At 41.7% G+C, this 72,089-nt stretch overlaps 1 protein-coding gene across 6 annotated transcripts; it reads left to right on the forward strand.

Moving 5' to 3' along the window:
* The first annotated feature begins 11,659 nt into the window (after window positions 1–11,659).
* LOC147727145 (uncharacterized) lies at window positions 11,660–49,026 on the forward strand. Of its 6 annotated transcripts, XR_015309314.1 has the most exons (5): window positions 11,666–12,591; window positions 12,658–12,957; window positions 13,024–13,505; window positions 48,290–48,420; window positions 48,485–49,026. XR_015309314.1 is itself a non-coding variant. In XM_086961197.1 (3 exons), the coding sequence occupies exons 1-3, from the start codon at window positions 11,743–11,745 to the stop codon at window positions 48,315–48,317; spliced, it is 1,725 nt and encodes a 574-aa protein (XP_086817323.1). In that variant the 5' UTR covers window positions 11,666–11,742; the 3' UTR covers window positions 48,318–49,026. The 6 variants fall into 6 exon arrangements, 3 of the variants coding, with proteins under 3 accessions (XP_086817320.1, XP_086817323.1, XP_086817321.1); XR_015309313.1 differs by having other exon boundaries at window positions 11,666–12,957; XR_015309312.1 differs by having other exon boundaries at window positions 11,666–13,505.
* Window positions 49,027–72,089: the final 23,063 nt, after the last annotated feature.

Here is a 72,089-nt window from a genome sequence, read left to right on the forward strand (position 1 = left end):
ACCTGCCCGGTGCTCCACAAAGAGATGTGGGTATGTGCGGTTTTTCAGTTTCTGCAGGAGTCTTCCAGATGCTTGGGAAGTTCCTTAGTGTTTCAGTGCTCTGGACAAATGGAAATATGAGGGCAAAAGGGGTACAAGGCAAAGCCAGAAGTGCAAACAGACCTATAGAGAAAGGCTTGTCCTGAAGAAAACCTGTTGAGGTTGTTGTAGGGGCTTGGCCTTTTAATTTAACAGGCACTCAGAACAGGATCTATTGAGTAGATTTTCAGATAGTGTTCAACTACGTTATAAGGGACATGAGGAATGGAGATGAGTGAGAAATGTATCTTTGTCAGCAAAATATCAGCCAATGGAAGTGAGAGAGAAAGCTGGAAAGTAGTGGCAGGATGGGAATCAGGGGCCTCATTTATGAAAAGTAACGCATCGCTGCGATAAAACAGCGATGCATCACTTTTTATTGCGCCCTCCTTGCAACACCAATGATGCATCATATTTACAGTATGACGCATCATGTCGCAAGGAGTTACAGATACGTCAGTATTTCTGATGTACCTGTAGGCGCAGAAATTATGCATTGCTGGAGTGTGTCACAAAAGTGGCGCAACTCCAGCAATGGGTCATTCAACATGGGCAAGTCCCATGTTAAATGTGCCTGCATTAGTCTTACGCCTGCCTTGAGGCAGGCATAAGATATTGATGCATTTGCATCCTAGAAGTGGCGCAGTGAAATCTTATAGCTTTTACTTCCTCACTTCTACGACCCTTTCTTGCGTCGGAACACCCATCGCCTGCATACATTATACCTGGTGCAAGCATAATGTGGCGGTGGGGATTAAAATGTGATGCATGTACCTAGATGCATCACTTTGTAAATATGGCGCAACAAGGCGCCTTTTTTACACTGCTGGTGCGTCACAAAAAGTGACGCACCGTCGGTGCAAAAGTGACTAAAAGGCTCATAAATAAGTCCCCAGATGTCAATCCTCCATGCGGGGAAAGCTGAGATTGTAACGTAACCTATCTTGTCCTGGCTGAGCAGCTAGAATAAATGTAAGTGCTTTATGATTTTTCCTACATAGAAAGGGCTCGAGCTTTCACATGGCTCAGACACTGGGGTTAAAATGGCTAAACACAAACCTGCATCACATGGTGAGAGTAATGTAGACACTGGGATGATATGAGTATTTGGATATTTTTGAAAGTCTACATTCGTGTGTCCCATGAGGGTGTCTTAGGTTCAGATGCATAGGCAGGTGAAGATTTTTTCTCTTGTGACTGTGAACTCTGGGTTAGTGAAGGAGGCAGACGGAGGGCACAGAAATGGCTATGGTTGAAAAAACAGCAAAGCAGAAGCTTTTTCCAAATTATTTTAGATCCTAGTTGCAGTAGATCTATAAGGGCAAGTGCTGATGTGGGAGAATGTTTTGGTTCATTTGGAGAATTATTATATACAGCCTTCAATCCGTAAGAAACAACCCGAAGATATCAGGGAACATATGGGAAAAAGTATTGGGCGGTACTAGTTAATCAGAACAGTGGCACATGTGATTATTATTGATGTCACAATAATTTCACAAATATTGAGTAAAAAATCATGAAAACTCAAAAAGGCCAGCAATAGAGTGGTCAGTTTGCCTTACCTGAACACCAGACATTGAAATGAAATGAATGTTTTCTATTATATGTGTGTCTGTTTACTATTTTCATTGTAAAGATTTTTAACAAACCACACAATGCATATTGATTGATTGACAAGGTTTCTGCAGCATACCATAAAAATTATGTAAGTCATGTTACATGTGATAGGGCCTGATTTCAACTTGGGCCGACAGATTAAGTACCATCACAATGGAAACATTTTTTACTTCACCCTGGCTAGGGTACCGTGACCGTCAGATTTAGAGATATCCGCCAGCCCAGTGGACATCTCTTGAATTTACCAGAACTACCATCATGAAGGTTAGACAGAGGGATCCGTAAACATGACAGAGCCATTTTGTTTTGTAGACTTTGTTCACATTAGAAATACCCGAACCAATGCAGTATTTTGCATTCCTCTAACTGGTACTTGTTTTAACTTAATACATTTGTTGGAAGAGTTTTGATATATGATATTCCTCCATTTATATTTACTATCTTGTGAATAATACTAACTTTATTTACTAAAGCTTCTCCTTTTGCACCTGGCCACTAGAATTAAAAGACAATGGGCCGATTCACAAAGGTAACTTTTTCAATATTCACAAAACTACATTTTAATAGTAACTTTACGAGTGCAGAGACTCTAAAATCAGCGCCAAGAACTCTGCACATAAAAACATAGGAATGTCCTGTCTTTCTGTGTGGAGACTTCCCAGCTGTAAAGATACCTACTACTAGTAAAATACCTTTGTGAATAGCAAACAATCGTAAACTTACACAAAAGTGTAAGTTTTCCTTCATGAATCAGGCCTGCAGTGTGGATCCATTCTCATGGCTTTTAGAATACTTTGGTCATGAGTCAGCGGAGAGAGCAGCATTGTTCTTTGTAGCTGATGCTTGAGCTGGGGGTGCCATCAGCTGCCTCTGCTTGTCAGATTATAGTGAACTGCTGTTCTTAGATAGCTGGGTCTCTCAACTGCTGCTTTTAATAGCAACAGGAAGGCTTTTTTGCTGGGAACATACCACTGGGTTTGGCTGACAGCCCCTGCAAGGAGAGTTTGGGCTGTGAGAGGCCGGAGGCCACTGTCTGTTGTCTGGAGCTGCACCAAGTATGCCTCCTCAAGTTAACCTTATCTTCAACATGCAGCAAAGAGGAGCATGAGAGGAAGGCAGGGCTGCTGCCATTCTCCCTGGTTAGAAGAAAAAGTCATAGAGGAGGTGAGATGTGGGTAGATGGGAAATAACCCCTATGAAGAGATACATTGTGCATTATTTGTAGTGCTCACGGTTTTATAATATATCTTTTTTTGACTTTTCTGTTTGAATGTATTTCGGCTCATTGTAGCCGTTTGTTCATATTTCATTTATATTTTGGGGAAAATGAAAGTGCAATGAGTATATTTCCACTTTTACCTAACAGATAGAGCTACACTTACACATAGAAGCCTAATGAAGTTAAGTGCTATAAACAATATGAAATACATCAATACTATCATTAAAAAATATTAGTTCTGTACTTTAGTATAAACACAGATGCAATTTTGCAACTGTTTGATATTAATTTGGCATGGCTGTCATCGCTGAAAGGAATTGAAAATCATTAAAAACTGATGTTTTCCAATTTTCCAGGTGTAAAAATAAATACTAGAAAGGACATTGAAGTTTTTCTGTCTTTTTTTATCCTTAATATTAGTTGTTACAGAAAACTGTGAGTTTTAATTATTTCATAAGTATAGGAAATCTTCATTTTCTTTGTGTGGTCACTCCTGATTATTTGCCTTTAGCTGGACCCGATATTTTTCTGGCTTTATAACTTTGTGCACTTTACCCATACTACTAACCAGTAGTAAAATGCCTATGCTCCCCGTTTAAAAATCTTTCAATTGGTATACTCCTAATTGGTATACTTGACTTTCCCTTAAGTCCCTAGTATGTGGTTAAAAATGTACCCAGGGACTGGAATTTAAATACCATTAATGGATTGCTGCACCTACAGTGCCATCCACTACAATGGCACTGCAAACATGGTTTCAGGCCTTCCAATGTAGCCCACTGTAACTGTACAAAACATGCACCGCAAACTGCCAAAATAAACCCTTTTTGACTGGTAAAATCCTTCCTTTTTAATAACAATATGTCACCCTTACGTAATCATTCTAGCCCACAAGTGCATCGTTTTAAAAAGTGGGACATGTAGAAAAGGAATACTATCATGACCCTACAGTGACAACGCCCAAAACACTATTTTCACTGTAGCAGGCCTAGTTGTCTCATGAAGGCAAAAAGAATACAGATTAAAATACCAATACTGCATCTTAAGACTGGGAACAGTTAGAAAATAATGAAACCACTTTTTAATAGTTATATTTTTATAAATATTCAGCAAAAGTAGATATGCCTCTGTCAACTCTTAGCCTGTGCTCAGCCTTGAATAGGCTCCCATGAGCAAATAGGCTGATCTGAATTGGTAGAGATGCCTTCTTTGAACTTCATTGAATAAGCAGGGTAAGGGCTGTGGGCAACCATTTCGATGCTAAAAGATCAATGACTGCTTGACAGGTCTGTTGAGCTACATATAATACGTGGGGCTCACTTGAAAGAGAGAGAACAGTATTTCAAGACCCTGCTTTTGTCCTGTCAGATTTCTGTCTCTGGGTTTGTTGTGGGTAAAGTGTCTGCCTGAAACTGAATTTCAGTGATAGATGTTGAGGACACTAGGATCTCCATAGTACACACCCACACACACATCCACGTCTCTTGAGCCCAATCTTAGCAGGGCCAAAGACTGTGTGCCATCTTAAAAATGCCCTCACACATGGTATTTAGGTGTGTTTGCAGTAAGGTAAACAGATACTACTGATAAGGTGGGTAGGGTTGGCCTCAAAAACTTTTACCCCATTGGTTAGGGCATGTTTAGGAGCCCCCCCCACCCCCCACCTGGTGCCAGTCATAAATGTGGCCCCTTCAGGCACCCACTTCAGAACACTTTCTCGACCTGTGGAAGATCAGAACAGCACTGAACCTGCTGTGTGTAATATGAGAAGAGCCCTGAAGGATTGGACCTGCTCCGTCTTGCATCCAGGACAAAGCAGTAGACTCCAAGGGTTAGATGGCTAACCTCCTGTGTAGCTACAGGAGACAGCAAGGTGCAAAATGCCTTTTCCTGGAAGTATCCAGCTGACTAGTGGCAACTGGACCTGGAATTGACCCTGCTGTTGCTCTCTGCCTGACAACCTGGGAGTCTCTAAGTGCATCCCCTGAGATCCTAGAAGCCTTAGTTTTTTCATAGCATGACATTAAGTGAAGGGTTGGTTTAAAAAAGATTAATTCATGGCAATAAAGCGACCTATTGGTACAACATCCTTAATAACCACCTCTTCCTTAAGCATTTTATTGGTTAATACCTTGCATATTCAATTAAGGAGATGTAATCATAGATTATGAAACACCAGGAATACAATAACTTGTCCAACTAAAGCAGACAAAACTATGAAACCTCAAACTTTCAAACTTGTAACAGAAACATCCAACCCTCCGGAGAGAAGAAAAGCAAATAATATGCATTTGTAGTAAGAAAGACCATGACTGAGGCTTTATTGCAGTTGGTTTTCTAAAAAAGAGAACGACACATACAAATGGAGTCCTTGTGAATCTAAAATAAACATGCACTTTCCTGCAGCATTTCATCAATGATTGTCAATACTGCTTGGTGTGGCTTGGTTATGCTACCTAAAGGGATGCCTACATTAATAATTATTTTCTGGCAAATCAAAACTCTTTTACACCCTTGTTGAATTTTTGGGGTCATTTCTTTATTAACTATCACTCTAATTTTCCAATTCCGTTTGAGGTTTTAATGTTTTACATTTTGACTTCATTACTGTTTTGACACTCTATAAATACATTATACATTGCCCTAAGTTAAGCTGTTCTGTGCATTAGCTACATGTGGGTTGAGCTTCGGTAATTTAGTGAAACGAAAGCTCTAACATTCTGCCAAATTTGGTGTATTTTAGTTTGCTGTTTTTTTTGTATCGGGCAGCAAAATGTCCTATGGGACATAGGTAATCATACTTTGAGACCATGCTCCTTTTTCTTGCCCCCCACTTTATAGATCAGTGTGAAAGTTTCCATGAAGGAGCTGGGGTGAAAGATTTTTAGGAATGTTTCATTTATCAAATGGTGCCAGTTATTAGTGAAACTAAAAATGTCTTCCTGTGGAAACTCTGACCTAACTATAATTATATATAAATGGGATCCACAAAAAATTTAAAAAGGCTGCATTGCAAGAATCAATCACCAGCTTAATTTAATTCCATAGATCACAGAGAGATATTTAAAAAAACACCCAGATTTCAACCACAAATATTTTGATTTTGGCTGATCAGTCCTACTTGGATGTCACTATGAATACACCTATTCCATTATGCCTTTATGTGTCAATATGGGAAATGTAGTCTTTATTTTGAGTTACTCCAAAAACGTGAACGCTTCTGAGATAGCCTTTATGTGGAGAAAATCATATTTCTTAATTTAATGTATTGATAATGCATGACATTAATCATCAATCAAATAATCAATTGGAAATTCATTAATAATAGTACTGTGTTGTTTTGCATATTGATATGTTTTTTTTAAATTTCAATGTGTCACCCATTTAAGTCTTATGTGCCTTTTTATAGTTGTAAATAAGTTTGATTAGTTGTTTTCTTCTTTTTCATTATAGATTGCCACATGTACTTGTGTGCAGTCTTTTTGATGCAGTAGGGCATTGTGGACCAAGTAGTTTGACATTGTACTCAACCTAAAACAATCATTCTTGATTATATGTCCATAGTGGTAATCTCGAGTGTTTATCAATGCAAAACCACATTTTATTTACCCACCAATATTCACCAATGTGTTATCACTCCGTTGTTTTATTTCAACTGAGGCAATGATTCTTATGCTCCCAGCTTCACCCCTTAATGAGATTGCATCTGATTGCAATTCATTTTATTGTATGTGTACATGTAATTCTACAATCTCACCTGTTTAACAATGTAACCCGCACTTCATTTATTCATATGTCATGCAGCATACCATTACTCAATTCCTTTCATTTCAACATACGGCAATAAGTCCTATCCACCTAAGGTAATCTTTAAGTGAGACCAGGTCTAATATTTTTTTTAAAGTGCCCATGAAGTTCTTCATCATTGTTAAGTCCTTAAGGCACCCTTGTGCGCAGGCCGATTTTGTATTTGGAATCTAACTGATGCAGCAGACGAGGTCTGTCACCTTCTCTCTCATTTTTTGATACAGTATTTATGCTATAGCATTTCTCTGATACAATAAGTATGGTTTGTATGTAACATGTATATATTACCAGGATAGTGTTGCCACACATGACAAGAAGAAGGCAAAAATGCAAGAAGGGGAAAAAAAACAAAGATCTGAAAAGGAAAGCAATGACTGGTGTACAAGACAAATGGAGGAGGGACAGAAACGATAAACATTGATCATAAAAATATTTGATAGAAATAAGTAAAAAAGAAAATTCGGGTTAAGAGGTGACAGAAACTAAAACAGACTGATCTACTGATTTCTTTTTAGACTCATGTCCCTAAACATGTCCAGTGTGTCTAGGATAAAGTCACTCAAAAGTAGATCTAAGACTGACATTCCTAAAGTCAGCAAGATGACTCAATGACAGGAAGGCTCTCTGCTAATAAAATGTGATGTTCTGGAGGCTAAGCTTTTGAATCCTGTGAGACAGGCTCATCCGTCTACCCTTCCAAGGTCGGAAATTGAGCACGGTGAAGCAAGCAATGGAAAAAGCAGAAGGGGACAATGTAGTGCTATACAATAAAACATACTAAGCATTTAAAATGATCTTTCCCCAACCCAAACTCTCTTTTATCAACTAGCCTTGCATATGACTGACTTTGCCCTAGCCCTACTTGCACCACAGGAAAATATGCTGATGGAAGCTTTTCTGATAAGTGAGCTCAGTTCAATGCATATTCACTGAACAGAGCAATACAGGGCTTTGTATTTATTTAATTATGTTTCAATTATTTTGTTGATGACCTGGTAGGGAACTTTTTGTAAAATCATGTCAAAATTACCAAAAAGGATGAAAGGTACAGTGATGTTACTTCTTGTGATGTCACTTCCTGTGATGTAAAGTCTTTGTCCCCTCTGTCTACGACCCAAAGTATCATATGAATGGTCCTGGCCTCTTCATCCTTCCTCACTCCTCCTATCACACCTTTCTTGCCATATCCATAGAATTCAAATGTTTCTCATTCAGCTCCTTCCATCCTTTCATGCCCAATCTGTTTTTTTGCTCAGTCATCCAGATCTCTTGCTAGAGCCAGAAGTGTCTACTATAACTCTTTCGGCGTAGCCACCACTTGAGTTTGCAACTCTACTGTGTGTGTTTTGTAGCTCGAGGCTATAGTACAAAGGCACAGAGACATTTACAGTTTTCCTTTCTGCATATGCCTGTGTTTCTCCACTTATATGTTAGGGAGTTGCTGTATGGGATCGGTGAGCCTTTTTGTTTATCTAAGAAACTACGCTCTTTTCATTTTCTAATGAAGACTTCCTACCCCTTTGAAATGTGTCCTAAACAGGATACATTTCATTCCCTAGTCACATCCTCTGTGAAGGTCTCTCAAATTTTTTTCATGATAAAATTGTGATATTTCTGCTTCTTTTAATCAGGCCCTTGCATCCCCCGCCGAAACTTAAGGTCCCTCTGGAGGAGGCGTTTATATCATTCAAAGCTATACCTATGGAAACTGCTCTGACTATGTTGCGGCGGTGTAAATTGGGTTCACCACTGGACCCAGCTCCTGCCCAGGTGCTTAGCATTCTCGCCCCCCTCTTGGCTGGCCTTTTAATTTCAATCTGGAATTTGTTGTTATTCTCAGGTCAGTTCCCCTCCTTGTGGAAGCAGGCTAAGCTGATTCCCATTTTGAAGAAAGCTGATGCCGACCCCTCTGTGTTCAGCAATTATCGTCCTATCTCGCTTCTCCCTAAACCAGCCAAAATACTTGAGAAAGTCGTGCAAGAGCAATTAGCCGGCTATCTGGAGGCGAGAGAACTACTCCATGACTCACAGTCCGGATTCATATCCTGTTACAGTACAGAGACCGCACTACTGGAGCCATCTAAGACCATTCGTGAATGCGTGGATGCAGGCGAGGAGGCCATGTTGGTGCTCCTCGACCTGTCCGCGGCTTTCGATACCGTCTCTCATGCCCTTCTGTTAGATAGACTGTCCAGTCTTGGGATACGGGATACCCCTTTGGCCTGGATTAGATCTTTTCTGAAGTGTAGAACTCAGCAGGTCTTCCTCCGGCCTTTTGTTTCAGAGGAAAAACCTCAAATCTGCGGCATACCGCAGGGCTCTGCACTGAGCCCTCTCTTCTTTAATATCTATCTCTCACCTCTGGCTGAGGCAGTTGAATCTTGGGGGTTCAGAGTGATCTCTTATGCTGATGACACCCAGCTTGTGTTTTCATTTAGAGATCACTCTCTAAAGTTGGCTTTGCCAACTTTAGACACTGGCTTACCAACATCTCCTCTTGGATGACCCTCAACACCCTCAAGCTTAATACGGATAAAACCGAGGTGATATTCTTCAATCAGAGTTCCCCACTTCCCTCTCCACTGTGGTGGCCATCGGAGCTTAAACCTCCCCCGGTACCAGTTAAATAAGCTCAAAATCTGGGCTTCCAATTTGACAATGAACTATCATGTAAGACTCAAATTAATAAGGTCACCTCGGCATGCTACCTTTCCTTCCCCTGGACTTGCGCAGGACCGTCATTCATGCCCTGATCACTTCTCACCTGGATTATTCTAATAGCATGTATGCGGGAGCCCCAACATATCTGATTAAACAGCTACAGATTGTATACAATGCCGCAGCTAGGCTGATCTGCAATATCCCCTATCGCCATTCAATTACCCCGTATTTGATGAAACTGCACTGGCTGTCAGTGACCTATCGCATCCAATTTAAATCCTTGGTCCTAGCATTCAGGGCTCTTAACTGTCTTGGCCCGGCCTATTTCAGATGCAGACTAAAGCCTGTTCAGTCTGCCTGAGCTCTCAGATCTAATCATCTTCGCCTCCTCCACTCTCCCCATTTCGGGGGGAAGAGCCTTTGCTGTTGTGACTGCTAAACTGTGGAACAGCCTACCACTGTGTCTACGGCTGACCGCATCTGAATCTCTTTTCCAACGCAATCTGAAAACCTGGTTGTTTTCCAACCTCTAGCCGCGTTAGACTTTTCTGCTGCCTCCAGTCCATAGCGCCGGGACGCCCGCGTTGGGAGTAGCAGCGTGATTTATAAGCTCCAAAATAAATAAATAAAATCCCTTAACCCATACAACACCCATGTAAATAAAACACATTGGGAAATATATACAAGAAACTGGCGGAGTGCAGTGTTATGCCAAAATTGGTAACCCTGTGCTCTGTCAGTTTCAATACGCCGGTATGCGTTGTATTTACAAAAATACAACGCACCCCTGTGTTTCTCCTAGCGTTGTCACTACAAAAGCTGCATAGCGCCAGTATTTGCACCCTAGCGCCATTTTGCCAGGGTCCCTGTGCTCCAAGGGTGATTGTTTATGTGCAATAAGGGACACCTACCTGCACATACATTCTTAACAGGCGATTTGCTCTATCCATGTGTGCTGCAAAATGCAGCACAATTGGACAGAGCAATATAAGAGGAGATACAAAAAATGTCTTCTCGTACCGCCTGTTTAAGACCAGGTATTGCCTGTTATTATTTTTGGTGCTGCAGATATCTTGTAAATGTGGGGCAGCATAAAAAAGCAGTGAATGTTGCAGTGCAACACCCATTGCCTGCCCCTTTCATGCTAAGTGCTAAGTCCCTAAAAGGGACGTTCTACTGGTGTAAATATGCCCCACTGATTTCTGCCTTTTAGTTTGTGGTGGGGATGTCTCCCCAGTGCAGCAAGCAGGGAAGTAGTTGTCAATGGCGCAGCTGATGCAGTGGCACCAGAACCATGGGCTTTGAGGGGCTCTTTGCACCTCAATTTTAGTTATTGATTTCCTATCTCATCAGGGTATGGAGGACTATTTTCCATGATCCTTCTAGGTTCTTTGCCACAATACTAGTAGCATGGGAACCAAGGGCCCTAGTTCAAGCATGGAAAATGACCCCACCTGCCCACTGGCTGAGTAGCAAAAGAGAGCAATTATTGGGGTCCAGTAAACCCTTTACTCTCTGAGGCTCCTGTGCCATTGCACCTGCTGGACGAGTAACAGCTACGCCCTTAGGATTCCTATTCTGTATTTGATGGCACAATGTTGCAGATCTTTCAGTGAACACACACATCTTAAGTGCAATTTGAGTATGTAAAAACAACAGATGCTGATTTTAAGACTCACCATGTACTATTTCCGAGTGCAGGTGACAATTCAGCTTGGCCTGTGGGTGTAACAGGTTTTGAGAATGACCCCCACGGTCTTAAAAGTGCAAAATCGGCAACTTATATTAAACTCAGCCCAATATGGAAAACGATAACAAAGTGTCAATTTCGGAGTCAATAAAAGTGAGAGCAGGCACTTACACATCTCAATCAATGGGTCAGAGGCATCAATCCATCTGGTGTGATACTGTAAAAAAAACTGGAAGACCGAAGAGTAACTATAAAAAAGAGAAAGAAGAATAACATTTTGCTTTTGGAAAGTCCAACCCTTCTTGCCCACCTTCGATGTTTAAATTTGTTTTGATCATTAAAGTACACTTGAAAGCGCCTTAAAACTGAAGCTTTTTTCTGCATGGAAATATTTTTGTGAAGCTGCCTACAATAATGTCTCTGGAATGTAAAATATTTGTAGGGCAACATTGCAGCAGCGGCACATTGTACTCGGCGGTGGGAGTGGCACGTTCGCTTGCTGACTTCCTTTGACGGTGACCTGTGCGACACACTACACTAGTTGACACTGCGGAAGAGCAGGTAGCTGTTGTCATGACTCCGGAAACAAACAAGCCGAGGGTGAGAGAAGCGCCCTGCAGAGGGATCGAGAGAGCGGCAGGAACGACGAGAGAAATAAGCCTGGTTAATCATGTCAGTCCCTTTCTCAAACACGCCTCACCGCATCCCGAGAGGATTTGGAAATGTTCTTGAGGGTTTAACTCGGGAAATTCTAAGAAACCAACCCAAGGATATCCCAGCTTTTTCTGCAATGCACTTTACAACGCTTTTAAGGCAGAGGGAGGCGTCAGGCATTGATCAAGCTGAATGGGGGGCTAAACTAGAGGACAGATTTTACAATAATAAAGCTTTTCTGCATCCACCCGCAAGCAGGAGCAAGGAGGACTTTCGAGAACAGCCTATCGTGGACCCAAAGAAGGACACAAGAGATCACGCTCAAAGTGAACAACAGCAACCATCTGGTGTTGGCAACCAACCTGACAGTGACCAGTTTTCAGAGCCTGCTGTTCTTCACCAAGAAGAGCAGCCACTAGAAAATAACCCAACTGACAGGGACCAGTTTTCAGATACTATTGTTTTTCATCAAGAGGAGCAGCCACCTGATGGTAATGACCAGCAAGACAAGGGTCAGTTTTCCGAGTCTGCCATTCTACACCAGGAGCAGCAGCTACCTGTTGATAATGACCACCGTGACAGTGACCAGTTTTTGGAGCCTGACGTTCTTCAGCAAGAGGAGCTGCCGCCCAAAGATGACCACTATGAGAGCAGCCAGGTTTCCGATCGTGTTCTCCAGCAAGAGGAGCAGCCGTTAAGTCATGGCAACCATGTCAATGGTGACCAGCTTTTCGAGCCTTCCATTCTTCCTCAAGAGGAACAGTCACCCGATGATAACAACCACAACAGTGACCAGGTCACTGAGCCTGTCATTCTACAACAAGAGGAGCAACCACCCGATGATAACAACCACAACAGTGACCAGGTTACTGAGCCTGTCATTCTACAACAAGAGGAGCAACCACCCGATGATAACCACGACAGTGACCAGGTTACCGAGCCTGTCATTCTACAACAAGAGGAGCAACCACCCGATGATAACAACCACAACAGTGACCAAGTGTCCGAGCCTGTCATTCTACGACAAGAGGAGCAACCACCTGATGAGAACGACCTCATTACTGACCAGGTGTCTGAGCCTGTCATTCAACACCAAGAGGAGCAACTGCCCGAGCAATCACCAGACGATGACAATCATGATAATGAACAGGTTTCTGACCCTGTCATTTTTACACAAGAGGAGCAACCACTTGATGTTAACAACCACGACAGTGAGCAAGTTTCCGAGACTGTCATTCTACAACAAGAGGAGCAACCCCCCGATGATAACAACAACGACAGTGACCAGGTCACCGAGCCTGTCATTCTACAACAAGAGGAGCAACCACTTGATGTTAACAACCACGACAGTGAGCACGTTTCCGAGACTGTCATTCTACAAGATGAGCAACCCCCCGATGTTAACAACCACGTCAGTGACCAGGTTTCTGAGCCTGTAATTCTCACCCAGGAAGATCAGCCCCCAGATGATAACAACCCCGACAGTGACCAGGTTTCTGAGCCTGTAATTCTTAACCAAGAGGAACCGCCCCCCGATGATAACAACCCAGACAGTGACCAGGTTTCTGAGTCTGTAATTCTTAACCAAGAGGAGCAGCCCCCCAATGATAACAATCACCATGAGCAGGTTTCAGAGTCTGTAATTCTCCACCATGAGAAACAAAATTCAGATGAAAACGACCTCACCAGAAATGAAGCTGCTGTGACAATCCAGGCTCATGTTAAGGGGTATTTAACAAGAAAAGAAGCAGACAAAATGAAAGAAGCAACAAACACCAAGTAAGTATAAAGCTAATTAAATTGTGTTTATTGTAATAATAAGGAAAATTCATCCATTGGCTTGTCATAGTTTTATTAGATAAGGTAAAAAAGGAGCATCAACAGGAGTTATATTTTGTTAATATGACAGAAATGCATATTTGTCATACTGACAACTGACTAGTCTTTATTTGTTCATCAAAATAATTTGGGAGTAACCAATGTGGTTTGTGCACATTTTTATTTCAATGGAAGAAAGTTCTGGGTATAAATAATGGCCTATGCTGATGCTGTATACATATTTAAATAAATCAATAGCTCAGAGACATTTTAAGGTTTTTAATGGACCTGGTCAAAGATATATTTTAGAGCCCCCTATTGGAGCTTGAAGCCCTGATTACAAATGCCCAAGATTATGTTGTGACATGTAAAGCACCTGGTAAAATCTGATAACCCGATATATGGAATTTCCAGAGAATAGTACATTTCACTTGATGCAAGCTTCCCTCTTGTTAATAGGGATGCACATACTGCTAATTCTGGTGCATTCTGTACATAAATTTGCATGTACTTGTATTTATTGGCATTTTCTTACGGTAAATTTCATCAGGTTTGACCTATGGAAATTTATCTAGGGAAAATTGTAGGAAGTGATGCAGTAAAGTCTGCATGACTTGGAATTCAAATATATGCGTTAACAGGAGTTACTGAACATATCGTAATTCAAAGCCCCACTTCAAAGCGGGTGTTTGGATGTAATCAGTGGTAGAAGAGATGTATATCCATGGCTTTACTGCATAGTTTCAACTACAGTTTTTATAATGCCTAAATGCAGCAGGTAACAGCTGTACCGTACTTAATGGTACTCTGAGAGACTGCATGTTTAATTAATTTCCATCAATGTGCACCTTTTTCGAACATTGCTCTGGGTTAACAAAGCATACATCAACCATCTATATCAAGTTTTGGTATTGGACTTCCACAAATGACACCTTCCAATCCTACCCAGAAAATAGTAAATAAAAATGTACGCAATTAGATATGTTGCACTCAATATCTCACCCTCTACGGACTCCTCTGTCTCCACACCCCTGCCCTCGCCTCATGACCTCTCCCTCAAAAACAATGCTTCATGGAGTCAATTCACTCCCCTTAATGACATTACCATCCTCAATATTCTCTCAACCCTTAAACCCTCAAATCACTTCAATGACTCCCTCCCCCCAACTTCTTTAAAGAAATGATAGGATCACTAGCACCGCTATGGTCCAAGATCATCAACGTCTCACTTCTTCAAGGTGAGATCCCTAACTGCCTGAAGGCTGGCCTAGTGCTCCCTATTCTCAAAAAACTCCCTGCTGACCTGAATACTACCAACCAATCACAACCATACACACACTGGCAAAACTACTGGAGTAATGTGTTCATGAACAACTACGCAAACACATTGAGCAATTTCAGCTCCTTGACCTATTCCAATCGGGCTTCCATACTGCCCACAGCACCGAAACGGCCATTCTCACATAGTGGACGAGGCCCTCACTTTGCTTGACCTAAATGAAGGTTGCCTTTTAATTCTTCTTGATCTCTCATCTGCTTTCAACACTGTCAAACACAACAATAAACTCTACCTCTTGGAACACAGGATGAGGCTCTCGGTTTTCCTCTTTCCAAAGCAACAGAACACAAAGAGTCAAATCCAACCAGACTCTATACAACCCTAGTCCCTGCACACTGGGTGTCCCCCAGGGATCCTTACTCTCCCCCACACTCTTTAACCTTTTCCTTGAATCACTGACTGTAATTCTTAAAGCCTCCAACATCCATGATCACATGTATGCGGATGACACACAACTCTACATGAAATTCTCCACCCCCAAAGACATCAGATCTCTCAACGGAACCCTTCTCAAATCCCTAAACTGGCTAACCTTCAATCATCTCAAACTAAACGCCCTAAAGGCTTAATTCCTCCTCATTGTACCCAAGAGGCAAACCCCCACTGTTGTGAAATATCTCTGTAATCTCACCACCCTCAACTGCTCACCACACGTCATCAACTCCACTAAATCACTGGGCGTTGTGCTAGACAAAAACCTAAACATGCAAGATCACATCAGATCATGGACCAAAGGAGCAAACTTCCAACTTCGTATCCTAAGAAAACTCAAACCCTATCTCACCCAAGATAACTTTATATCGGTGGTCCAGGCACTTGTCATCTCTAGATTAGAATATGGCAGTGCTACTCTCTGCGGACCTCCTAAAATCAGTTAGCCTCCATCAGAGCATCTCTAAATGCTGCTACTAGACTCATCACGGGTTCTAAGAAGACCAACCACATTTTGCCGGATCTGAAATCGCTCAATTGGCTCCCATTTGAGGCAAGGATCCAACTAAAGATTGCTTGTATGACCCATAGAGCACTACACTTCAACACCCCACTCTACCTGACAAACAAGCTGGAACTATCTAGTGGCCCCAGGTCCACTAGGAGTACTGGCACACAGCTGCTCAAGCCAAAGAAATGTAATAAGAATAGAACCTACAATTGTATATTTTCTGGCATCAACCCAAGAATTTGGAACTCCCTTCCAGTGGAAACAAGACTGATTCCCTCTACTCTTGCCTTCAAAAGGGAAGTTAAAGCTTTCCTAATGAACAATGCACCAATTTAGATACCTTTCTCCTCTTGCCTCTAGCTTACTGAATTCATCGCATTTATTGTGACCCATTGTTGCTGGCCATATTGTCTCGTTACTGAATACATATAATTTGTTGTGACCCATTGTCGCCTGCCATATTATCTTGTTTTCTCTTGTTGTATATTGCCCTACTTTTTGGTCTAACCCAGCCTGCTTCCTATGCTCACCCTAAGGTCATCTTCCTCCTGTTGTATATTTTGCCACTGTTTCCCAAATCTTTCTCCCCTAGCTGCTTTCCTATGTCTTCCTCAACCATATGTAAAGCTCTCTGATACCCACTTGGGTCATGTTCGCGCTATACAAAACTTTAAATTAGAAAAAAACAAATAAATAAATTAGGCAATGGATGAGGCGAACTCAAAGGCCTGGCAGTACTGCATGTCAGAATCAGGTAGGCGTGAGACGAGTCTCTAAGCAGGGTGGCCCCAACAGAGTGAGGCCCTTGGCAATTGACCTGTTTCCACATTCCTTAAATATCCGTGAAAGAACTACATTTGTTGAGTTCATGTGCATCCTTTGGAAAATCCCAAACCTCTCCGTGTTAAAGACTCTCTGCTGTTGCAGAAGCAGGCTGTAGATGAACTCGTAGGGCCTGATTAACATGGGTAAACTTTCACTTTTGAGTACGTTTACGATTCATTGCTATTCACAATTTATTTTTACTGGTAGTATCTTTATGACTGTGGAGTCTCCGCACATAAAAAGATAGGACTGTCCTATCTTTTTATGTGTGGAGACTCTGCAGTTGTAAAAATACTACCAGCAAAATACCTTTGTGAATAGCAAACAATCGTAAACTTACTCAAAAGTGAAAATTCACCTTTGTGGATCAGTCCCTCAAATTGTTAAGACACATCAGTGAGTAAATGCTTCTGCAGCAGAAATATAGCCGGCTAGATTTTGTTCTGCATATGGTAAAATTGACTGTGGTTTCTTGTTCAAAACACTTTTCAAGTCCTTCGCAATCTATTATGTACATAACGTGGGAAGTAGCATAGTGAGCAAAAGGTGGAAATGTGTTCCTTTTTCTCTGAAACTTCTTTATTGTAATGATTGTGGCAAAATATTTTTGAAAAAAGTTCAAAACAAACAGCACACACATAAATAATATAATTTTACACATGACTACAGCCTCCTGAGCACCTTGCATGTTTCTATGCCTTGCTTGCCTCTCCTGATAGAGCAGGTTTTCTCCCAACTGAGAACAAAACAGATTTGTTCCTTTGGTGGGGGAGGAGCTGTTTTTCTTGCCTCTAACTTGTCCGGGTGTCAGTTAATTAGGCAGGAGCCTTAGAAATGCCTAATTTATACCAATGGCACAGACAGTGTCACATCCAAGAGAATACTCCAATTTTAAGTTGTTTACAAAAAATATTGTGCTTGAGTAAAGGAGCAAAGGTGTGTTTTTTAATGTATTTGTATCTCGAACGGAAATGCTGATCGGAGATGTTACAGTCTGAACCTTAGGTTTCACATTTACAGCTTGACAATCAAAACAGATTAAGGAGCAGAGGGATGGAGGTTAGAGGGAATACAAAATAAAGAGTGATCCGGGTGCACTTTGTCCAAATGATGTCTATGGGGAAACTAATGCTTCGATGCTGTTTACTTAACCCCTTCCGTGCTCCCGTCGGCCATTGGCCGACGGGAGCACTCCCTCCCCAGTGCTTCGAACAGCCAACGGCCGATGCAGCCCCGCCCACTTAATAGAACGCCCGCACCGTGGCAGAATTGCTGCAGCGGTTAAGGCGTTAAAAAGAAAACAAAACAACCATTTGCAATGCAATAGGTCTCGTAATTTTTTATGTGTTTAAAATACCTGCAATAATAAAAGGTATTGTCAATTAGAATACCAATAGGTCAAAGTTGCTAAAATGCAAACCTATTGCATTGTAAATGCTTGTTCTTAATTTGTCATCTAATCAGAAATGATTTTACTTTTTATGTGGCGATGTAAGACATGCTTCCATGGGGGATAGAGGAAAATTGAAAAGGGGGGTTGTCATGATTTATTCTTAAGTCAGGTCTGTTCAAAGCAGTGCTTAATTTGCACTCCCCTTTGCCACTGCAGCATGCACCACCCATTGCCAGCCAGCGCTGCCAATGACACTACCTACACAACTACTAACCATCACACTTCTACAAATGTGACAATTCAGACTACTTCAGGCCTCCAAAGTTATAAGAATGGCTTGGGTTGCAAGCTTTAATTGTTTTAATATATATTTAATTATTAAACAACAATTATAAGTGCCAGGGCTGAGCACTTGAAACGAGCACTTGAAACGAGCGGCTTAAATTAAGCACTGGTTTAAAGGTTTAAAGACAGAATTCCCAACCCTGGTAAACATTGATTTCTTGGTCACATACCAGACATCAATTGCAGCAGAAGCATCATCACCAGCAGACTCCAATGTTAAAAAGGCACCCGGAGCATCCAAGACATCATATGTTCCAATGAATCACGGATTGAGAGAGGAAATCTGTGCTTCTTATGCAGGCCAAGACTAAGAACTAAAAGCAGACCTACCAAATTTGGACATACCAGATCCACTACTGCTCAGAGCAAGTGAATGCAGCAATTGAGCTCTACTACTGCCAGGAGGGCTTGGGTTACTTCTTCAAAAAAATTAGAAAAATGGGAAAACAAATATATAGTTTATAACATAGTGTTCATCATATACAAAAAATACATTAACATTTATGCATGATATCTATTGATGCAGCACTAGACCTCTGTCGCCTCTCTGACTTTTCACATTTTCTGGATGAGACTGTCAGATATCTTTATTTTGCATTGTATAGCTCTGTTACTGTTTATTAAACTGACACTCTGTGCATAGCCGAGTAATTACGTGACAAAGAAATTCAAGAAAATGATATTATAAATCAACACATACACATTATTGTATTAGAAATGCGCTGCAGATTTACTATTTTTATGTACTTAAATGTTCTTCTTTGTGAAGCTGTTAATGAATCAGTCAATTAAGTTGAAAAGTTAAAATGTGTTTAGTGTTCTAATACATTCTATCAGGTTCCTGTTACATATGTCTATCTATCTCTTTCTTTATGTGTATCCATATCTATAATATATATATATACATATATGAATACATAGTTCAAGTTCAAGTTCAGGAATTTGTATAGCGCACTACTCACCCAGAGGGTCTCAAGGCGCTTGAGGGAGGGTGGGTGCATTATTTATCGAATAGCCAGGTTTTTAGTTGCTTTCTGAAGGAGAGGTGGTTCTGTGTAAGTCAGAGGTGAGTGGGGAGAGAATTCCAGGTTTTGGCCGCTAAGTAGGAGAAGGATCTTCCTCCCATGGTGGATCTGTGGATGCGCGCAATTGCGGCGAGGGCTTGATTGGATGATCGTAGTTGGTGGGTGGGTGTGTAGAAGGACAGTCGTGTGTTGAGGCATTCAGGTCCTAGGTCGTAGAGGGCCTTGTGTGCGTGGGTGAGGAGACGGAACAATATTCTCTTGCTGACGGGGAGCCAGTGGAGATCCTTCAGGTGACCGGAAATGTGAGCATGACGGGAATGTCCAGTATGAGTCTGGCTGAGGCGTTTTGGATGCGTTGGAGTTTTTTCTGTAGTTTGGCTGTGGTCCCGGCATAAAGGGTATTTCCATAATCCAATCGGCTGGTGACCAGTGCGTGGGTGACTGTCTTTCTTGTTTCGGTGGGGATCCAGCGGAAGATTTTTTTGAGCATGCGTAGGATGTTGAAGCATGAAGATGAGACGGCGTTGACTTGTCTGGTCATCGAGAGAGAGAAGTCTAGGATGAAGGCCAGGTTACGTGCGTGATCTGTAGGTATGGGTGCTGTACCCAGGGCCGGTGGCCACCATGAGTCGTCCCAGGCAGAGGGGGATGTTCCTAAGATGAGGACTTCCGTTTTGTCTGAGTTAAGTTTTAAACGGCTGTTCTTCATCCATTCGGCTACTTCTTTCATTCCTTCGTGTAGATTGGTTTTGGCGGTGTTTGGGTCTTTGGTGAGGGAGAGGATCAGCTGGGTGTCGTCTGCGTAGGAGATGATGTTGAGGTTGTGTTGGCGCGCGATGGATGCGAGGGGACTCATGTATACATTGAAGATGGTGGGGCTGAGTGAAGATCCTTGTGGTACACCACAGATGACTTCGGTGGCCTCTGATTTGAATGGGGGGAGGTGGACTCTCTGGGTTCTTCCGGCGAGGAACGAGATGATCCAATCCAAAGCTTTTCCTTGTATTCCGACGTTGTTGAGGCGTTGTATGAGTGTGCTATGACATACTGTGTCGAAGGCGGCGGACAGGTCGAGTAGGATGAGGGCAACTGTTTCTCCGTTGTCCAGTAGCGTTCGGATGTCGTCTGTAGCTGCGATGAGGGTGGTGTCGGTGCTGTGTTTGGCTCGGAAGCCGGACTGTGAAGAGTCGAGGGCATTGTTGGATTCAAGGAAGGCGGCGAGCTGACTATTGACGGCTTTCTCAATGACTTTGGCAGGGAATGGGAGGAGTGAGATGGGGCGGTAGTTCTTAAGTTCAGAGGGGTCTGCTGTGGGTTTCTTCAGAAGGGCGCTGAGTTCGGCATGTTTCCAGCTTTCCGGGAAGGTAGCGGAGTTGAAGGAACAGTTGATGACATCGCGGAGATGGGGTGCGATGATGGAGTCTGCTTTGTTGAAGATGTGGTGGGGACATGGGTCGGTTGGCGATCCTGAGTGAGTGGAGTTCATCAGGCGGATGGTGTCTTCAGTGGTGATTGGAATCCAGGCAAAAAGGTTGTGAGAGTGCTGTTTTGGTTCGGAGGTGGGTGGAGTGGGCTGTTCATCGGACTGGTTTTCAAGCTGTTATGTATGTCGGCGATTTTGTTGTGGAAGAAAGAGGATAAAGAGTTGCAGAGGTCTTGGGAGGGAGTGATGTCGTTGGTGCCGGCGGTGGGGTTGGTAAATTCTTTAACAATGTTGAATAGTTCCTTGCTGTTGTGGGCGTTGTTGTCGAGTCGATCCTTGAATGCTGATTTCTTGGTGGATCGGATCAATTGGTGGTGTTTGCGGGTGGCGTCCTTGAAGGTGGTCAGGTTGTCAGAGGTTGGGTTTTTTCTCCAGGTTTTCTCGAGGGTATGACATAACTTCTTGGATTTCTTAAGGTCATCGTTGAACCAGGGGGCCTTTTTGCTACCTTGTTTGATCTGATGGTTCTTCAAGGGTGCTAATACGTCAGCGCTGTGGGTGATCCATTGTGTGAGTTTGGTGGCAGCTTGGTTTGGGTCCGATGATATGGCAGGAGGGTTTTGGTTTAGCGATGTGAAGAGTTGGTCGGTGGTGATTTTGTTCCAGTTTCTTCGAGGAATAGGTTGTGGGGGGTTGTGGGTCGTGGTCTTTTTGTAGCTGAAGTGAACGCAGTTGTGGTCTGTCCAATGGAAAGCTGTGGTGTGATCGAAGGAGATGTGTTTGCTGGAGGTGAATATAGGGTCGAGCGTGTGTCCGGCAAGGTGGGTGGGGGTGTCAACAAGTTGTTTGAGTCCGAGATTGGCCAGGTTGTCCATAAGGGTGGTGGTGTTGCTGTTGTTTTTCTTTTCCAGGTGAAAGTTGAGGTCTCCCAGTAGAATGTAGTTCTCGGAGGTGAGGGCATGTGGGCTGATGAAGTCGGTGATGTCTTCGTTGAATTGTGTGCGGGTTCCTGGTGGTCTGTAGATGAGGGTGCCTCTAAGTGTGGTCCTGGGGTCGGTGTGGATATGGAAATGAAGGTGTTCGGCGGTCGCTAGGTTATCGTCGGAGCAGGTCGTGATTCGGATGGTGTTCTTATGGACGATGGCGATGCCTCCTCCTGTTTGGTTGGTGCGGTCTTTTCGGATGATCTTGTAAGCGTCCGGGATGGCTATGGCGATGTCGGGCGCTGATGAAGCGTTCATCCAGGTTTCTGTAAGGAAGGCGACGTCCGGCGATGCAGTGTCGAGTAGGTCCCAGAGTTCAGTGGCGTGTCTGTGGACCGAGCGGGTGTTCAGCAGGATGCACTTCAGGTGGTTGGAGTTGGAGCTGTGTTTGGAGGTAGTGGATTTGGTGTGGGTCCTGGTGCAGGCGAACTTGCAGGAGTGGCAGGCGAAAGGACCATGGGTGTGTCCTGGGGCAGCTTCGCAGCACTGTGGTGTGCGTCCGGGGTTAAGGGCAAAGAGGGTAGCGGCGTCAAACGTTATGCGGGAGGAGTGGGTTTTGCGAGGAACAGGGGGTCTGGCGCTGGGCGCCGTCCAGGCGCGAACGGGCGTAGACGGGCTTACCTTTGGCGCGCCTTCGGCACGCATGGGGCGCGTCCGCTGCGCGTGTATGCTGCGCGTAGGTCCATCTGTCATAAATGGATATTGGAGGGCGCAGAGGGAGGGAGGGGCAGCTGGGAGGCGGGAGCGAGATGGGGGGACAGGCTGGAGGCACAACCACCAAATGGCAGCGACAACAAGGCAAACAGGACGAGACTGGGGCACGATGTGAAAATGCAGCTATGGGCACAATCAGGCACAAATTAAACTAAGGAAGCTATGCGGGCAATGCGAGCAGTGGAGCGTTATGATAGTACACAGGCACAATTCACAATTAAGCACAAATATTATTATAGGCAATGCGAGCGCTTGAGCAAAATTAAGCGCTACAAAACTGAGCAGTCAATTAAGCGCTACAAAACTGAGCAGGCAACAATTAAATGTGAATCAGGCTGGTCAGAATTGTTTTTGGCAGCAGTTGGGATACATTTCATTCCTTCCTGCTTCTACAAGCACGGCACGCAGGACACAAGGACCACCACACAGCTTCTCCAGTACACAAGGTCAGTTTATTATCACCTTCAGTTTCTCTCTGGCATAGTATATATATATATGTACACATTTATGTGTGTGTGTGTGTGTTTGTGTATATATATATATATCTGTCTATCTATATATATCTATCTATATATATTACCTACTGGCGGTCGCCAGTAGGTAGTTATAGTTAGGACTAACCCTGGGCGAAGAACTTCGCTACACATAGTGTTGCCTACTTCACCCTTTGCAAGTAGGCAAAGCAGGCAACACTACGCCCACTCCTTGGGCGTAGCGAAGTTGCCCGCCACCCGCCTCCCTCCCGCCCTCCCGAACATACCTAATTTAGTAAATGGGCACATTAAAAATAAATAAAAGGCACTTACCTTGTCCGCGGCGTCCCGGGGCGCCCTCTGCTCGTTCAAGCCTCCGTCTTGATAACCAATGCGCATGCACGGCTGCCCGCGCATGCGCATTGGTTATCAAGACGGTGGCATGAATGAGCAGAGGGAGCCCCGGGATGCCGCGGACAAGGTAAGTGCCTTTTATTTATTTTTATGTGCCCATTTACTAAAATTAGGTATGTAGGGGAGGGGGGCATGCAGCCCGTAGTGGGGCTACGCGAAGTGCGAAGGTGGGCGTAGTTTCTCGCCCACTTTGCATAGTTTTGCGTAGACCCACTACGCACACTACGCCCAGGGTTAGTTAGGACCTAGTTTCTATAGGAAATCCAGAACATTCTATTTGGAATTACTTTGGCGCCGGGTGACGAATCTTCGCGAAATTCTCCAAGAAGATGGGGCCTTCCGCTCTGCTCCTATCCTGAAAGTTTCAGGGTGATTCGTCAAGTGGGGGCCGAGAAAAAAAGAGGGTCCCAAACATGTTTTCCCCATGCAATTTTCAATAGGGACCTTTAGGCGCGGCTACAGCCCGAACTGCTAAATGGAATTACTACAAATTTGGCAAAAAGGTAGAGTCTGGTTCACAGATCACGCTTTTTGTAAATGGTGTAAATCCATGCAGTAGTTCCTGAGAAAATCAAAAGTAAAATCATAGATATATCTATGGGCGTGTAGGGTACACGTATCGTCCGAGGATCATGCGCGTACCCTTACGATCACGAGCTGCATGCTAATTGGCTATCAACTGTCAACACTCCAAACCAGGAAGCGTTGGCAGCCATCTTGTGTCTCGGTAGAACCGAGGCACAAGACAACTGAAAAACAAGTGCGCAAAAGACACAAAGGAGGCAGGGTAGAAACACCCTGACCCCCTAAGCCTGCTCAGGGTGTCCCATAAAGATCGTGGGATGCTCGCTGGGTGCACGGATCCTGCCGATCCCCCCAAAAAATGAAGTGCCGGCTCCCTGGCACGTTTGCAGTGGGTGAAAGAATTCCCCTTGAATACTGGGGGTACCTGGGGGCCAACTAGCCCACCAGGAACCTCCAGTATGCGCCAGGGGGCTGCATTGCAGAGAGGTATTCTGAGGCCACGTCCCTTTTTACACCTCTCTGCAATGCAGTCCTGGGGCGCTTACTGGAGGTACCTGGTGGGCTGGTTGGACCCCAGGGACCCCCAGGATTCAAAGGGACTTAATTCCCCAACTTAAAATGCGCCACAGGGTGCGTTTGCACAGTGGTGAAGGGAGGGGGCAGGCCTGAGTTCACATTTGTGCAAACATGCCCTGTGGTGCGGTTTAAGTTGGGGAATTAATTCCATGTCAATACTGAGGGTCCCTGGGGGCAAACTAGCCCACCAGACACCGCTAGTAAGTGCCAGGCAGCTGCATTGCAGAGTATTGTAAAAAGAGTGTGGCCTCTGAACACCTCTCTGCAACGCAGCCTCATGGCGCATACTGGAGGGACCTGGTGGGCTAGTTGCCCCACAGGGACCCACAGGATTGAGGAGGAATTATTCTCTAACCAGCCAAGTAGCCCACTAGGTTCTTCCAGGAAGCGCCACTGCGCTGCTTTGCAGAGAGGTGGTGCAGGCCATGCCCCTTTTTACATCTTTCTGCTTCGCAGCTCTGTGGCGCTTACTGGATGTACTACGAATTCCGATTTACTCGCCTGTTATCAGGAGAGACCTCAGTGCAGCATCTTTGAGCCCAGTACTGATTCTGAAAAGTAATTCTAACCATACTTACCAGTAACCTGAATTTCCTTCTATAGGCTAACATTGAATGGTTTCACTTGGAAATTCTTCCAAGTGTGGAGGTTTGCAAATTTAAAATATTCACCTAAAATCATCCAAACAATGAATTCCGATTTACTCACCTGTTATCAGGAGATAACCCAATGCTGCATCTTTTAGCCCAGCACTGATTCTGAAAAGTAATTCTAACCATACTTACCAGTAACTTGTATTTCCTTCAATAGGAATCCATTGTCTGGTCTTCACAAAAATGTCTATTTTCACATACTACAAATTTTCCTAAAAAAAGTCCCCTGTATCACTTAAACACATTCTTTCAACTGTTTACAGGAGATGCACCAGTGCTGGATCCAGGATCCACCACTGAGTAAGAAAAAATAACAATAACACTACTTACCTGCTAAGTGAATTTCCTTCCACAGGGGAAACATTGACTGGTTTCACTTGGAAATTCTTCTAAGTGTGGAGTTTTGGAACTTTAAAATATTCACCTAAAATCAGTCGAACAACAAATACTCATCTGTTATCAGGCGAGACCTCAGTGCTGCATCTTTTAGCCCACTACTGATCCTGAAAAGTAATTCTAACCGTATTACAGGAATTTGAATTCCTTCCATAGGCTAAAATTGACTGGTTTCACTTGGGAATTCTTCTAAGTGTGTGAGTGTGAGTTTTGAAACTTTAAAAAATTCCTCTAAAATCAGCCAAACTACGAATTCCGATTTACTCACCTGTTATCAGGAGCGACCTCAGTGCTGCATCTTTCAGCCCAGTTCTGATCCTGAAAAGTAATTTTAACCGTACTTACCAGTAACTCAAATTTCCTTCCATAGGATATCATTGCCTGCTATATAAAATATATATAAATTAAAAAAAAAATTAAAAACAAATATTACAATTTCAATATTTTGAAAAAAGTATTTTTTTCAATTTATATTAAAACTATGTAATGAAATTTAAAAAATAAAATATCAAAAAATAAATAGTTTAAAACAATGTAGTAAATCAGTATAAAAAAATAACACTTAATACATTTAATAATTATCATTTACAAAACCTTTGAAATTCACTGAAAAAACCATAGGTTTCAGCCACGTTATAGTTAGGAATTAGCATTTAAAAAACCTTAGAAATTCACTGAAAAAATCATAAGTTTCAGCCACGTTATAGTTAGGAATTAGCATTTAAAAAACCTTAGAAATTCACTGAATTTTCACTCATACAAAACCATTGAAATTTCCCTGTTATAGTTAGTTCAGCTAACTATAACTCGCACGCCCGCAATGCAGTGCTGATGACGTCACATATTACATCAATCATGACATGGTCAGTGACATCACTCATGACATCACTGATGACATCTCAAATGAGATCACTGATGACATCATCCTTGTGAAAGAGTGGCAGACCTCCTCTCACCGTGATATAAGCTTTAATACACACATTCCAAAATAGAAACAAAATTTTTCAAAAAAATGGAGATACCAATACCAGTTACAACAACCTATTCAGTAATTCCAACATCTACATACACATACACTCATTCACCAACAGTTCTATATAGTGACTCATACATGTACTGACTCATCATATGTACTCATACACCTATACATCCTGTTACACACCAACACTCATCCATAGATTTACTCACACACATACTCACACATGTATTTACTTGCATTTACAGCTATACACACACCACTACACGTACTTCTACAGAAACGTACACATTCTTACTCTCTTAAACAATCACTTACAGGAACACATACTTATTTATACAGGAACTCTTTCAATCTCTCACTCTCACATATACTCACCTATATACATCAATACTCACATATACTAGTTTAAAACATATGTAGTTACTCATAAAGATACTATTGAGACAGTCATTCACTCACTAACACACCCATACACACACTCATCCACTCATACAGTCCTGCACACATGCTGTCTTCAAAACACATGCAAACAGTGAATCAGTCATTCATGCATCTATGCTTTAAGTAATACCCCCCACCAAACCATACAGACATTCACACTGATACTCAAAAAACCAACTAATAACCCATATAGACACTCATTTAGCTACTCACCAACCCATGCAGCCACTTATACACAAATTGAGACACTGATACAGATATTTATATATTTAAAGATTACTCGCTAATACATGTATTCACTAAGATACACTTAATAAGTCAGTTATACAATCAATTTTACAAAAACAAACATGCATTTAGACACTTATTTACCCATTTATTCTTCCATCGACCTTTAGATATGCATATATGAAAAATATTTATTTTTCAGAAAGACACACATTCACTGGATGATGTCATCAGTGATGTCATTTGAGATGTCATCAGTGATGTCATGAGTGATATCACTGACCATGTCATGAGTGATGTAACATGTGACGTCATCAGCAGTGCATTGCGGGTGCGCAAGTTATAGTTAGCTGAACTAACTATAACTGGGGAATTTCAATGGTTTTGTATGAGTGAAATGTCCAGCTAACTATAACATGTGTATGGTTTTTTCAGTGAATGTATATATATATATATATATATATATATATATATATATATATATATATATATATATATATATATATATATATATATATATTTGTATATATATATATATATATATATATATATATATATATATATATATATATATATATCGAGGTATTCCACTCAGTGATGACTCAGGAACTGGTACGATTAAGGGGTAATCAAAATTATAGGATCAAGGATAACCTGACAAAGAACCAACGAAAAGCACTAATTAATCTATTACAAGACCCTTCCATAATAATAAACCCTCAGATAAAGGGGGGGATGTTGTTCTATTGGAGGCTGATGATTACAAAGTGGAGGCTATGCGGCAGCTCAGTGATTCAAGCTGCAACGAAAGCATAACATAGCAAACCTACAAGAACACCATCATTGGATATCACAAGATGCTGTACAACTGGTGGAATGCAAGCTTAATTGATGACGATGAACTCAAATGAGAAATGATAAAACTCATGTTCCTTGTTTATACCTTCTGCCAAAGGTTCACAAGCATGCACCAAAACCCCCGGGGAGACCGATTACCTCCTCCAATGGAGGACTACTTGAGAACACTTCTATTTTTCTGGATTACTTTCTGGCACCTTATGGTAAAGATTTACGATCATACTCCCAGTACAGCACGGATTTCCTGAAAAGAATCCATGACATCAAATGGGAAGAAAGCTTTTCACTTATAACATTGGACTTTTATTCTCTCTATACTTGTATCAGTCAAGAGCACGGGGTAGATGCCTGTTTGTATTTATCTACAGAGAAGACCAATTGACCTTTACGATCATTCGATAATGCTCAAGCTGATGATGTCTTATTGTATGAAGGAAAAAAAATTCTGCCATGGCGAATTCAGCCTGGCGAATCTGTTCCTGAGCTGGTGGGAGGAGCAGGTGGTCTGGACTGATGCCAACAAGGATTTTACCAACCATGTACCATTGTGGCTAAGTTATATAGATGACCTCTTTATCATTCTAAAGAACATAATGACATGCTATTGAGTATGATTTCCTCATGCTTAACCAACAACATATTCCTTTTCGGAGATCAATTGTATTGTCAACAAAATGGAGCTGCAATGGGCTTTTCCTTCAGCCCAAGCTACGCGTGCATAGTTATGGGCTGGTGGGAAAAAGAGGTAGCCTGGAACATCAGCAATGAACGCTTCACCAAACATATAGTTACCTGGCAAAGGTTTATAGATGATCTTTTCATCATTTGGGAGGGAAGCGAGAGTGAGTTTCAGCAATATTTTGACATTTTGAACACAGGTACCCCAGGTTTAAAATTCACCTATGAGCAAAGCAAGAACGGGGTGGTATTCTTGGATACTGAAGTGTATATCAAAAATAACTGCATAGAAACAACCTTACACCGAAAGGCGACAGCGACCAATGCAACTCTGGAAGCTACAAGCTTCCATCAACCATCGTTAATCACAAGCATTCCCTATGGGGAATTTCTCCGTCTGCGAAGAATTTGCAGTGAAGATAATGAATGGAAGAGGAACAGTGCGGGAACCATAAAACTCTTTGAACTGAGGAAATATGGCAAAAACATGATACAAAAATGTTGGAAGAGAAGCAAATGAGAAATCCAGGATGGATTGTCTTAAACCTAAAGGCAAGGACATTGCTTTAAAAGAGGAACCCATAAGAATCATCATGGACTACAGTCAAGAGTCCAGACAAATACTGCAAATCATGAGGAAAAACTGGAAGATCTTGCAGCTAGATCCAACGATTGGAGAGAAAATGGGGAGACATCCAGTAATTACGTACAGGAGAGCTAGAAACCTAAAAGATCAATTGATTCATAGTCATTTCAGAAATAAAAACTCAAAAATAACCTGGTTGAAAACAAAGGCATTCATAAAATGCCATAATTGTAAAGTTTGTGAAATAGCGCACCCAATAAAAGAAAGAACGATGGCTAACAACAAAATCTGGAAAATAAAAGAACTAATCACATGCAAGAGTCAATATACCATCTATATCATAGAGTGCCCCTGCAAGTTGAAATATGTAGGGAGCACTATATGTGAGCTAAAGAAACAAATTCTTGAGCATGTTCGTGCTACGGTGAATAAAGACAGAAACAACGCGGTAGCCAAACATATGGAAATTCACCACAATGGTGACTGGAAACTCCTAAAATTCTTCGGAATAGAAACAATACCTATATCCGAGAGAGGTGGCCACCGAGAAAAAACCTTACGCCAGAAGGAGTCACGCCATATTTTGAATTTCTGCACCATGACACCCTTCGGACTGAATCAGTCGGAAGAACTGTATATACATTTGTAAAAACTGGAAACTTCAAAATTCTCCATTAAAACAAGAAACAATTATGCAACATCAAAGCAAAGAACTGTTAAACATCTCCTAGTATGTAAATCATAACACCACCATTATTGCCCACTGGAGGGCTAAAAATACAAAGGATATAGGACCTTTGAAAGCGCATCAAATAATATTAACAAATGCATTGGAAATGGACATATAGAAATGCCGTGAAAGAAAACTTTATTGATACATGGTGATAGAATCAGTAGAACTATGAGCGCGCATCTTTCTAAAGAATTGTAAACAGATCACGGTGGTGTTTTTGGTAAAACAGATGCATTTGTATGTGATGAAAACATATCGAATGTTGCATATAAAACGTAATTTCGTGTCACGAAAGGAATAATCGGGACTACAAGACCCAGAATTCCTGGGGTAGCCTCCTTCCCCTCTCGTGACACACAGTAAGCTGGGTAATGATGGCTTCCTGTTGGTAAAAGGTTTTTAAATTATGTTTTCCCGCGAAATCAACTAACCCTGATCAAGGTAGTACAGAGCTACTGAAATGCGTTGGTCTAAATCTGTGCGGAGACTACGAAATGGATTGATTAATAAATCAAATTTTCAGAAACAAATGAGGCTGGAGTTTGCCGCTCTTTTCTGGTTTCCTGCGGAGACTAATTGTTGGATATATATATATATATATATATATATATATATATATATATATATATATATATATATATATATATATTCACTGAAAAAACTATAGGTTTTAGGGGTGTTATAGTTAGCTAGACATTTCACTCATATAAAACCATTGAAATTCCCCCATTATAGCTAGGTGTACTAACTATAACTCGCGCGCCCGCAATCCACTGCTGATGATGTCACATATTAGATCATTCATGACATGGTCAGTGCCATCACTGATGACATCACTGATGACATCTCAAATGACATCACTGATGACATCATCCAGTGAATGTGGTTTGCTTTGATATTTAAATAAGTATTATATATATATATATATAGCAGTCTGCCTTGAAGACTGAGTGGATGTATAAGTGTCTGAATGGAGGATTTAGTAGCAATGTGATTGACTGTTTAAGTGACTAATTTAAAGTGTCTCACTAAATATATGGGATAGTGATTAAACTGTGTGAATACCTATATCACTCTATCTCTTGTTGCGTAAACTACTACATACATTGGTTACTAGCTATGTGAAAGTCTACATTAGTTATTCATTAGTTAAGTGAGTATTTGTATGGGATAGTGAATGAATGTGTGTGTGGTTGGGTGGGACGTGTGTGACTGTCGAAAAATTTGTAAATAGTTGATTTAGTAGGTATTTGAGGTTAAGACTGTAAGTGAAAACAGTTGTTTGGGTGAGTGATTCTCTTTATGGATGTGGTAATGAGTAAATATATTTCTCAATGATATGTGACCAACAAACTAAAAATATAAAAGGCAGTGTATGTGACAATTGTTGTATAAAAATAAGTATACATCAGACTCAGTGATTATATGAGTGACGTATGGATTACTGTATACTTGTGACAGTGATTTTATAACACACTGTATGAGTTGCTATCTATATGAATAATGTTATATCTTATCTTGGTTCAGAATGTTCAGCAAAGATTTTTATCTGACCAGGCTAAGGATGAGCACTTTACATTATCTAACCGCTTTCCCAAAAACTGAGAAATCGCATAGAATTTTGCCCCCTTGCCCATGTGATGGTAAAACCTCTCAATCCACCCTGCATTTTTTTCTATTTTGCTTTTTTTACATGGATATCTGAAAAACTGTATTGAAACCACTATTTTTAAAAAACATGCTTTTAAATTATAAGGATGCGTTTAATTTTATATGCAGTTTGGACAGTATGAAAATTATAAGCGCTGTAATATGCTTTATACAAAATTCAATTAGAAGGAGAAAAGATTATGCACTTTTGGATGTTCTGCTGTATGAAAAAGATGATGAGTAATATCTTTTATTAATCGCATTCTTCTACACTGATTGCACTTGCGCTTTATTGTATGAATTAGTGGTAGATTGTATTTTAAGGATTTTGAAAAATGGACCTGCTATTTTATGGTGTTATTTTTTTACATTTTTTTTCTATGTACCTTAAATTTGCACATATTGTATCATAATTATTGTTCCCTTATTAAATACAGTAAGAATGTACTTTTTTAGATATACATGTTTTAGTATGCTTTTATGGTGTTTGCCTTGTTGTCACCAAATAAAGCTGTTTTGATTTGAATAACGTGGTGTTTGTGTAAGTGTGTAGCTTAGTAAATATAAGTATGGTTAATTGTTCGCATAAGTGAGTAGGATGTCTCCATAAGTGAATAGGATATGTGCTGGTGTGTAATGTTGATGTAGGTGTATAAGTATATTTAATAGTGTTCTATTGATCTTTCTTAGCATGTATGAGTAAATCTATAGGTAAGTGTTTAGATGTGTGTGTAGATGTAGGAATCACTGAGTGGGTTTTTAGAAACTTGTATTGGTGTGTCAATGGTTTCAAATATGGTACTTCACATTTTCTAATGAGTGTTGAAAGGTTATGATACTGCATGATGAGGTGTATCAGTTTGTCACATGGATGATGTCATCAGTGATGTCATTTGAGATGTCATCAGTGATGTCACTGACCATGTCATGAATGATGTAATATGTGACATCATCAGCAGTGGATTGCGGGCGCGCGAGTTATAGTTAGTACAACTAACTTCAACGGGGAAATTTCAATGGTTTTATCCGCATCACTGCGGCGCCTTTTACCGCTGTGTGCAGCAATTTTTAAAAAGCAGCGTTGCATGACGAGCTGAGCTCGTCATCCACACACGACCACCGTGGCTGATGACGAGCTGAGCTCGTCATCCGCAGCGAAGAGGTTAAACGAGTAAAATATCTAGCTAACTATAACACCCTTAAAACCTATGTTTTTTTCAGTGAATTTCTAAGGTTTTTTAAATGCTAATTCCTAACTGAAATGCACTGAAAAAAACATAGGTTTCAGACAAGTTATAAAGGTTTTTTAAATGCTAATTCCTAACTATAACATGTCTGAAACCTATGTTTTTTTCAGCGAATTTCAAAGGTTTTGTAAATGACAATATTTAAATGTATTAATTGTTATTTTAATTTTTTTATATTGATTTTCTACATTTTTTTAAACAATTTATTTTTAGATCTTTTATTTTTTAAATTACATTATAATTACATTATACATTACATTACAAAATATACTTTCTCAGAATGAATTACTTTAGTTTAAATACTTTGCAAATAGGCAATAGTCTTCTAAGTGCAGTAGTTACAGTTGTTGTAATGCATAACACAATTTAATACACAATGCAACATTGAGGTCAATGTGAATTTCTAGTTAAATCCAATTAGTTACTTTTTGGATTACTTTTCTAACCACAGGACTGGATACTAGATTCAGTCCTGGGACATCTCCTGTAAACAGTTGAGTAAAAGCATTTTGGTTACAGTAGTGATTTTTAAGGAATATTATTGTATTTTAAAAGTTGACACTTTGAAACTTTTTCACATAGAATCACCATTGTTATCCTAGAGGGGGAAATTCACTTAGCAGGTAAGTAGTGTTAACATTACTTTTTCTTACTCAGTGGTGGCTCCTGGATCCAGCACGGGTGCATCTCCTGTAAACAGTTGAAAGAATGTGTTTAAGTCGTACAGGCAATTTTTAGGAAATATTTTTAGTTTGTGAAAATAGACACAGAAACGTGTCTGGTGAAAACCAGAAAATGGATTCCTATGGAAGGAAATACAAGTTACTGGTAAGTATGGTTAGAATTACTTTTGAGGATCAATACTGGGCTCAAAGAAGCAGCACTGAGGTCACATCCAGATAGCAGGTGAGTAAATCGGAATTCGTAGTACTGCTGATTTTGTAGGAATTTTATAAAGTTCAAAAACTCCACACTTGGTAGAATTTCCAAGTGAAACCACTCAATGTTACCCTATGGAAGGAAATTCACTTAGCAGGTAAGTAGTTTTATGGTTACTTTTTCTTACTCAGTGGTGGATCCTGGATACAGCACTGGTGCATCTCCTGTAAACAGTTGAAAGAATGCGTTTAAGTCATACAGGCGATTTTTTAGGAATATTTGTAGTTTATGAAAATAGACACTTAAGAACTTTTCTGTTGAAAACCAGACAATGGATTCCTATGAAAGGAAATACAAGCTAATGGTAAGTATGGTTAGAATTACTTTTCAGGGTCAGTACTGGGCTAAAAGAAGCAGCACTGAGGTCACTCCCGATAACAGGTGAGTAAATCGGAATTCGTAGTTCCGCTAATTTTAGAGGAATATTTGTATGTTTCATAAATCAACACTTAGAAATTTTTCGGCTGAAAAGCACACAAAGGATTCCTATGGAAGGAAATACAAGTTACTGTAAGTATGCTTAGAATTACTTTTCAGGATCAGTGCTGGGCTAAAAGATGCTGCACTGGGTTCTCCCCTGATACCAGGTGAGTAAATCGGAATTTGTAGTTCGGCTGATTTTAGAGGAATATTTGTACAATGATGAAGGAAGGGGGCGGGGCCTGAGGTGACATGTGTGCAAACATGCCCTGTGCCGCGTTTTAAGTTGCGGGATTAAGTGCCCTTGAATCCTGAGGTTCCCTGGGGGCCAACTAGCCCACCAGGTACCTCTAGTATGCGCCAGGGGGCTGCGTTGCAGAGAGGTGTTCAGAGGCCATGCCCCTTTTTACAACACTCAGCAACGCAGCTCCGTGGCACTTACTAGAGGTACCTGGTGGGCTATATATATATATATATATCTATATATATATATATATATATATATATATATATATATATATATATATATATATATATATATATATATATATATATATATATATATATATATATATATATATTACCTACTGGCGGTCGCCAGTAGGTATATATAGTTAGGATTTTTTTCTCTATGGGATTTTTGAAAATTCTATGTCTAATAACTTTGGCGTTTGTGGACGGAATTGGCTGAAATTTTCAGGAAAATGGAACATTTTGTTTCTGAGCAGCCCCTGACAATTTGGGGGGGTTTCACCAAGGGGGGCCGAGAAAAAAGGGGGGTCCCAAAACGCGTTTTTCCCATGTGAATTTCCATAGGGCGGTTGGCCTCACTTTTAGCTCGAACGGCTGAATGGATTTGCACGAAACTTGGAAAAATTGTAGGGACTGTTAGCCCGATGTGCCTTTGCTAGGTCTCAATATATGTGCTCCAGTGGATTTTGAGTAATTTAGGTTCAAAAAAATATATATATCTGGGCGGAGCCAAACCACACATCTGATCTGATTGGCTGTCAGCACTTCATCCAAGAAGTGTTGGCAGCCATCTTGGGACCAATATACAGGATAGCACCTCATTAAAAAGCATTGTAGTTAATAGAGGGTTTTAGGACTTTAGTTACATTATAAATCATTTGTTGATGGTACCATACTCGTTTTAGGAATTGTGGTGGGTTCTAAGGTGATTTTACCATGTGAAAAAGCCTTCTGCTGTGATATCATGAATATTGTTTGAAAGAAAACTAATATCTCATGATTTTCCCACAGTGGTTTGGAAGGGGATCTATAAGCTAAACTGAAAGCATATTTTCTGTAAATTCACAATATCTTTCTCAGTCATGTGAAAATGAAGTCTGACATTCTCAGTAAAACATGTACATCCAACAAGGACAGAGACTGTCAGTTGATTCCTTTGTGCTCTACTGCAGCCTCCTAAAGTGTTCTAAAAAACAACTAGAGCGCTAACAGTCCTACGTATTACAAAGGTATAGCACACCTGGAGCCATCGTGATGGGAATAAAGCGGTAACTCTTAAAACATTTAATTTAAAAAGGAACAAAATGAGGGGGTATATTATGCAATAGAAGGTATTATTAGTGCTGCAGAAAGAAAAATTAGGGCACATTTTGAGTGACTTTTCAAATCCTCTTCTATTTCATTAAAAAATTCTGACATGCAGTCTCCCAAAATGGCCACCAGAGACAAAAGAGCCCAAATGTAGCCCAAATATCACCCAGATGTAGCCCAAGTATAGCCCAATGACAGAATGTCCCAGAGTGTTCTAAAGAACAACTAGAGCGCTAACAGTCCTACTTATTACAAAGGTATGGCACACCTGAAGCCATCTTGATTGGAATAAAGTGGTAACTCTTAAAACATTTAATTTAAAAAGGAACAAAATGAGGGGGTATATTTTGCCATATGAATTATGATTAGTGCTGCAGAAAGAAAAATTAGGGCACATTTTGAGTGACTTCTCAAACCCTCTTCAATTTCATTAAAAAATTCTGACATGCAGTCTCCCAAAATGGCCACCAGAGACAAAAGAGCCCAAATGTAGCCCAAATATCACCCAGATGTAGCCCAAGTATAGCCCAATGACAGAATGTCCCAGAGTGTTCTAAAGAACAACTAGAGCGCTAACAGTCCTACTTATTACAAAGGTATGGCACACCTGAAGCCATCTTGATTGGAATAAAGTGGTAACTCTTAAAACATTTAATTTAAAAAGGAACAAAATGAGGGGGTATATTTTGCCATATGAATTATGATTAGTGCTGCAGAAAGAAAAATTAGGGCACATTTTGAGTGACTTCTCAAACCCTCTTCAATTTCATTAAAAAATTCTGACATACAGTCTCCCAAGATGGCCACCAGAGACAAAAGAGCCTAAATGTAGCCCAAATATCACCCAGATGTACCCCAAGTATAGCCCAATGACAGAATGTCCCAGAGTGTTCTAAAGAACAACTAGAGCGCTAACAGTCTTACTTATGACAAAAGTATGGCACACCAGAAGCCATCTTGATTGGAATGAAGTGGTAAGTCTGAAAACACTCAATTTAAAAAGGAACAACATGAGGGGGTTAATTTTGCCATAGAAAGTATGATTAGTGCTTCAGAAAGAAAAATTAGGGATCATTTTGAGTGACTTCTCAAATCCTCTTCTATTTCATTAAAAAAATTCTGACATGCAGACTGAAACATGCACTTTGAATACCAGCAGCAGACGTCCCTGGTGAGCAGTAGCTTTACTACAGTGATCTAATGTGCAACTAGAGTGCTAACATTCAGAATTTATGGCAAATGTGTGACACATCTGAATGCCTTCTTGATGGAACCAAAGTAAACAAGCATTGAAAATGCAATAGATCTCGCCCTCGTTTAAGTTAAAGCCATTCTGTTTGTAATGAGCTGGCTTTTTAGCTTTGCTTTTATTAGTGTTTTTTCAACTTTCATGTAAATAACATGCATCTGTATGCATATAAGTATATGTATGCATGCATTTATGTTTGTATTTATATAGATATACAGATGATATATGTTTATATATGTATGTATATATATTCACTGAAAAAACCATAGGTTATAGACCATATATAGTTAGGAATTAGCATTTACAAAACCTTGAAAATTCACTGAAAAAACCATAGGTTATAGACCATATATAGTTAGGAATTCGCATTTACAAAACCTTATTTTACTCACACAAAATCATTGAAATTCCATATATAGTTAGTTGCACTAACTATATATCGCGCACCCGCAATCCACTGCTGATGATGTCACATATTACATCATTCATGACATGCTCAGTGACATCACTGATGACATCACTGATGACATCTCAAATGACATCACTGATGACATCACTGATGACAACATCCAGTGACTGTATGTTTCTGTAAAGTTAAAATATGTCTTACATATTGAAGAATGAGTGGATGTATAAGTGTCTGGATGAAGGATTTAGTAGGTGCATGACTGACTGTATGAGTGAGTGATTAAATGTGTCTCACTGAGTGCATGGGTTAGTGACTAAACTGTCTTAATTTGTGCATCATTATGTCAGTTGTTCTGTAAACTGTTGCATGTGTTGATAAGTAGCTATATGAGTAATTATATGGGTTATTGATTGGTTGCCCAAGTATTTGTATGGGAGACTGAGTGTGTGTGTGGGTGGCTGGGAGGTGTATGACTCTGTGCATAGATGTGTGAGCAGTTGATTCACTAGATGTATGGTTTCAAAAGTGCATGTGGAAACAGCTGTATGGGCGGTTGACTGTGTGCATGAGTGTATTGGTGAGTGAATGGATATCTCAGTGCTACATGTCAAAGTAAGTACATATGTAAAACACAGTACATGTGAGAGTTGACATATATAAATAACTGTGCATAAGAGCCAGTGAATGTGTGAGTGGCTGTATGGATCATTGTGAACTTGTATCAGGGATTGTATAAGAGAGTAAATATGTGTTAGTATATGTTTGAATAAGTAAAGTTTGTATAACTGTATAGTTGAGGAAATGGAGGTGTGATTGATTCTTTGCATGACTGACTAGGTGTGTGAGTAACTCCATGGATGAGTGACAGTCTGTGAGTGTCTGTTTACACTGATTGTATCTAAGGTTATATTAGAGTCTGAAGAGGTTCATCGTATTATCACATGAATGATATCATCAGTGATGTGATCAGTAATGTCAAATGAGATGTCATCAGTGATGTCATCAGTGATGCCATTTGAGATGTCATCAGTGATGTCATTTGAGATGTCATCAGTGATGTCATCAGTGATGTCACTGACCATGTCATGAATGATGTAATATGTGACATCATCAGCAGTGGATTGCGGGTGCGCGATATATAGTTAGTGCAACTAACTATATATGGAATTTCAATGATTTTGTGTGAGTAAAATAAGGTTTTGTAAATGCGAATTCCTAACTATATATGGTCTATAACCTATGGTTTTTTCAGTGAATATATATATATATATATATGCAGCAAGTCGCAAAAACCTTCGTTTTCCATCATGAAAATCACGGGCGCAGACCAACTTTTACTCCAGCATTATTTTTTATTATTTCAATCCCATACTGTCAGATGCGTGTCGGCCGTCAAGCGGCCTTGATCACCTGATCATGCGCAGACATTCCACCAAATTTAAAGTGCCAGTGCATCAGAACATATCATGGACATAGAAGAAATCCTCATTACATTGTGCATTTTTCAGGCAAAATACAATTTCAATTGGCAATCTATATGTCTCACTTTAGGGTCTAGTTAAATCTATATATAATATCTGCTTAAATGCATACAGAGATATTACACTTTACCCTTTAGTATTAAAAAAATATTCACTTTTCCTTGCTTATAATGCATGTATTGGAAGTCTCAGCATAAATGCTCATGTTTAGTTAACCTTAAATGTCCTCGTTCTTATGATGCAATACATATTTATAACGAATTGACGTGCTCACCCTTATCTAATATTAATTAAACCCTGCAATAAAATCAAAGAACAACACTTTACAGAAATGTTTTTAGGCAGTGTTTCTTATCATATTGCACAACCCCATATTGGCACCTATAGACTTTGCTCCTCAAGTTCACTGTATATGGGTAATCCAATTGCATAACCATATCATTCAATTAATTCATTGAAATATTTAAAGTGCCTTTATGCATGCAGTACTTAATCATTTCATTCAATTCATTCATTGAATTTTTCAAAGTGCCATCGTGCTACAGTACCAGGGTTTTCAACAAAATACAATTACTATTTTGTTGAACTGAAAAAGTGCCATAGTGCATCCACGCCAATAAAGAAAAGTGTCATGTGCCTTAGACTTTATTTTTATATATATATTTTTTTTTGTGGCTGTAAAGTGACTAGTGCTTGAAGGTGTGTAAGATGTAGGCATATTAAAGATTCGATGCCAATAAAGTGAACCATGTGCATGTATTGTGTGCAAAAGTGCATATGTGCAATCAGCTACTTCTTCCGCATGTAGTCGGAGTGTGTCCTGGACCAATATATAAAACAAAACCCCTTTATATCGTTAAATCAACCATACTCCATGATACTATTTAAAACAATTGGCTAAAAGACACCTGAATAAACATACCCAAATATCTTAAAACCAATCATTAAAAACCATATTCATAAAATCCATTTCAGTTAAAATGGGATAAAATATATTCACTGTCCTATGCTCTAATAACCAATTGACATACATACTTAAAATTAATACACAGCACTATATACCATTCATTTAGAATATTTTAGTGTACACTCTCGTTATAAAAATGTGTGAAGATCTTCTGTGGCATTCAAACCTCCAGGCCATTTAGAGTCGAACTCCAATATGTAACTGATTTCAGTTCTTCTAAGCTTTGCTTCTCTATCTCCCCCTCTCCTGGTCATGGGTATCGATTCATTAGCAAAGTATTTTAGATATTTGGGATTGCTGTTATGTACGGCCTGGAAATGTCTGGCCACAGGATAATTTTGATCTTTATTCGTGATGGCCCTCAAGTGCTGTAAAACCCTTTTGTGCACCAAATTGGGATGGTCTGCATGTCAGGCATTTATAAAAACCTCTCCTTGATGTTAGCCAGATATCTTTTTAAGGTTCTCCTGACTATTTTTTGATAGCATAGTTCCCATGCTGATAGATTTTCGAAAAGCTATCGCTGGGTTTGAGGGCATCCTAGACAAAATGCCAATTCCTTCTTATTATGCTCCTCAATTCCTTCTGTTGTTTAGAATATGTTAAAATCAAGATATATATATAAACACCCAGAAGCTTGAGGCCTCACAGCACTGCAGGTGAGTAAAAACTCTATTTAAACCAAGCAGGCAGCTTAACATCCCTCTGAAGTCCATGGCCTGACGCGTTTCGATGCCGCTGTTTGCATCTCCTCAGAGGCCATGTCAGCGGAGGTGATTAGTGGCTACCGCATCTCCCCTGCGTGTTTCCGTAATAGGGGCTTTCAGTGCTCCTCCTTTGGTGGCAGTTCATTTTTAAATGCACGCTGGGATTTGAGGTCTCATTTTGCCAATCGACACCCTGTAGTGGGTTACCTCCGCTGCAGCTAATTATGGACAATTTTTCTCGGCCCTCCATTGAGCCTTGGATGAGACTCTGCCGGCTTCATTAAAGGTTCCCTGCAGCTTCAGAAACAGGAAGCTTCCTCTCTCCTAATGCCCATTGGTTGCGGGCAGTGCGATCCCTCTGCGGCCTGGAACCGCCGCATAACATGTAACCAAAAACGCCCAGAAGCTTGGCGCCGCACAGCACTGCAGGTGAGTAACACCTCTATTTAAACCAAGCAGGCAGCTTAACATCCCTTTGCAGTCCATGGCCTGACGCGATTCAATGCTGCTGTTTGCATCTCCTCAGAGGCCGTGTAGGCGGAGGTGATTAGTGGCTCCCGCATCTCCCCTGCGTGTTTCCGTAATAGGGAGCTTTCAGTGCTCCTCCTTTGGTGGCAGTTCATTTTTATATGCACGCTGGGATTTGAGGTCTCATTTTGCCAATTAACGCCCTCTAGTGGGTTACCTCCGCTGCAGCTAATTATGGACAAATTTTCTCAGCCATCCATTGAGCCTTGGATGACTCTGCCGGCTTCATTAAAGGTTCCCTGCAGCTTCAGAAAGAGGAAGCTTCCTCTCTCCTAATGCCCATTAGTTGCGGGCAGTGCGATCCCTCTGCGGCCTGGAACCGCTGCATAACATGTAATCAAAAACGCCCAGAAGCTTGAGGCCGCGCAGCACTGCAGGTGAGTAACAACTCTATTTAAACCGAGCAGGCAGCTTAACATCCCTTTGAAGTCCATGGCCTGACGCGTTTCAATGCCGCTGTTTGCATCTCCTCGGAGGCCGTGTCAGCGGAGGTGATTAGTGGCTACCGCATCTCCCCTGCATGTTTCCGTAATAGGGGGCTTTCAGTGCTCCTCCTTTGGTGGCAGTTCATTTTTATATGAACGCTGGGATTTGAGGTCTCATTTTGCCAATTTTGCCAATTAAGGCCCTCTAGTGGGTTACCTCCGCTGCAGCTAATTATGGACTGCAGAACCAGCGGGTCCGGAGTGCAGTGTATGCAGAAGCACCTCTGGAACAGCGTGTCCGTGCTAAGGAGGGTGATACTATCCTATTCCTCGAGACAACGCATACCCATTGGGGTAAGACTTTGTAATTTGAGATCTCTTGGAGCCCACTGGGGTGTTATCTTGAACGGACCATAAAGACCAGAATTCCATGCGGCACACGCCCACTTGGGCGGGACATTCATTGTGCTTAGGTGGTTTGCTCATTCCTTGGGGTCTCTGATGCCAGTGAACAAGGGCGTCTCACGCCTGAAACGTGTTTGGCCATATTTGTGTGTTGCGCTTTGGATGAGGCAACCCTTGGCATTAAATGGATTTTACACGCTGTTTGGTGGCCTCGTCATTTTGGAGACAAATCGTGGATGTTGTATAAACGGCTGGCTCGGCCGGGATGGGGCCCCACTGCAGAACCAGCGGGTCCGGAGTGCAGTGTATGCAGAAGCACTTCTGGAACAGCGTGTCCGTGCTAAGGACGGTGATACTATCCTATTCCTCGATGCAACGCATACCCATTGGGGTAAGACTTTGTAATTTGAGATCCCTTGGAGCCCACTGGGGTGTTATCTTGAACGGACCATAAAGACCAGAATTTCATGCGGCACACGCCCACTTGGGCAGGACATTCATTGTGCTTAGGTGGTTTGCTCATTCCTTGGGGTCTCTGATGCCAGTGAACAAGGGCGTCTCACGCCCGAAACGCGTTTGGCCATATTTGTGTGTTGCGCTTTGGATGAGGCAATCCTTGGCATTAAATGGATTTTACACTGTGTGTGGTGGCCTCGTCATTTTGGAGACAAATCGTGGATGTTATATGTATATATATATATATATATATATATATATATATATATATATATATTACTCCCAGCATTCCCTCAAAACTTCCAAGAGAGAGACGGGCCACAAGGTTCTGGAAGGAAGGTATTTTATGTAGACCTCCTCTCTGCGACGTGTTTCAAGCACAAAGTGCTGTTGATCGCACAGATTGGAATACAATAAATGCCATTGTTTTTAAAGTTTGCTAAGTGTCCATCCCTTGTGAGAGTCACGTGGCTTCCAATACTAGACATAAAAGAAACACTTCTCAATTGCACAAGTGCCTTTCCATCATTGCGGTGAGTCAATACAATGATAATGGTATTTCAGTGAGGTTGTTGTTGGATTGCTTTGCATTGTCATTAACAATATTCTAACAGCATAAATGCTGACATGTGCAAATGTAGCAAATCAGATTAAATGTAAATATATAAAAGATATAAATATATAAATAACGATAAAATTCCAACATATTATGCATCTGCTAAGAGCCTTGGAAATTGTATTTCCGATCTCCCTACATTAATATTTCAATAAATACATATGTAAACAGAACACTGTGCAAACATTTAGCAATTTGTGCAAAATATGCAATGCTGGGTCAATCAGTTGTAAAATATACCATAGCTCGTTATTGGTTCCTACAAGCATTTGTTGGGATTACTCCATCCAACTTTCTTTTCATCTGCATAAATGCAATTGATCAACTTATCCACCTCCTTTCGTTAACGAGTTACTACACAAACAATGTAGCTATATGGAAGCCTAAAAAAGTGATAACTGAAAAAAGTGCAACAATGATCCATCAAAACCTATTGAAAACACCCTGATGTTACTTAATTTCATAATATATATATACACACCTCATCATTATTTCTATCCAAATTCCCTTATTGTGCAAAAAAAAGCGGTTAAAAAAAGATTTTTTGTTTGAATTTTTTGTAAAAAAAATTTTTTCAAAAAAATTATTTTCAACAATCATAGAAATTCCCTATAAACCAAATGTATTATATGTTACAAAACCTACATCATGATAAATTCATAAGACATAAAACCTGGATAATACTAACCTAATGCAGTAAATTTGATCAGACTTGATCAGAATAATTGAATATTTACAAAACTACATGTTTGACTTGAAAACAATGATACATATTTAAATAAATAAATAAATACGCAAGTGAAAACCACAAATAACATACAGGCTCATAAATAATTGTGTAAGTCTTCAGTGTTATTCAACCCATTTGGACTTTTACTATCCAGCTCCAAAATCATGCGTGTCTCTAGTTTTCTTAGGAGTTTCTCTCTATTCCCTCCCCTTCTCATTGGGGCCACCACATTAATTACAAAATACGTGAGACATTTCAACTCGTTATTATGTTCAGCCTTTAAGTGCCTGGCAACTGGATAGGCAGTGTCATTATTTTCTATGACCCTGAGATGCTGCAAAATTCTGACGTGCACCTGTAGCTTGGTGCTACCAACATACCGTAATCCACAGGTGCACGGCAGAACATACACAGCATACTCAGTTCGGCATCCATAGCTTCCTTTAATGACGTCCAAAAAAGGGTGTTGTAGTAGGTTGTATTAATACCAAACTTACATGCGCGGCACGATGAGCATTTATGAAAGCCTGCTTTAGGTTTGAGCCAGGAGCCCCCAATGCCAATTTCGGGACTCATTTTAACCAGTTGGCTCCTCATAGACATAGATCTTCTATACGTGATGGTGGGTGTTTCAGGTAGCCTACTGCCTAACACTCCATCTGTAAGCATGTTGGACCAGTTCTTTTTAATGATTGATTTAATTTTTCTCTCTTGCTTTCTAAATGTGGTGATTAGACTGGGGCTTTCTTCCTCCCTTTCACTCAGAATATTTTTGGGGGCTAACAAAGAATCTCTTGTCCTGTCCTTAGCCTTGCTTAAAGCTCGAGAAAGAACTGCTTTAGTGTATCCCCTCTCTTGTAGCCCGACCATCATCTCACTTGAACATTTATCAAAATCCTGTGGCGAGCTACAAATACGTTTCAGTCTCAGCAGTTCACCAAACGGGAAACTGTCTATGAGGTGTTTTGGGTGACTACTGGTGGCATATATTATACTGTTTCCTGCTGTTTTTTTCATGAACAAAGTTGTCACTAGGCTGTTGTTGACAATTGAGACTTGTACATACAAAAATTCGACTTTGGTTTGGCTAATATTGGACGCAAAGTTAAGGTTACAAGAGTTGCTATTCAGATTATTGACAAACTCCTGTGCCCTTTTTACATCTCCCTCCCATACTACGAAAACGTCATCTATAAACCTTAACCAGTACCGGGCATTATGTATGTTGGATATCTTGCTTAGGACCTGTTCCTCCCACCAGCTAACATGCAAGCATGCATAGCTGGGGGAGAAATAGGATACCATAGCCACGCCCCTTTCTTGCTTCCAAGTCTCCTTACCAAATAAGAAGAAATTGTTGTTTAAACACCGGGCAGTCAATTCACAAAACATCTTATTTTGGCCATAATATTCACAAGATTTTGTACTCAGAAAAAGGTTGACTGCTTTTAATCCTGCATCGTGATTAATGCTGGTGTATAACGACTCAATTTCTAATGTAATTAGACACCAGCCGTTCTCCCATTTGATGGTATTGAGTTTGTTCAGGAAGTCTCCAGTGTCTTTCACGTAGCTAGGAAGACTTTTCACATGATCTTGGAGATAATAATCAATATATTTGGAGATATGTTCTGCAATGCTGTTTATTGCTGAAGTGATTGGTCTGCCAAGTGTTGGAGAGACCATTTTCTGCACTTTTGGTATTAAATACAGAATTGTAATATCCGGATTTTCAACATGAAGATATTTAAATTCTGTTGTGGAAATCAAGCCATCCCTTTTGTATTCGTGCAACAATTTTTTTATAGTTTCTTTCACTTTCTTATATTCCAGTCCATTCGATCTTTTATAGCATTGAACATCATTTAGTTGTCTCATAGCCTCTTGGACATAATCTTTTTGCGGCCATAAGACGATGTTTCCTCCCTTATCTGATTTATTTATTATTACCTCCTGATTTTCTGACAATTTTCTCATCAGATTTGCATATTGTGTCAGTTTGTAATTTTTCTTAAGATGATGTTGGGCCCGATTCACAGAACTAACTTAAGACAAAATCCTAAACTTACAACTTTTGGTATTCACAGAAGTTAGGATTTTGTCTTAAGTTTGTCTTAAGACAGACTTAAGACAGACTTAAGACAGGCTTAAGTTAGGATTTTGTCTTAAGTCTGTCTTAAGTCTGTCTGAAGACAAACTTAAGACAAAATCCTAACTTCTGTGAATACCAAAAGTAGTAAGTTTAGGATTTTGTCTTAAGTTAGTTCTGTGAATCGGGCCCGTTGTTTCTACACTGTCCGGTTACATTTTTTTAAGTCTTCATCTACACACTCATGGAAAATGTCAATTGCATCTTTCGGCATAATTGGAGTGAAGATGCTTTTTGGCTTGAAAGGGCTTTCTCCTGCTCCCTTTTGAGATATGTTTATTTCCCAAAGTCAATTTTGTGTATTGACCACATCTTCATTAGATGATTCAGATTGATCTGTGACTGATGCTCTTAGATCATGAAGGATCAATAAGATTTCTGCATCCAATGCTGGAACTAATGGGGGTGATGTGCCCCAGTTGCACTCTGTGGTTGATGAACTCTTACTTGTACCTCCTGTTTTAATAGTAAAAAACTTCTTTAGTTTTAATTTTCTTATAAAACAGAAAATATCCACCCTGGTACTGGCATAATTAAATGAACGTTGCGGGCAAAAATTGAGACCTAGAGCAAGAAGTTGTTCCTCTGCTACCGTCAACGTGATATCTGATAGATTTGTGATAGTCATATCAACTGCCGCTTCTTTTTGTACCACGGTTGTTTTTCATTAGCTGAGGCTTTTTGTCTTTTCCTTCTTGCTCTCCGCTTTGCATTTCTCCTTTTTCCCTTTGGATATTCTGTGTTCTTGGGCGTAGCTTTTGTCTCCGATCCTCTACTAAAAAATCTATTTCCTCACCCAAATTTAAAACCATATTAGTACTGAGTCCTTCGTGACTGCTGAAGTCAGAGCCTGAAGCACTGGACAATGATATTGTGTCTCCTTCAGTTTCCGAAATGGGCTCAGATTGAGGTTTCTGTTGGTTTGTTTGGTTGGGGGAATTTTTGCCATTGAATTTCAGTTTTTTAGCATGAACAAAGTTCAGTGAAAAGGTATATATTTGTCCTAGCTCATAATCCCTTTGATCTCTCGCGAATTTGTGTACTTTGCAAGTTTTAATTCTGTCCCCATGCTTGTGCAGGCGTTCGCTTATCTCTTTTCTAGATTTTAGTATTAATTCTTTTTGTTGCTCACTCTGGGTTGTTTTATCCAGTTCCTCATTAATTTTCTTGATGTCTTCTAATAGAGCCTGGCGATCAATTTCTGCATACTTGATCAGAATCTTAACTAGATTCATCGATGCCTCCAGGTTACTTTCCCCCCATTCTCGCAACATGGCGAGGTTTGGTTCCTCATAGCTCGGTGCTAGTAAAATCCTCAACCCACGGGGAACTCGACCAACCTCCACATATTTTGTGAGGGACTTATGTTCCCACCACTTTGTAATCTCGCTTTTTGTTTTCTTCTCCAGTGTTTTAAGTAATTGTCTAACATCATGATTGGTTTCACTTTGGTTACTTTCTGCACTTGTTCTATTAGTTCTGCTTTTAGGCAAGTTACCAAACAATTCCTCAGCTGCCTCTTCCCGCTCTCTCTCCAGACTAGCTGACATCCTTTCTGTAGAGCGGAGTCAATTTCCAACTTTCCCGGGTCGGCGTCCGCCGTTTCTCTCCTCCTCACTGCCTGTCGAACCGTTACCTCCCCCACCTACACGCAGCTAAATTACGCTCACTCACCGCTGGTCTGCATGGTGAGGGGTCCTCCGACTCAGTCGTTTTTGCGTTCCACTCGGTTTCGGTGATAGATTCTACTGCCGTAGGTTATATATATTCACTGAAAAAACAAAGGATATTGTGATGTTAAAGGTAGGTATGCTAAAAGTATTTTACTTTGCATTAAAATCCCTCAGAAATTCACTGGAAGTTAGGTGAAAATATCAGTTTAAATGTAACATTTTAACATAATACAAATTAAAATTCACAAGTTACAGTTATTTCAAGTAACTATAGCTAGCACCCTTGATACAAGTATTATAAATTTCAATAACTACCACAATTTCAACTGATTTTAAAATGCTAAAGGTACTGTCTACCTCTTTTTCCAATTAACAGCTATGCCCAAGAATGATTTGTCACATGGTTTCTAGCGAATGCTGTCTTAAATGGTGGCTTTGCAACTTGTTGATGTGTGTTATATATTACCTGTCAAGTACTAGGTATTTCTGTCATACTTACTATTTTTTGCCATAAAAGAAATAGAATTGTACATATAAAATGCAAATGTTTTTCAAATTTGTAAAATGCCTAAGATAATGACACTCTTTGTTTTTTTCACAGAGAGAAAGAGGATTCAGATAATCCCTAAAGAAAAACACACATTCATTGATTTCGACAGAGGGAATTCATCAGTTTAATGAATGAGAACATTACTCGGCTCAACAGGTTGAGAATGTAGTCGTGAAGGGCATGTTTCAGTTGGCTGGAGTAAAATCAAATCAGAGATCATGTGTAAGCACTGAGTGATAATCTTAGGTTAAAAAATGAAAACAAAACGGGGAAAGGCAATGCAACTTTGTTATTTTTTCGAATTTTTTATATTTTTCATACACCTAGAAATGGCTCACAATATGGTGTTATTGACACAAATGAATACAATTGTTTTGGAAAATGTACTGTTACTTCATTCAAATTCTGTGAACAGAGAATACTTTACTCACAACACACTAGAATATAGGGGTCAATGCCTCATTGAGAAATAAAAGGTTATGTCACACCTCCCCAGGATTAAGCATTTCTGACTGAACGTCCCTTTCTAGTGATCTATGATTTTGCAAGTTTGCACCTATTTTTGTCTCAAAGTTCACGCCTTATTTTGAGGGCTAACTTTGAATTTATTTTAAAAATATGTTTCCTATATAAACAATGTGGTCCTTGTAATGCAGATTAAAAATGATTGAATGATTGTATAAGATTGTAAAATATTAGGGACAAGACATTTTCTAAATCTCTTATGTACTGCATTGTAACTGGGATATATATATATTTGTTTTCGAGCAATAAATCAATGCAACGGAGTTGGTGTACCGCCTTGTCCTTCTTCCAAATGGTATTACATTGATTTGGATTATTTGGTGTGTGTGTGTGTGTGTGTGTGTGTGTGTATATTACCTACTGGCAGTAGCCAGTAGGTATATATAGTTAGGACCTAGTTTCCATAGGAAATCACCAACATTCTATTGGGAATAACTTTGGCGCTGGTTGATGAATCTTCGCAAATTTCTCAAAGAAGATGGCCCGCTCCGCTCCTCTCCTTCCCTGAAAGTTTGGGGGGGATTAGTCAAGTGGGGGCTGAGAAAAAAGGGGGGTCCCAAAACATGTTTTCCCCATGTTAATTTCCATAGGACCTTTAGACTCGGCTACAGCTTGAACCACTGAAGGAAATTACACCAAACTTGTCAAAATGGTAGTGTCTGGTACGCAGATCACGCTTTTGGTTAAATAGTGTAAATCCCTCCTGTGGTTCCTGAGAAAATTAGAAGAGAAATCAATTATATATCTATAAGCGCGCACGCGTGCGTGCACCCCCGCGAATTTTCGGGAAAAAATTTGGGGGGGGAACCTTGGGGGGCTTCTCTCTTTTGTTTTAATCTTTTTATTTTAATATCGAGGGTGCCCACCCCTCGTTTTGCCCCCCGAGATCACCGCCGCGGCCCGAGCCGCCTCAACATGGCCGCCGCCTGGTTGTGGGCGGGGCCAGGAGGACGTGGTTTCCGCTTCCCCCTGCCTGGGGGAAGCCTTGATGCGCCCGCCGGTCTCCCGTGCCGAGGGGGAGACCGGGTGGTGAACACGAGAGAAGGAAAGTAGGTAGGTGAGCCCCCTTCTACCAAGGCTCATCTCTGCTGCTGCCGCCTGACCCGGATCCTGGTCCCGAGCTCTGGCAGCTTCACAGCAGCAGGACAGGTGGGCAGGCACTGGGACGGACTCAGAGGCTTCCCCGAGCTACCCGGAAGCTGCACGCAGCCTCCGTCCCTCCCTCGGGACATCTTTTAAAATCCGGAACTGTGTGGCAGCCCCTCTGAACACTGCACCCCCACTCCGCCGCCGAGGGAGCACGTCCGCCGGGGGTGTCCCCCGGTCTCCAGTGCTCTCTTTCAGGGCCGCCGCCAGGATAGACTCCGCAGCCTGGACTAACGCGGGCGCCAGCGGCAGTCCGCCCGGTGCTGGGGCACACCTGTCCGTTTACACTGTGCCCAGGCGCTACTGTACTCCGCTCTGCACCAGACACCAGCATTGCAGGCCGTCCGCAGTCTGTGCTGTGCACTCCTCTGCCCTGGGGTGAAGTAGCCTCTTCTTGAATCAGCATTCAGCACCATTGGGGTCACTAACTTTCGAAAATCTGGACTGATGCCTCCATTGCCACTGGTCGAAATGCCGTTGTGCAACGAGAGACCGAGCCTCTGCCAGAGCCCCTGCCTACATTGCTATGGACGCCAGCACTATTCAATGGAGACAACCACACTAGTAAGTAAGGTTGCTAAATACTGGTCATTTGCTCATGTCGATTTTAGGCTCAAGGACTGAAAGTGATTTAAAAAAGGTGTCTTTGTAAAGTGTTTTATTTTACGATGGACTTTCTTAAAAAAGGTGTCTTTGTAAAGTGTTTTATTTTACGATGGACTTTCTGTATTTACTTTATTAATGAGTCAGTTATGATTAACTTTGCAGCTCCAAAACACTGCAAAGTGTTCTTATTTTTACTGTTTAAAGAATGCACTGATAGAAGGAAAAGTATCAACTTTCGGGGCTTCTCAGAACAGCCAGGCCAATAAAATACTGCTCATGCCAGTAAAAAAGAGCCTGGTGGTAACCCTAAAGGTAAGTGGCTAGGTGCAATACGACCTTCCTGTGATCTGCTGCAGAATAGTGAGCAATAGTGAAGTCAATAATCGAAACAGGCCATTCCAACCCCAGTCAGGCTTGCGTTTTTGTTGCTGGCAGGAAGGTGAATATGCACACTGAGCAGCAATTGCTGCTGTTTTTTTTGGGTCAGTCAAAGCCTGGTTGAAGCTTGTGGTTATTATGGTGGGGAGAAGGGTTTACATTACTCTCTGTGTCACATGACATCAAGTACTCAAATGTGGCCATTCCGTAGCTGCTTCCTGTTGTGTTTTTCATGCGAATTGTAACACCGTGAATCCTAACTTGTTAATCCTAAACACTTTGCATTCTGAGAATAATAGTTTTCTCCTTTCCTATCATAATGCATGGGCACACAAATCCCAGATACAAAGCACACCTGGTTATAAAAAGCAGGCGTTTTGTGATCAATAGCAACCTTTAATTTCAGGTGCTCTGCAGCAGTTTCAAGATCTTTTTAGAGTTTCTCACAGCTCAAAAGGGTATAATTTGTCATATTCATCCATTCCCATGGACTTCATTGCTTGGTTTTGCTCGTGAAAAATTGTCACTCATAATCATTGAAATGTCACTCATAATTGCACTGAAATTTAAAAAATATCACACATAGCAATCCGAAACCTTGGCAGCTATGCAGGGGCTTGAGGTGACTTTCATGGTCTACCAATCCAAAATGCACCCCAAGAGTTGCCGGGGGGACAGCTGCCCGACCGACAGTGGAGACAAGGCAAACCCGCCACCCACACCCTCCTCAAAAGAGATGTGACGAGAATTGGGAGCACTATACAATCCAGAGAAATGCACAAGTACCTGGTTCAAAGAAGACTCCCTTGTGCAGTATAGCGGATTACACAAACAAGCAAAATCCAGTATCTAGTTAAGTGTTCAAGACACAGCAATCTACTACTGCATGGTATAGTATAAAGTGCAGTATCTTGAACCCATGCCAGGGTACCTCAAAGAGGCTTGTAGCTTTGCAGTTACAGAGTAGAGTATACGACATGATAGAGTCTCTGGATATATATATATATATATTCACTGAAAAAAACATAGGTTTTAGGCCTTATATAGTTAGGAATTAGCATTTAAAAAAACCTTTGAAATTCACAAAAAAAAACATAGGTTTTAGGCCTTATATAGTTAGGAATTAGCATATATATATAGATAGATATATATATATTAGCTTTTAAAAAACCAATGAAATTCACTGAAAAAACCATAGGTTATAGACTATATATAGTTAGGAATTAGCCTTTAAAAAAACCTTGGAAATTCACTGAAAAAACCATAGGTTTTAGCCCTTATATAGTTAGGAATTCACATATAAAAAACCATTGAAATTCCTCCTATATAGTTAGCTGGACATTTTATTGATATAAAACCAATGAAATTCAACATATAGTTAGTTGCACTAACTATATATTTCGCGCATCCGCAATCCAATGCTGATGATGTCACATATTACATCATTCATGACATGGTCAGTGACATCACTGATGACATCACTGATGACATCATCCAGTGTCTGTGTGTTTTTGTAAAGTTTAAATATGTTTTACATATTGAAGAATGAGTGGATGTATAAGAGTATGGATGAAGGATTTGATTGTATAAGTGAGTAAGTATGTGTTAGTATATCTGTGAAAATGTAAGCTGTTCTGTGTTTAACTGTATAGATTAAGAAATCAAAGTGTGATTGATTCTTTACAGGACTGACTAGGTGTGTGAGTAACTCCATGGATGAGTGGCAGTGTGTGAGTGTCTGCATAGGTGTATGAGTGCATATGATAGTGTTGTAATGATGAGTGACTGTATGTACGAGTGACCTTATGGGTGAATGAATGAATGTGTGTGTAGACGTAGGAATCAGTGAGTGCAAATGTAGTAAATGGTATTGGTGTGTCAATAGTTTAAATAATGATACTCTGTATTTTACACTAGGTGTAACAGAAGTTATATTAGAGTGTAAGGAGGTGCATTGTATTATCACATGAAGTATATCATCTGTGGTGTGATCATTGATGTTAAATGAGATGTCATCAGTGATGTCATCAGTGATGTCACTGACCATGTCATGAATGATGTAATATGTGACATCATCAGCATGGGATTGCGGATGCGCGAAATATATAGTTAGTGCAACTAACTATATGTTGAATTTCATTGGTTTTATATCAATAAAATGTCCAGCTAACTATATAGGAGGAATTTCAATGGTTTTTTATATGTTAATTCCTAACCATATAAGGGCTAAAACCTATGGTTTTTTCAGTGAATTTCCAAGGTTTTTTAAAGGCTAATTCCTAACTATATATAGTCTATAACCTATGGATTTTTCAGTGAATACATATATATATATATTCACTGAAAAAAACATAGGTTTTAGCCCATATATAGTTAGGGATTAGCATTTACAAAACCTTAATTTACTCGCACAAAACCATAGAAATTCGCATATATAGTTAGATGCAATAACTATATATCGCGCACCCGCAACCCACTGCTGATGATGTCACATATTACATCATTCATGACATGGTCAGTGACATCACTGATGGCATCACTGATGACATCTCAAATGACATCACTGATGACATCTCAAATGACAACATCCAGTGACTGTATGTTTCTGTACAGTTAAAATATGTCTTACATATTGAAGAATGAGTGGATGTATAAATGTTTGGATGAAGGATTTAGTAGGTGCATGACTGACTGTATGAGAGAATGATTAAATGTGTCTCACTGAGTGCATGGGTTAGTGACTAAACTGTCTTAATTTGTGCATCATTATTACTGTAGTTCTGTAAACTGCTGCATTTGTTGATCAGTAGCTATATGAGTAACTATATGGGTTATTGATTGGTTGCCCAAATATTTGTATGGGAGACTGAGTGTGTGTGTGGGGGTGGCTGAGAGGTGTGTGACTCTGTGCATAGATGTGTGAGCAGTTGATTCAGTAGATGTATGGGTTCAAAAGTGCATGTGAAAACAGCTGTATGGGCGGTTGACTGTGTGCATGAGTGTATTGGTGAGTGAATGGATATCTCAGTGCTACATGTCAAAGTAACTACATATGTAAAACACAGTACATGTAAGAGTTGACATATATAAATAACTGTGCATAAGAGCCAGTGAATGTGTGAGTGGCTGTATGGATCATTGTGAACTTGTATCAGGGATTGTATAAGAGAGTAAATATGTGTTACTATATGTTTGATTAAGTAAGGTGTGTATAACTGTATAGTTGAGGAAATGGAGGTGTGATTGATTCTTTGCATGACTGACTAGGTGTGTGAGTAACTCCATGGATGAGTGACAGTCTGTGAGAGTCTGTTTACACTGATTGTATCTAAGGTTATATAAGAGTCTGAAGAGGTTGATCGTATTATCACATGAATGATATCATCAGTGATGTGATCAGTAATGACAAATGAGATGTTATCAGTGATTTTACAAGTGATGTCATTTGAAATATTATCAGTGATGTCATCAGTGATGTCACTGACCATGTCATGAATGATGTCATTTGAGATGTCATCAGTGATGTCATCAGTGATGTCACTGACCATGTCATGAATGATGTAATATGTGACATCATCAGCAGTGGGTTGCGGGTGTGCGATATATAGTTATTGCATCTAACTATATATGCGAATTTCTATGGTTTTGTGCGAGTAAATTAAGGTTTTGTAAATGCTAATCCCTAACTATATATGGGCTAAAACCTATGGTTTTTTCAGTGAATTTCAATGGTTTTTAATAGCAAATATCAAAAGCTGTCAAATGTCAAGTACGTGATAGGTAAAAACTTTTTCGTGTTTATGCACGCTGATGTGCTTTGAACGCTGCCCCCCCCTCCCCTCTTTTCTTCTAGTAGTACTCTCTCTTTGCAGATAGTGAAGGGTAGTTAACGCAGGCCTTTACCCCCGTTGTAATCCGTCGTGTCTGCTTGTTTCTCCATTTGATTGATTGTTATCCAAGCATTTACTGTTTTACAATTGATTCTCTTTGGTTCATTCTCTATTTACAAACAAGCACAAAGTCGCAATACTCTGTTTAGTCTTTGCAGATAGTGAAAAATCGTGTAAAAAAATAAAAGTAATCGAGCAAAATCAGTAGGCCACTAATGGGATCTCTTTTTGACCTCGCTAAAATAGAAACATTAGGAACAACCCTTCTTGAGAAATACGAAAATAGTGAGATGAACTGAGCTCCACACCATGAGGACTGCAAGACAGCTCGGCTCCGCCACCCACCCCGCCCAAAATAACGATAAACTCTATGCAAATATTATAAATATATACAACACACCAGCAAAGTAACAGGGTAAAACATTTTATTAAATAACTATTTACATAACTATTTTATACTTTTTGTTGCCTGATCCGGCTAGCTCAATCGATCGAGTATGAAACTCATAAACTCTGATAGCAAGCGTTGCTGCTGATGCTATGCAGACAAAAACTGGTTTTCAGTTTGTACATTCATCAAGAGTTTTCCATCCAAGGCTGGTTGAGAGTTTGTAGAACGATAGCTTCAGATTTTCAACATACGGTGTGGTGGCGCGGACTGGGAGGGGGCGCTTGGCTCCTGCCCCCTCCCCAAGTCGTGTTGCCCTGGTGTGGCCTAAGATCGCCCCGACATAGGCGGCCGGCTCCCGGGGTCCGGCGGAACTTTTTGCCTTTTGATGACTCTTCCATTCTGGACCTTGTCCCACAATCCGTTTGACCTGAAGACACGCTGTAGTGGGGCGCCCCTTTACCGTTTCAGTTGCCATTCCGCCCGCTTTTGCTACACTGTGCCTCTTACGCCATTCAGCTGTTTACCGCCCGCTCTTGCGACTACAGCGTCTCGCTCACCATGTAGTTGAGCTGCTCCCGCTCTTGCGATGCAGCGATAGGCGACTGCCACAAGACTCTCAAAATGGCGGCCGGCTCTCCAGATTTGGGCGTGATCCACTAAAATGGCCCTGGGACACCTTGGAACTCGGACGCTTGTCTGCTAGGGCTTGGGCCCCATTCTCGAAAGCGTCCCCTGAGCCTTGAAGATTCTACAAAAGTCTTGGGGGCCCCCGACTCCCGCAGGCTTCTGGTGGGGAGCGGCTGCCATGATTGCTCGTGGAATGGCCACGACTGAGCTACGAGATGGTGGTGCTCTCATGCTAATGCCAGCTTCAGTCTGAAACATCCAGAAACACTGTAGACTACCAATTCGATCAGTTCCGGTAGCGCCCCAACGTGACCCGGTAGGGAAGAACTTGCCCTCCCCTCTTTGACTGATGGTTCTTGTTGCCTGTCCCTTCTGTTGTCATTTAACAGAACTTTTTAGACTACTGAAAGGGGTTGTGTTCCGACCGCTGGTTGGTGGAGACATTTTGACTATATTCCGGACCTACGTTGTCGCGTAATGCGTTATATGACACGCCGCGTTAGCGCACCCGGAAGTGCTCCGGTGCGCGAAGCGCAGCTTCCCGGAAGCGATCTGGGGCGCGGCGCGTAACGTAAGCATAACAGGTCATGTGACTTGTTTATAAAACTTTTCATTGGTTCATTTTACTTTTGTTATTCTAATGATGAAAGGCTTGGTCATATGACCTAAAAATTACGCTTTTCATTGCTTTCGAACATTATTTTTTCTTAAACATATATGTTATAATGTTCCAGGCTAATGTACTTTCCCGGAAAATTTACAACTGTCCTGCAAGTAAAATATATTCCTTTTTTAGCAAAAGGGCGTTTCTTCGTCCCATGACGGAGCCGTTGAGCAAAAGATGCTCGGCCTGCTGTCTTAGTCGCCGATACGCCTGAATATCAGATTCTTATCGATCACTTTATGTTGCAGGAGTAAAAAACACAACAGCCCTTGACCATTTATCTTAACTGCGTTCCTGCGTATTATACCTTTTATCCGTCATATAATTGGACTGCTTTATTTCACTTGCCTTTTACTAATTCGAAAACAGTGACTAAAATTAAAAACTTTACCAATGTAAATACTACTACCATGTTTTGTTTTAAAAACCTTTATTGTGAAAATGTCAGTATACAAATACGGGCCTATAACCATGTGGGCCGGCCACGGAGAAAACTGGAATCGTATATGATGAGGAAACATTTACACTGTAGAGGAACGTAACGAGCGGGCCATTAGGTTGCAAGAACTAAGGTGTCTAACAGTTGCGGAATCGGTGGACATACATTTTGTAATTAAAATATGACAGGGCCACTTACAATAAAATTTTCTAGATATACATTTGCGGGCAAGTACCATGGGTGACGTTAATTCGAACTTACAATAGTACAGTAATCAATAACACATCAGAACTTAATATCAATAAGGATGTCCAAATGTTCAATCAGTACTCGTCTCCGCCCGCCATGTGCTTCAAAACTGCATACGTATCTTGTGATATCAAGGTTGTTCAACCAGTACACAACAAGGAGTTACGAGTCCCATTTATACCGGCGCCATTTTGGGCGTGGCCGGGCAGGTCCAGGATATAGTCAAAATGTCTCCACCAACCAGCGGTCGGACCAGAACCCCTTTCGGCAGTCAAAAAAGGTTCAGTTAAATGACAACAGAAGAGATAGGCAACAAGAACCAACAGTCAAAAGAGGGGAGGGAAAGATCTAAAGCCATTGTTCTACAAACTCTCAAGCAGACTTGGATGGAAAAATCCTGAAGAATGTACAAACTGAAAACCATTTTTTGTCTGTATAGCATCACCAGCAACGCTTGAGTCAGCTTTGTGTGAAGCCGCCATTTTGATTCAATCAATAGCGTCCCCCTGCACACATTCAGGGACCTGGTCGTGTCTAAAGGTCAAACGGATTGTGGGACAAGATGCAGAAAGGAAAAGGAAAAAAGTTCCGCCGGACCATGAGAGCCGGCCGCCTATGTCATGTGCGATCTTTGGCCACACCAGGGCAATAGTGAAGCTGCAGCAGGTGCAAATAAGCTTCAGACAGTGTTACAAACACTGCTCAGAACTCTCAACTATGACACCCAACATCCAGGACTTGCCATCCGGATCTTGGCTCTCAACTATGGCACCCAACATCCAGGACTTGCCATCCGGATCTTGGCGCCTTGTGCTGGTTCCGACCTATTCACACATCGGTCCGCTACTGACACCACCTCATAAGCCAACGGGGCACCCCACGCCGACTTTTGGCGCAGCATTGTAGGATGGCCACACCAGTGCGGCAACTTGCTGGACACCACCTCGGTGCCATCCAGATCTCGGCGCGTTGTGCTGCCTTCGGTCTACTGTAGCCGCAAGTGCGGACGCAACTCAGCTGGATAGCGAGTGAAACACCAAGGGGCTCCCCACTGCAGCCAAGGAGCCTTCATCTTGGGGGCGACGCACAGCATCACATTGCTTTCTCAAACAGCCCCCACTGACTGACGCGACCTCAAAGGCCAACGGGGCGCCCCACGCCGACTTTCGGCGCAGCATTGTAGGATGACCACACCAGTGCGGCAACTTGCTGAACACCACCTCGGTGCCATCCGGATCTTGGCACGTTGTGCTGCCTTCGGCCTATTCGCACATCGGTCCGCTACTGACGCCGCCTCACATGCCAACGGATTTTCTACGCTTTTTATACCAGCGCGTAACGTAAGCATAACAGGTCATGTGACTTGTTTATAAAACTTTTCATTGGTTCATTTTACTTTTGGTTTCCTAATGATAGAAGGCTTGATCATATGACCTAAAAATAACACTTTTCATTGGATTAAAACATTTTTTTTTCCCAAACGATGAAAGCCCCACCTTGTTTCTGGATGTTTCAGACTGAAGCTGGCGTCAGCATGAGAGCACCACCATCTCGTGGCTCAGGGGACATCCGAGTTCCAAGGTGTCCCAGGGCCATTTTAGTGGACCAGGCCCAAATCCGAAGAGCCGTCCGCCATTTTAAGAGTCATGTACCAGCCGCCTATCGCTGCACCGCAAGAGTGGGCGCAACTCAACTACATGGTGAGCGAGACGCTGTAGCCGCAAGAGCGGGCGATAACCAGCTGAATGGAGGATGAGGCACAGTGTAGCAAAAGCGGGCGGAATGGCAACTGAAACGGTAAAGGGGCGCCCCAGTACAGCAGACGAGCCTCCACCTGGGGAGGCCCGTTCACGCCGCCCCCCCCCCCCCCCGGGGCGCCCCACGCCGTTTTTCCGAGCAGCATTGTAGGATGCCAAAACCAGTGCAGCAACTTACTGGACATCACCTGGTTGCCATCCACATCTCCGCGCGTTCTGCTGCCTTGGGACTATTCGCACAACAGACCGCTACTGACGAGGCCTCCCCCCGCACCACCCGGGACGCCCCACGCTGTTTTTCGGAGCTGCATTGTAGGATACCAAAAACCAGTGCGGCACCCAGGTAACATCACCTGGGTGCCGTCCAGAACTCAGCACGTTGTGCTGCCTTGGGACTATTCGCACAAAACACAGCTACTGACCATTGTTGCTTCTTTTTTAAAAAAATGTTTAAATGTATTTACTGTTTTTGTTGCGTGTATATATTTATAAGTTATTAAAGTGTCATAATCCTACAACTTTGTTGGAGTGCTATATATTTTTAATGTGACACATAATTGTGAAGACTTTGATGTACAAAAAGGCATCCCTGGAATCTTCCGCTTCAGGCTCGGACCCACACACCCTCACAGTGAGAATCCCCTCCCCAAGCACAATACAGGATGGTTATCAGATAGTCGGAACGCATGTGGTGTGATGGATCTCATGAGGTGGGGGCCTTGATCTACTGTAACTCCTTTGAAGAGGGGTGATTCTCTATAGCTGGGGCCATAAACTACACCTGCAGGACTAGGTGATAGCCTGGGACCGGCCTGGACAATCGGACACAGAGGAAGAGGAGTGTCAGAGGGTGCGGTAGTGAATAGGGTGAAAGGGAGGTGTCGGGCGGGCACAGGGTGTGATTCTCAGAGAAGAACAGCGCAAATGGGAGGAGGTTTCTGGGCAATGCATGAGAGAGAGAGCGGGGTAACCAGTGCGTGGGGGAGATGCTTGCGAGGGAGGGAAGCCATGCTGAGGATCAGCGGCGCCCAGAGAGTGGGTCTGGTCAAGGCATCAAAAATGGCTGCCGTGCTCAACAAAAGTGTGGCATTGCAAAAAAGGCAAGATGGCGCAGACAATGTTTATCAATAAGGATTAATTTATAACAATTATTTTTAACAAAATATTTAATCGCAGTGACAAAATAGCGGTCAACAGTTCCTGATTTCCATCGAATCGAACATTAACAGACGTCACGCAGCAAAAAAAAAACGCTCACGAACAGCGCAGATGGGAGGAGGTTTCTGGCCCATGCATGAGAGAGAGAGCGGGGGTGCACGCAGCAAAAAAAAAAACGCTCACGAACAGCGCAGATGGGAGGAGGTTTCTGGCCCATGCATGAGAGAGAGAGCGGGGGTGACCAGTGCGTGGGGGAGATGCTTGCGAGGGTGGGGAGCCATGCTGAGGATCGGCGGCGTGCAGAGAGTAGGTCTGGTCAAGGCATCTAAAATGGCTGCCGTGCTCAACAAAAGTGTGGCATTGCAAAAAAGGCAAGATGGCGCAAACAATGTTTATCAATAAGGAATAATTTATAACAATTATTTTTAACAAAATATTAACTCGCCGTGACAAAATGGCTGTCAACAGTTCCTGATTTCCATCGAATCGAACGTTAACAGACGTCACGCAGCAAAAAAAAAAAAAAAGCTCACGCACAGCCGCTGGAAGACATGTATGAACATACATGAGCCTCCTCAGCCACCCTCAGAAACCATAAGGAGTCAGGATACGTCTCCCATACCCCCTTATACCTAGTAATTTAATTAAATCGAAACACAAAATGGCGAATTCCTGTTTCGCTACCAGTTTGCGGCCCGGTTCGCGAACCGAGAAGCGCTTCTACCGTGAAAAATCACATTTTAATTATTTGCCCCACGGGACCCTTTAATAACCCCAACATCATTCCTAGGGGGTCAAGAGGAGTCTACCTTGCCCCCTTTCATTAAATTCCCCCTTCGTTTTTCTCCTCCTCTTGTCTCTCGATCCTACCGAGAGACAAGATGGCGGCCGCACCGGACTGTTTAGAATGTTGACAGACACCGGAGAGCCAATCAGCTTCGCTACGCAAAGCTCCGTTACGCGAAAAGTACGCGATCTGGTTCGCTATCTAGGACGCTGTCACAGATATATCTGTTTTTTTAAACGTTAATTTCTCAAAATCCACTGGAGCACATATATTGAGACCCAGCAAAGGCACATCGGGCTAACAGTCCCTATAATTTTGCCAAGTTTCGTGTGAATCCATTCAGCCGTTCGAGCTAAAAGTGAGGCCAAAGGCCCTATGGAAAAATGAATGGGAAAAACGCGTTTTGGGACCCCCCTTTTTCTCGGCCCCCCCTTGACGAAACCCCCCCAAATTTTTTAGGGGCTGATCAGAAACAAATTGTGCCATTTTTCTGAAAATTTCAGCCGATTCCGTCCACAAACGCCAAAGTTATTAGACATAGAATTTTCAAAAGTTCCATAGAGAAAAAATCCTAACTATATATACCTACTGGCGACCGCCAGTAGGTAATATATATATATATATATATATATATATATATATATATATATATATATATATATATATATATATATATATATATATATATATATATATATATATATATATATATATATATGTTTATTATTTGAGATTGGTATTTTCCCTGTATTGTTGTTTTTGTATTACTATTTCTACACTGGAGAACTGAGAGTTTAGCGCTGGGTAATCAATTTTCCTATTACCCCAAAATTGTATATCATATATATATTTGTTGAATACCGTGACTGACAATAAACTGAAATTTGAACTTTCACTCGTGAGTGCGACTTTGTTTCCCTTTTATGCGCAATGGAATTGGATACATTGTAGTGGCAAGGTCCTGCCGCATGGAGTATCGCACCATCACGTAACTTTTAAGAGCGCTGTGCAATCTGATGAACGGGGCCAATAGGTGTTGCTATATATATATATATATATATATATACATAAAAATATTTTTTTTTTCACTCTCCCGGCTCAATTTTGCTTAGACCCTGTAGCTTCAAATCTGGTGCATGTTTCAAGGCAGAGCCAAGCCATCAATCAATATCCACACTAACCCTTAGCATTAAGAAAACCGCACTCACTGAATTTTAACTTCTCCAGTTAGTTTATTTTACAAGGTATCCAGTTTGAGGAACAACCGATGCGTTTCGTAAACACAGTTTACATGATCACGGTTACAATGGCAAGTTTGAAATAATCAATTAATTTACTTTCACATTGACATGTGATCTATGACTCATTGTTCTTGACCGGGGTACCCTCGTGATGTATTCTGGGATTCGTGGTTTTAACCAAAAACTAATTGTGAATTTCTTTTTAATATATATGTAAAACCAACTATGTGTATTGTGTCTGTGCTCTCGTATATAGTTAACAAAAATGTCTTAATGTGCAACCTATTATTTAACCAATACCTATAATAATCCCTTATTGCGGTAATTATTTAGTTGTTCTTTTTGCTAAGGGAACATGCAACACTATTTCCATTATACTCATTTCTATTCGGCTTTACATATATCTATTTTGGAAAATTCCAGGTTACCTTCATTTTTTTTTTTTTTTAAAAAAAACCTTTATTATCATATGCACAGTACACAGCGTCTGCCTACAACCCATTCGGGCCGGCCGCTATGACAATCGACAACATTCCAGGCCACCTTGCGCTGCGGAGAAAGCCAGAAATAACATCACTACGGTGTATTGGCATCAAACATCAGAAAAAGGATATCGTAGGTTTCATTTTATAATTTTGATGAACTTTGAAACAAACAACACAAACATTCACATGGTAAGAACAATGTCTAGGGCACGGGAGAGGGGGAGGGGGAAATCCATCTAAAAGAATAAGGGCAACCTTGTGGGGGGGCCGGGGTGAGGGCGAAAAGGATTATTAAAGAGGTATAGTAGTCAGTCTTTAGGAACGTCAATTACGGGGACGAGGGGATGTTAACAGTAAAATCAAGTGGTGGCGTACAAATGTCTCCTCGGTATTCATTCCATTGTGACCAAATTCTACCCCATTTCCTGGGCCGGCCCGAGCCTCATATACCGTCTTCTCCTGAAACATGCACCAGTCCATGTTTTCTTTCCAAGCACTTATTCCAGGTGGTCTGTGTGAGCCCCAGAGTTGCGCTATATCTCTCTTGGCAACCATGTTGCCCAGAGTGATCCAAAAAGTCTGAGCAGCCGTACAATCCGTAGGCTCCCATACATTAAGCTGGCAGCGTCTCGCCTCGGGGAGGAGGGAAACCCCGGTGACTCGTCCCATTACATCATGCACTCTGGACCAGAAAGCGGCGATCACTGGACATTCCCATAGGATGTGGAGAAAGGTGCCATCCATACCACATCCACGCTTACACAGCCCATCATTCGAGAACCCCATCCGGACCAGACGTGTACCAGTCATGTAAACTCGGTGGAGGATCTTTAACTGCACAAAGCGAAGGCGGGCCGGAATGGCCACCTCCTTGGGGGAGGAAATCGCCATTTGCCAGTCCTCGTCATCCAGTTCGAGGCCATCTGCCGTCCAAGAAGTCCTAAGCCTCACCAGGAGATCAGCCCTGGTATTGATAAGTTTTTTATAAATTAGAGAAATTGTGCTGTCCGGCACATGGCCGTCCAGAATCCGATCCTCAAGCAGGGATGATTGGGGGATTTCCGTCCCAGGGGGGAAAACAGAGAGCAAGGCGTGGCGCACCTGAAGATAACGAAAATCCATTTGATACTCCACCTTTAGGCCCTCGAAGGACTTAATTGTGCCACCGGCCCAAAGATCCTCCACCTTGCTAATACCGATCATTTCCCATCTATCAAACCCTTTCGTTCGCCACAGGCCACCCAACCGCTCTGAGTCATATAACGGAGTCATTCGCGTCAATCTATCACTCCAACCTGTGCCCACAGTCGCATCTTTCCATGCACGCACAGCACATTTCGTAGGTCCAGTCAGAAGGCGGAATGGTGCCTTCGAGTATAAGGCCCTATTAAAGTTACCACCTGGCAGCAGGAGTTTATCCATAGCAAAGGAGGGAGTGGGCCCCGGGGAATACGTTCCGCGTAAAGATCACATTTCGGGTCACCTGAAAAACCTACACTGGCTCCCCATCAATAAGAGGATAACATTCCGCCTTCTAACCCACGCACACAAAGCACTTTACGAACTTGGACCCGAATGCCTCAACACACGACTTTCCTTCTACACCCCCTCCCGCCAGCTACCCTCCTCCCACCAAGCCCTAGCTGCTATACCTCGCATCAACAAAACCACCATGGGAGGAAGATCCTTCTCCTACCTGGCGGCTAAAACCTGGAACTCACTCCCCATTCACCTTCGCCTCACTCAGAACCACCTAGCATTCAGAAAGCAACTTAAAACTTGGATATTCGACAAGTAATTCCCCACCCTTCTCCAAGCGCCTTGAGACCCTCTGGGTATGTAGCGCGCTATATAAATTACTGAATTGAATTGAATTGAGCGTGAGTTAAGATAAGGAGATACAGGCTTGTCCGTCCCAAATTAGCTGTCTCTGAAGACCTTCAACCTCGCGAAAGTAACGGGAGGGAACAGGGTCAAAAAAATGTTGTAAGGCATACAGAAATCTGGGAAGGGACATCATTGTAAAAAGTGCTGCGCGTCCCAATGGGGACAGAGGCAAGCCACGCCATCTCCGCACATCCTGTTTGAGGCGACGAAGAGGGGCATAGAGGTTACGGTCATAACACACAGAGGAGTCCATGGAAACGAAAATCCCCAAATATTTGAACCCAGACTCTGCTACCAGGATCGGGAATCTACGAGGTAGCGGAGGCATCTCCCCCACTATAACATACACACAAGATTTGGTCCAGTTAATAACGAGCAAAGAGCACGTTAAGGGACTTCTGACGTGAGGTGAAATAAATCAGAATATCGTCTGCGTACAGTGAGACGCGATACTCCAGGTCCGGTGCCCACCGGATCCCTTTAATCGAAGGCTCCCATCGAAGCCACGCCGCCAGTGGTTCCAATGCCAAGGCAAAGAGAAGTGGAGAGAGCGGACATCCCTGTCGGGTGCCACGCCCCAATGAGAACGGTCCAGATACTCTGCCGTTAACAACGACTTGGGCCAGCGGTTGTTCATACAGGAGTCGCACCCACGCGATAAAGGTAGGGCCAAAACCAAATTTCGAAAGGACCGCCCACAAATATTGGCCACTCAATGGTATCAAAAGCCATCGTGGCATCCAGGAAGGCCACGACAGCGGGTTCAGTAAGGGTCCCAGCTCTCGCGAGAACGCTGTGAAGTCTACGGAGATTAAGCGCCGTATTCCGATGAGGGATGAAACCGGACTGATCCGGATGGATCAAGTCACAAATAACTGTCAGTAAGCGATTAGCAAGGACCTTAGCCAGAATCTTAGGCTCGGCGTTAAGCAACGAGATAGGGCGATATGAGGTGCACCCATCACGAGGCTTGCCGTCCTTGTAGATGACTACTATAGTGGCCAAACGCTGGTCGGGAGGAAGGCTTCCCGCCTCAAAAGCATCAGCAAACATTGCGCACAGATGGGTCGCCATTTTGTCTGGACGCAGTTTGTATAGCTCGATAGGTAAACCATTGGGCCCCATTGCTTTACCTGATCGCAAGGACCGAATGGCAGTGGCAATCTCATCCACCGTAATAGGCGCATCTAGGGCGGAGCTATCTTCCTCCGACACACAGGGAAGCGCGATGTCACGCAAAAGCAAGCGGGAGTCAGCCTCGTCTCGATCACTCACAGACCGATATACTGTTTGAAAATGGTCCACAAAACAGTCGACAATCTCCCCCGGATCAGTCACACATACTCCAGTCTCACGAGTTATCACGGGCACTACACGATTCAGTCGCTCAGATTTATCCAGCCATGCCAACAACTTACTGGCCTTATCGCCCACATCATAAAGCCGGCCCAGTTGATTCATACGCATCACTTTAGCAGCGTCAGTCACCAGGGCTCTATAGTCTGCCTGCTTCAGCGCTAAGGAGTGTAAAATAGCCGGGGTATCGTCACCACCCAGGCCACTTTCGAGTAAAGTAATTTCTGCCTCAAGAGCTAACACATTTTCTCTCTTGATCTTCTTATCAGCCGCAATAAAGGACAACGCTGAACCCCGTAGGACAGACTTAAAAGCCTCCCAAAGGATAGTAGGGGAAGAAACGGATCCCTCATTCTCATCAAAATAACAGTCAATGGCCTTAACCAGGTCCGAGCGAAGCTGAGGATTCCTAAAATGCCAGGGATGAATAGGGGGAACCCTGCTTCCAGAACAGTCTCCCACTGATGCCTCGAGCAACAGGGGGGAATGGTCATAGATACTCCTGGGAAGGTGTCGGATCCCACGCACCAAGGAGATAGTAGCAGTTAACATCAGAAAATAGTCAATCCTCGAGAGGCTGCCGTGGACACCTGAGTGGAAAGTGTACTGGGTTTGTGTAGGGTGCAACATCCACCAGACATCCACTAACCCAAAGGTCTCAATCAACTCAGTCAGCCACAATTGAGACGAAGGCAAAATCCTAAGGATTAGTGTGGATATATATATATATATATATATATATATATATATATATATATATATATATATATATATATATATATATATATATATATTCACTGAAAAAAACATAGGTTTCACAGGTGTTATAGTTAGCTGGACATTTCACTTATACAAAACCATTGAAATTCCTCCGTTATAGTTAGTTGTACTAACTGTAACTCTTGTGCCCGCAATCCACTGGTGATGATGTCACATAGTACATCATTCATGACATGGTCAGTGACATCACTGCTGACATCACTGATGACATCATCCAGTGAATGTGGTTTGGTTCGATATTTAAATAAGTATTATATATATAGCAATCTGCATTGAAGACTGAGTGGATGTATAAGTGTCTGGATGGAGAATTTAGTAACAGAGTGATTGACTGTCTAAGTGACTAATTTAAAGTGTCTCACTAAATATGTGATATAGTGATTAAACTGTGTGCATATCTGTATCACTCTATCTCTTGTTGTGTAAACTACTACATAAGTTGGTTACTAGCTATGTGAAAGTCTATATTAGTTATTAAATACTTAAGTGAGTAATTGTATGGGATAGTGAATGTGTGTGTAATTGGGTGGGAGGTGTGTGACTGTCCAAAGATGTGTAAATAGTTGATTTAGTAGGTATATGAGGTTAAGACTGTATGTTGAAAAATTTGTTTGGGTGAGTGAATCTCTTTATGGGTGTGATGATGAGTAAATATATTTCTCAACGATACATGTCCAACAAAGTATAAATATAAAAGGTAGTGTATGTGACAGTTGCTGTATATAAATAAGTATACATAAGAGTGAGTGATTGTATGAGTAACTGTATTGAAAACAGTATACTTGTAATAGTGATTACCTGAGTCCGTCCGCCACCATAGAGTAGGAGGGAACCTCCGTATTGCCTGCGGAATTCCCTCCTGTGCAATTAGGATGTGACCGCCACCCTGGCGGTCACATCCTCAATCTTTAACATTGCGGCAGGTGCAGCTTCAAGCTGCACCCGCCGCAATGTTAAAAATGCATGCACGGCATTTGCGTGCAGAAAGCAGCAGGCACCACGCGGTGCCTGCCGCTTTGTCCACGCAAATGCAGGGGAATATCATAGGTACCCCCCAAGTGCACCCCCCACCCCCCTTCACCCAGGGGGCCCGCAACGGGCCCCCAAAGTGAAGCTCCCTATGCTTTTCCACGGCGGAAAAGCCGGCATGGAAAAGCATACTTTGTACTCCATCCTAATATGGATGGCGGTGTCTGATAGACACCGCCAGCCATGTTAATGCTTTTCCTCCGCGGTCGCCTTCCGACTATGGCGGAATAGCGGAGGACAGATTGTAAGACCCACCAGCCATCCTAATTTGGCGGTGGGTCTTTCAAGCCTCCGCGGCAGATGTCCTGCATCCTCCGGGCCGGCGTTGGCTTCCGCCGGCCCAGGGGATGCGGGAAATCCACCATCGTAATAACCCCCTAAGTATGAGTTACTATCTATGTGAACAAATAAAGTAGTTTTTGTTTAAATATGTAGCTTAGTAAATATAAGTATGACCTATTGTTTGCATAAGTAAGTAGGAAGACTGCATAAGTGAATAGGATGTGTGCTGGTGTGTAATGTCGATGTAGCTGTATAAAGATATTTAATAGTGTTCTATTGATCTTTGTTAGCATGTATGAGTGAATATATAGGTAAGTGTTTAGATGTGTGTGTAGATGTAGGAATCATTGAGTGGGTTTTTGGAAACTTGTATTGGTGTGTCAATGGTTTCAAATATGGTACTCCATATTTTATAATGAGTGTTGAAAGGTTACACTAGTGTATGATGAGATGTATCAGATTGTCACATGGATGATGTCATCAGTGATGTCATCAGTGATGTCACTGGCCATGTCATGAATGATGTAATATGTGACATCATCACCAGTGGATTGCGGGCGCGAGGGTTACAGTTAGTACAACTAACTATAACAGAGGAATTTCAATGGTTTTGTATGAGTGAAATGTCAAGCTAACTATAACACCCCTGAAACCTATGGTTTTTTCAGTGAATTTCTAAGGTATTTTAAATGATAATTCCTAACTATAACATGTCGGAAACCTATGTTTTTTTTCAGTGAATTTCAAAGGTTTTTTAAATGCTAATTCCTAACTATAACCTGCCTGAAACCTATGTTTTTTATGTGAATTTCGACGGTTTTTTAAAGGACAATTCCTACTTATAATGTTGACCACTTTCCTATATTTTCAACAAGTAACCAAATCTGCAATGCTACCTAAAATATCAGGCAATAGTTCCACTTACAACTAACAAATTAACATCAACATTTAAGTACTGTAAGAACGCCGAATATGTACTGCGTGAATTACATTCAACTCACACCCATGTTTAAAGAGCAATATGTGATACAGTTTCTAATTAGACACTTCCCACTCCCAACAAAATCAAAATACCAAGCGCCACATTCACTACAACCATAACCACGGACCCCTCCCCCTACTACCTCAGAGGCAGCGCAAAACAGTACTACGGACCTTTCCAAAATAATATATCTCCTCAACAGTACACTAGCTCAATCTACAGAGATGTGGCAACCAAGTATGTGTAAGGGAAAAAACTCGAACATCAACAATAATGTACACAACACTAAGACTACCGGTGAAATACTATACACAATTCACTATAGAAATCAAAAACTTTTCAGTGTGAACATATACCATTGATACGTGTAGTGTACTTAATAGTGGACTCAACCATATTATCTCAGACACTAGGGAATATTACAATCATGAACCTGTGTTCACCCCCCTCCTTTGAAACAGAAGCAGAGTGGGCTAGTCCAACGTAAACAACGTCAACGTAAGACTATAAATAATTAGTCTACGCCTTGGGCGTGGTTCACTTCTGCAAAGAGAAGAGACTGCGCCGCAGCGAAGGTCCCCACCCTGCCACGTGGCTGCCGCCATGACCGCGTGCTTCCTCCATACAGGCCGATTGTGAACTCAGGGCCACTGCACCGCAGACTTGTGTCTGTATTGACTAGTGGTTTCCATCAACACTGCGGACAGCAGAGTTCACAACTTGAATTCAACTTTGGATCTAAATTTGTCTTTTGTATCTGTGCTGAGAACTGCCTTCAATCTATTCTGCGGCCAGTAGAGTTGACAACTTGATACCAGTTGCCCATCAGCACTACAGAAAACATTGCATTCAGTCTTGATTTATTTTAAATAGAGACAATTGCAGTATGTTCTCAGATTTTGTTAACGTTTGAACAGTAGGAAATTCAGCCTACATTTATTTAATGCAGAGTCAATTGCGGACAGCTTGCAAGTTAGCCTTGATTTATGAAAGGAAAAGTCAATTTCATTAATGGATGCCATAAAAAACATTCATCTATGTCTGTACTAAGTACCACTTTCAAGTGTACACTGCGATCAACAGAGTTTACCACTTGATACCAGAAGCGTTGAAGCACTACAATCAACATTGAATTAATTCTCGATTTATCAAAGACAGAGACAAATCTACTGTGTCATCAGATTTTCTTAACGTATGTGTAAAAAAATATTTGTCGATGTTGCTATGCACTACTGCCAAAGTTTACTCTGCCGACAGCAAGGTTCACAACTTGAATTCAACTTTCCATCTACACTTCGAACAGTAGGGAATTCTGCCTTAATTTATGTAATGTAGAGACAATTCTACTGTATGTGTTCAGATTTTTTTACATAGTCACAAAAATCAATTGTCAATATCTGTGCAGACAACTGTCTTCGATCTACATTGTGAGGGCTCACGATTCAGGTGGAATGGCGATTGCACATGATGAATTCCAATAGCCAAGAGACATTGTACCAGTGCGACACTCCCGAACCATGAATCATCGCAGGATGAGCAGACGCTGAGTTCTTCAGGTACCACTAACTCACTGCACCACAAGTCATCCCCACGTGGCCTTGTTAAAGCAGAATTCGCTGGGCAAAAACATTGCTCCCAGTGCAGTCTGCCCGGACTACGCATCATTGCAGGTTACGTACACACTCAGTCCCAAAGTGTCACAAGTTCCCAGCTCCTCAGGATCTGGGTGATGCTCAAAGGGGTCCACCTCCTGACTTCCCCACACTCTAAATTTAAGTGGATAAAGAGTATAAAGGCAATCAAGCGAGGGATAGGGTTAGGGTAGGACTGCAATGGAAAGGGAGACCTGTAACAAAAAAACACACATTTTATATATTAGAAAATAACTAACTACTCTCATATGGTCTCACTAAAGTTGAATCCTACTTAAGGATAGGTTAGTTCCTGAGGTGAACCCTATCCTCTTCCTTTATCTGACAAGATACTTCTCTCACCATCGGAAGATACTTCACCTGGAAAACAGACACACTAGTTAGCCTCCAAATCACGGTACCAGAAAACCCATCAATTCTCTGCCCTAATTTTAAGTACCTACCCTCTTTCTCACCCTTTAATCCAACAAAAACAAGCCAACTCCAGAACCAGGTAATTTAATCTAATTTCCAGGAAAACATATTTTTTGGATATATAGCCAACAAAGTCCTGCGAAATGTTCAGATCACACACTGTTCGAAAAAGTACAGTTGACAACAACAGTTTCATTAAAGTACCTCCAATAAGCAACAGATGAATGAAAGGAATAAAAGAGCCCCAGAAATCAGAGAGCTCTTACAGTACTATAGAACAGAACCAAAAAGAAACATGTAATTGAAACTCAGTTAAACACCACTGAGCTTACCGGACCTTCAAGGGCAAAAGTTGCTAAAAAAGGAGCACTGGTACAGGAGCCCAGCATGAACCCTTCCGAGGACCGTGGCCGGATAAAAAGTAGGGACGCTATCCAGAAGAAATCCCAGCATCCCGATGAGCCTCCGAGAGAACCTGCCCTCCACCTCTGCCAACGGCGAAGAGAATCTCTGAAACATGCGTTCACGCACAACCGCGTGGAACGCTTCCAACAGGGGGGCTAAAGCAGAGCACGGAACAAGCAGCAAATTAAAAGTCTTTTCGGGACTCAGCCGCGGGCGCGGCGGAAACCAGCAGCCGCTCTGAAACAATACAAAGTCTCCTATCACAGAATCACATACAACGCCACTAAGCATTGTACGTGATTATATCGGCAAGGCCCCTCCTATCAGGGCATTCTGGGAATTGAAGTCTATATGTACTCCAGCAGGTGCAACCCATCAGCTCCTGACACAAAGGTACTACTACTCAGTGCACCATAATTCATCTCCACGTGGCCGTATTAAAGCAGAATGCAATAGAGAAAAGACATTGGTCAGAATACATCCCCACCTTTACCACTCATTATCGCAGGGTACGTACAATCTCAGCGCCAAATATACTACTAACTCAGGGCACCATAAATCATCACAAAGAAGAATGAACAGTTTTATGTCAGCAATGAGGCATACCATCACTTTTAAATGGAATTCATGCAGAATTCAATCGACAAAAGACATTACGCCAATTACTGTGCCCCCCCGACCACGCATCATCGCAGGGTATGTACATGCTAATCGCCAAAGG

The sequence above is a fragment of the Lissotriton vulgaris genome, chromosome 3_1, assembly GCF_964263255.1.
Source record: "Lissotriton vulgaris chromosome 3_1, aLisVul1.2, whole genome shotgun sequence".
Classification (NCBI taxonomy): Eukaryota; Metazoa; Chordata; class Amphibia; order Caudata; family Salamandridae; genus Lissotriton; species Lissotriton vulgaris.

Coding starts and splice junctions, on each gene's coding strand:
- LOC147727145 (XM_086961194.1), top strand. CDS start 11,743: ATGTCAGTCCCTTTCTCAAACACGCCTCACCGCATCCCGAGAGGATTT. Junction 13,506..48,289: donor AAAGAAGCAACAAACACCAA/GTAAGTATAAAG, acceptor TTTTTTTCACAG/AGAGAAAGAGGATTCAGATA.